Source organism: Canis lupus, chromosome 6, assembly GCF_011100685.1.
Source record: "Canis lupus familiaris isolate Mischka breed German Shepherd chromosome 6, alternate assembly UU_Cfam_GSD_1.0, whole genome shotgun sequence".
Lineage (NCBI taxonomy): Eukaryota > Metazoa > Chordata > Mammalia > Carnivora > Canidae > Canis > Canis lupus.
Window position 1 is genome coordinate 54,526,522 of NC_049227.1, and position 72,089 is coordinate 54,598,610.

The following is a 72,089-nucleotide window of genomic DNA, read 5'->3' on the forward strand; positions in this document are numbered from 1 at the left end:
CATGTACCTTGAATCTGATCAAACTAGAATGATCCTACTAGGATGACTCTTATAAAAGTGAAGAAGAAACATTGGGACAGTGGGAAATTCTGTAATGAAATTATGTCTAATTCATGATCTATAGAACATCTTACCTGGAGCCTACATCAAAAATGCACCACTCCAGAAGGAAGTAAAATGAAGTCCAGGAGAGAGAATGGGGAAAATGTTAAAAACTATTTACTCCTTCTTCCTGAGCCTTGCTTTCTCTAACCACCACTCACTCCCACTGGAGAAACAACAAATAAGAACTTGACTAATCTTTAAAATCACCTCCACAGTAGAAGACTTGCACTTTGAAACTCCATTTATCATTATGGGAACTAACTGAATTACATGTAGGGAGTACTCTGGAATAACAATGGACCACCACTGAGATGCTTACCTTATATCTTTTGACTCTATTATCAACATAGCAAAAGCTTTTAAGTGTTTTATTTTTCCATCCTATTTCTAGATCCTATCCTCCAACAAGGTCTAATCTTTCTCCACATATTGAGTTCCATCAGTGGTCATTCCAATTAATATTTGTTAAATGCAGGAATGGAAGAAGATCTTGGCCTTGGACATTTGTTTGATCAGGGCAAGAATTAACAGTTACACTAACAAAGATTCACTGAGCACTTCCTATGGTACTAAGTACTTTTCATATATGAACTCATTTAATTTTCTTAACCACCCTGTGAGGAAAGTACTATTATTTTCCCTGTATTATCAGTGAAAAAAGTGATGAATAGAAATATTAAGAACTTGTCAGGATTACCCAGCCTCCAAGTGAGCCCAAGCAGATGACTCTAGAACCTTACAAGCTCTGAACCCAATTATTTTCAGTCATACACTGATTGGATTGGAGTTGCTCTGCTCTTATTCCAGCTGCCTACCATTGTATAAAGTTAACCCTCTCTAGAGAAAAATAGCATCATCCAAAGCCTTTACAATTTTTCATACAAAGTGTCTGGCATTCAATAAAATATTAGCCAACATACCAAGAAATCAGAAAAAAAGAAAAAGCAAGACATTAGAAATAGTGCCATAGATAATTCAGATATTAAAGTTATCAAACATGGATAAATATATTCAAAAAATAGATTACAAGATAGCTTCACTAGAAAAATGGAATCCATTAAAAAATAATCAAGTGGAAATTCTGGAACTGAAAGATACAATAATTAAAGTTAAGAGGTCAGGATGCCTAGGTGGGTGAGCAGTTGAGCGTCTGCCTTTGGCTCAGGGTGTGATCCTGGAGACCCAGGATCGAGTTCCACATTGGGTTCCCTGCATGGAGCCTACTTCTCCCTCTGCCTATGTCTCTGCCCCCCTCTCTCTGTGTCTCTCATGAACAAGTAAATATATTTTTTTTAATTAAGAAGTCAACAGAAGGGTTTAAAAGCAGATTTAACACAGGTAAAAAGAGGATTAGTACTTTAAGATAGCTCAGTAGAAAATATTCAGTCCAATAAAAAAAAAAGAATGGAAATATAGAAAACAGTACAAGAGATATATGGTTGATGGCAAAAGTGTAATGTAAGTGTAACTGGGTATCCAGAAGTGCATTTGAGAAGGAATAGGGGCCAAAGCAATGTTTGAAGACATAATGTTTGAGAATTTTCTAAAAGAGATGAAAGATATCAAACTCCAAGCAGGATAAATAAGCTACTAGTCATATCATAGTAAAACTGCCAAATGGCAAAGACAAAAAGTAAGCCATAAGAACAGCCAGATGAAAAAATATATTACCTTCAAAGGAGCTACCATGGCAATGGTAATTGTCAATGACAATTGACAACCAAGTTCTGAATAAAAACCTTGGAAGCCAGAAGAAAATGGAATGACATCTTAAGTCCTGAAAGAAATGTTGACAACTTAGTAGTCTATACACAGTGAAAACATCCTTCAAATACAAAGGGATAAAAAAAAAAAAAAGAGGCTTTGTTGTCAGCAGACCCATACTAAAAGAAATACTGAAGGGATTTTTAGACAGGAGGAACATGATCCCAGATGGAAAGACAGAGATTCAGGAAGGAATGAAAAGCAATAGAAAGGTAAATATGAGTATAAATATAAATGACTGTTGAGTACAAAGCAAAAATAATATACTATGAAGTTTAAAATACATACATGATTAAAATGCATAAGAGCAGTAACTCTTATAGCCAAAAGGGATAAATGGAATTAATATTTTATTAAATCCTAGCATTGTCTAATAAGTGGCGATTTGTATTAGACTCTATTAACTAAAGATACATGCTGTTATATCCAGTATATATAATCCCAAATACATCCTTACACTTACTTACATTAAATGTAAATGGACTAAATACTTGAACTGAAAGAAAAAGTTTGTTCAACTAAATGAAAAAATAAAAATTCAACTGTACATTGCTAAATAAGCACATCTGTAAACACTATCATTAAACATAAAAAAGGATATTTCATAGTGATATTTAAAAGTTAATCTGGGGATCCCTGGGTGGCGCAGCGGTTTAGCGCCTGCCTTTGGCTCAGGGCACGATCCTGGAGACTGGGGATCGAATCCCACATCGGGCTCCCGGTGCATGGAGCCTGCTTCTCCCTCTGCCTGTGTCTCTGCCTCTCTCTCTCTCTCTGTGACTATCATAAATAAATAAAAATAAAAAAAAATAACTATATGTTTAAAAAAATAAAAATAAAAAAAATAAAAGTTAATCTGCCAAAATGTGGAGATGAAAAATAATAAAACTAAACAATAATTTAGAGATGCTTATAATTATGCTGACTCTTTTTAATAGTAAGAACAACTAACAAAAAATCCAGGATAGGGATGCCTGGGTGGTTCAGTTGAGTGCTGACTCTTGGTTTTGGCTCAGGTCATGATCTCATGGGTTATGAGATGAAGCCCCAAGTCTTGCTTGTAGCTCAGCAGGGAGTCTGCTTGAAGATTCTATCCCTCTGCCCCTCCCCCTACTCATGTGCTTTCTCTTTCTCTCTCTCTCATTCTCATTCTTGCTCTCTCTCTCAAATAAACAAATATATCTTTTTTAAAAATCCAGGATAGTGGTGTGAGAGAGAACTAGGTAAAAAATATAAATGAACAGGGGTATCTTTAAGCTGTGTTGTGGATTCACAGAGTATTCTTCTATTCTTCTTCTACTTCTTCTTCTATTATTCTTTAAAGTATATATGTGTGATACATTATCTCTTTTGATTTATTTGACAATAAAAGAACATTTTAAATAGTAAAAAAAAGTTAATCTACTAGAAAGATATGACAATTTAAATCCACAGTCTCCTAAAAAGTAAAGCAAAAATTAACATTACTAAATACTAAGTATAGAAAGCGATAAGCCCACAATTATAGTATGAGATTTCAACAAACTTTGAAAATTATTCATTGAATAATCAGACTAAATAATATATTAATAAACTTGATTTAATTGGCATATATGAAATTCTCCATGTAATAAGGGAACATGAGATATTTACCAAAACTGGCCACATACTGGGCCATAAAATGAGTTCCCAAGTTCCCTAAAATTTCAAAATTTTGAAACCATTAATGTATTCTTGGAATCAGTGGAATTAAGCAAGAAATCAGTAACCAGATGAAAACTAGAACATCCACCAAATATTTGGAAATTGTCAAAGAAGAAGTCAGAATAGAAGTTAGAAAATATTTGGGGCAGCCCGGGTGGCTCAGCGGTTTAGCGCCGCCTTCAGCCCAGGACCTAATCCTGGAGACCGGGGATTGAGTCCCATGTCAGGTTCCCTGCATGGAGCTTGCTTTTCCCTCTACCTGTGTCTCTGCCTCTCTCTCTCTCTCTGTGTCTCTCATGAATAAATAAATACATACATACATACATAATCTTTTAAAAAAATTTTAAAAAGAAAAAAGAAAATATTTTTAACTAAATGATAATGAAAACATAACATCAAAACTTGTGAACGTGGGTTAAGCTGCACTTAACTCAGTGACAATGGTTATTCAAGGACAGATGATGGCTGAGAAGCTGCATAAACAGGGGCTGGTAATGTTCTATGTCCTGCTGGAGCAGGTGATTACATGAGTATTGTCCCTTTAAGAAAGATTCACAATGCTCTACACTTAAACGATTTGAGCATGTTTCTGTATACTGCAAGGAAAAATTTACTTTAAGAAAATCAGAAATTATTCCTGACTCTTCTTTTTCTCACACCTCACATCCAGATCATCAACATTACCTGTCAGCTTCAATTCAAAATTTATCCAGAATCTGGTCATTTCTCACTACCTCCAGCTGCTAATCTTGTATAAACCAACATCATCTCTTTCTTGATTCATTTCCATTTCATATCTAGTCTTCCTTTTTCTGCCTTGGCTTCCTATAGCGGATTGTCAACACAGTCATTAAGGTAAGCTGTTAAAGCTGAATCACAGTATGTCACCACTCTCCACAAAATTGTCCAATCGACTTCTCATTTCACTTACAATAGAAACCAAATAATGGTCATGACTGTGTCTCTACATTATCTGGATTGCCATCCCAACACCTACTTCATCTCCTGTCCCCCACATGTTGACCATGAGTATCTAGCCTTACTGCCTCCTTGCTCTTTGCACAACATGACAGGCACATTCCTGCCCAGTGACGTTTGTATTCATTCTTCCATCTGCCTGGAACCAGTGGAATTCTTAACCCATGTTAAACTTAACCCATGTTAAGTTTAACTTTGAAAGAAGAGGGTACAGACTATCAGAGTGTCTTCCTGCATTTGTGATTTAGGGGATTCAGGGAGCTCTAAAGTCCCACCTTGAAGAACTCCAGCCTGCCGCAGTATCAAAAGGTGGTACCTTAAAGGCTTCCCTCCAGGACTGCCTTCTGCCCCACCTTGGATCTCCCAGATGTGAAAGTTGAACTGGCCACTGCAAGAAGGCACCAGCTTTGGAATGGGCTGTTGGCGTTTTGAGAACATAACATAAGACCAGCTTCTTCAAAGAAAATGTAAAGTTTTGTCTATAGGTATCTTGCGTAAAGTACTTCACACGTGGGAAAACTAAAGCACAGTAAAAGGTACTCTTTTAAAATAAATCCCAAAAAAAATAAAATAAATCTCACATTTTTCTTTAAAAAAAAAAAGTTAAACTTTTTAACTAAAAAGTTAAAGTTAAACTTCAAAGTTAAAGTTCAAAGTTAAAGTTCAAAGTAAGTTAAAGTTCAAAGTTAAACTTAACCTGGGTTAAGTTTAACATGGGTTAAGAATTCCACTGGTTCCAGGCAGATGGAAGAATGAATACAAACGTCACTGGGCAGGAATGTGCCTGTCATGTTGTGCAAAGAGCAAGGAGGCAGTAAGGCTAGATACTCATGGTTAACATGTGGGGGACAGGAGATGAAGTAGGTGTTGGGATGGCAATCCAGATGATGTAGAGACACAGTCATGACCATTATTTGGTTTCTATTGTAAGTGAAATGAGAGCTTCTTCACCTAGATGCACATGGCTCATTCTCTCACTTCTTCAATCTCTGCGTAAATATCACCTTCATCCCTGACCCTTATCATTGCACTGCCTTCCATTACCGACAGCTTCCAATCCCATTTCAGTTCAATTCACTAGATATTTATCCAGTGCCCATGGGAGCCAGGTTCCTAGGTGTTCAGGACAAATAAGTAAACACAACAAAGCTTCTTGCCTTCATGGGGCCTAGATTCTAGAAGGAAGAGACAAACGGTAAGCATAGATACCCTAATTATACTGTGTGTTGGAGGTAGATAAATCCTTTGGAAATAAAATTGTGGCAGGTCAAGGAGCATTTGTCAGGCTGTTCGGAGGGCATGCAAACGGAATTTAAACTATAAATAGGATGTTCAGAGCAAGCTTTATTGAGAGGAATGACATTCAAACAAAATTTTTTGAAAAAGAAGGGAATTAGTGACTTAGATATAGGGACAAGAATGTTCAAAACATGGAGAGGAAGTGAAAAAGTCAGAGATGGGAGTGTGCCTGGTATGTTGAAGGGACAGTAAAAAGGCACATACGGCTAGAGGTGTGGATAGAGTGAGAAACTGTCCAAGTTTGCCAGGGACACAAGAGTTTCCTAGGATGTGTGACTTTCAGGGCATCCAGGGCAAACTGAGATTGTTGGTGGCTCACCCCAGGGAGAAAGAGTTGCAAGAAGTAAAATCAAAGAGATAATGGGGCCAAATCATGAAGATGCATGAAGATCACTTAAGGACCCTGGCTTTTAAAATGAGGGAAACAGGGAGCCACTGGAATGTTTTGAAGAAAGGAATGACATGATCTGAGTTACATTTAAATAAATCTTTTTCTATTGCTATGTTGAAAATGGGACATACAGAGACAAAGGCAGAAGAAGTGATATTATTGCAAAAATCCAAGTGGAAGTTGATAGTGGTTTAGACCAATGACTTTTTAGGAAAGATGGGAACAAGTGATCAGATTCAGGATGTATTTTGAAGGTAGAACAAATAATATTTCCTAACATATTGGATTAGGAGTGTAACAGAAAGAGGAAGGATGACTTTCCAGGGGTTTGATCTAAACAACTGTAAAAATGGAGTTGCCAACAGCTGAAATGAGAAAGAATGAACATACCTCAAGTTTGAAAAAAAAAAAAAATCAGTCCTATGTTAGACATGTTATTATCCTCTTTGCTGCTTCATTTTCCTCCATAGCTCTTACCAACACTGACATACTATGTATTTTACTTATTTATTTATTATTTATATTCACCTACCAGAATATAATCTCCAAGAAGGCAAAGACTTTTGTTTGTTTTGTTCACTGCTCTATCACCCGCTTCTAGAATAAATTTATCCCATACATAAGGATTTATAGATTGTCTCCAATAGATTGGACCTGTGCTAGGCTCCAGGAATACAGTAAAAAATATGACATGTTCTTGGGACTGCCAGGTAAAACAGGATGGTGGGTTACATCAGAATGGTATATAAATAATGAATAATTCTTAGTATATGTCTGTCCCATATTCAAATATGTATGCCCCATATGCAAATATTCAATTATGGGGCATAATTACACTAAAAATTATTTATTATTTACCTGAAAATCAAATTTAACTAGGCATCTTGTATTTTTATTTGCTAAGTCTGATAACCCTCATGCTTCTACATGTAAGGAGGCTAAATGATAATGTGATATACAGAAAAACAAGCAGTCTATATATAATAATTCTAGGAATACAGGATACCATGGAAGCTTGCACTAGGATATCACACATAGACTGTGGAGAAGCATATGAGGAGCTTCCTGAAAGAAATGATTGTAATATTGTAACTGAGAATAGAGTTACCTAGTGGAAAAGGAGAAGAAAGTTCCAGGATGATGGACCAGCATGGGCCAAATGTGGAGGACATAGAGACCGTGGGACACTCAGAAAATTGCAGAGTTGACCTGATGTCTCAGATGCACCCCAGAGAACATAATTGTGTAAGATGGGAGTTAAAAGAGTTATTACCAACACAAAAAGGACACTTGACCGAACAATTATTCTACCAGAGACCTAGGCAAAGGCCAGTAAATATGGGCATCTACTGCCAGCATCAAGAACAGTGAAGGCGACCATCTTCTCACTCACTAAGCAGTTGTGGCAGCAACAAGAGAGTTCTGAAATTCACTACCCACCAGCCACATTTCACTGGGTTTGACCATTATGAGCAAAGATGAAATGGAGAACAATTCTTTTCCATTCCATCCTTCAAATAATGACTGTGTTCCCAGTTCCTCCCATAGATAGAAACAGGCAGACAGAACAAAACCTACTTTCATACAGAATTGGTAAACACTCCTGCAAAGTTAGGGGAGGGAAGATATCCTATAGGAAAGATTGAAATTTCTGTTAGCAAAATGACTAGAAGTTGGTGCCCTTTACAACATCTTTTGAATCCAAGGTCTGGGGACAACGTTTGAATTCCATACGAGTATGCGTTTTCAGCAGGGAGGATCCAACCCCCCAGAGAGGCGAAATTGGTTCTTGGAGGTGAGAATATCTTAGATAATATAATGGTTTGTAACTCCGCAAAAAGCTACAGGATATAAACAGATCTATAGTGTATCTGTGATTCTAAAATTACACCAGACGTTAGTGGAGGAGAGAATGGGGAAAGGTTTTTTTAATGTCTAAAAAGGCTACTTAGGGATGGCAAGAATGAAAAAAAAAAAAAAAAAAAAACCACAGAACTAGAGAAAGCAAAGCTCTGCTTGAAGAATGGAGACCAGATGGGTGTGAACAATGTGTTCTTCTGGAAGAAGGGTAGGGGGCAGAGATAGGAAGTTGCAGGGAAGGAAGGCATTCTGAGTGGCACAAACAGCATATGTGCAGACTTTCAGAAAAAGTAAAAGGTAAACAACATAAAATGCAAGAGCATGGTCAAGTAAGATAAGGTCTGGGAAGGCTTTATTGGATTTAGCAATTAGGAGGTCACTGATCATTTAACCTCTTTGTGCTTCAGTTTCACTACTTGTTAAATTAAATTGAAAAATAATCTCCAAGGCAACTTACAGCTCTAAAGACCCTCATGTGGCCTGGGTCTCTTTACACACACAGACACACAAAAACACATCCACAATTTATACACACTCCCAACACACATGTTAATCTCTTTCCTTAATCTAATTTTCTTATCTCTTTGCAGCTATATTTGCCTTTGGAGAATTCCAGTTCTCTTTGTTTAGTGATAACAATACCTTTTAAAAATCAGTTGTGAGAGTCTACAGTTCTCTGATAAGCTGAACTGCTGGACAATAAACTGGTTAATATTAGTTCCTATAAACATCCTTAATGCCTTGTAAATACCTTTTATAATGCAATAAACTCTTTAGAGTGTGATCAGATTTTTTTTCACTTTAAAAAATGATTTTAAAACCCGATTCATTCAAATGGGACAATATATGTATTTCCACCTAAACTATAATTCATTAAATATTTTCTAAGTGCCTACTATGTGTCAAAGAGTATAATATCTGGTTGGGAAACTAACAGTGAATAAAATAAACAGTCCAAAGCTTTCAGGAGCCAAGGAGGAGGAAAGTAGGGGAATAAATGAGAAGTCGGGGGCAGTCCCGGTGGCTCAGCAGTTCAGCGCCACCTTCAGCCCAGGGCGGAGACCCAGGATGGAGTCCCACATCAGGCTCCTTGCATGGAGCCTGCTTCTCCCTCTGCCTGTGTCTCTGCTTCTCTCTCTGTCTTTGTGTCTCTCATGAATAAATAAAATCTTTATGAATGAATGAATGAATGAATGAATGAATGAATGAGAAGTTGGTAACATTAGCACCACAAAGTCACTGCTATCATCTGGCCACACGGGTAACACATCTGAACCTTAGACCTGTTCCTGAAAATAGAGCTCTGAGGAAGAGGTAAAGTATCAATTTACCAGAGAAAGATGGCAGCACAGACAAAAGCTGCTCTAGAAAGGGGAATCCTTAACCATTTGGGGACCATAGACCCCTTCTCAGAATCATGTATTTAAATGTCTAAAATAAGAATACAAATGCAACCAATTATATTGAAACATGGTTATCATTTTAAAAATTTGTTATCATTTAAAAAATTTTCATATATATCTGAAATAACCAGATCTAGCATCTGTCCTAATAACAACTATAATTTTGAAGCAGTGATAAGCACAAATGGCATGTTGAGCTACTTGTAACCCCATAATAAGTCATAAAAATATCTGTGATTTTTTATTGATGACAAAGTCACAGATACTATTAATAATTCTGTGGTCTGCTGCTTATTTATAATTCAATAGAATGTGAAATTTCAGTTAAAGCTTAATGAAAGTAAAGAATTTTTTTATTATCTAAATCCACAGGCTCCCCTGAATTCCATCCAGAGAACCCTTGGGCTCTGCAGTCCCCTGTTCTAGGAAATTAAACTCAATCAGGATTTTCTCCTTCAAAACCATAGCTCCATAGTCACTTCTAGAGCTATAGTTCCCCCATTGGGATTTCCCGAAGATGTAGCTTGTCCATTATTTGGGGCATACTGCCATCCCATGGCTCCTCCTGAGGAGTTTAGCGTTAATAACATCCACAACAAAGCAGCCTTTTAGGGCATTAGACCAAACCTGCAAATTAATGCACTGGCTCATCACAATTCATTAATCAAACTCAGACTGGATTTAACAACAGATTATTAAAGACTCAAAATTATACCCACAGAAGAAAAAAAAAACAGGCAGCTCCCAGAGGGTCAAATGTAATGTGAATGGTTTTGCATAAAACCATAAACCTGCTATTAAATTAAAAACAGGAAAAATTATGTCCACTGCTTATCTCTAGTCATTTTTTTAAAAGGAATGTTACGCTAATTTATTTCTTTGCTGTTCCTGGTTACACAGTGAAAGACTAAAAGGTTACATTGCAGTGGTTCTTTTGATGTTTGGTTGAGCAACTTAGACTAACATGTACTGACTGAGGTAAAGAAATTAATGAAATTACTCCCATAATTCATTACTAATGGAACACTGTCAATGCTTTCAACTGACAGTTCACACAAATCCTCTGCAGACAGCGAGACACCTCATGGAGGCTGTAGGGCTCACTCCTGCTCAACAAAGCAGAACTCGGCTGCCTTGTCCTCAGCTTTCACTGATCTCTCACCTCCATGGGTTTGCTCTTGATGAGCAGGTCTGTTCTCTCTGGGAACAAAAGCAGGAAGGGGAAACAATGATTGGAAATTTTCTTTCTCTTCAGGGAATTTAGGTAGACCCGCTGGGGATTCCCAATGATGTCTAAACATTCAGAATGCTGTAATTGGGCAGATCACAGAGCTCCGGCCGATGGTGCAATGAATTCATATTTTTTAAAGGTTCATATTTTAGAGCAGCAATCATAGATAAAGAGCATAATCCTAATAAGAAGTATGGAAAAAAAACTAATTTAAAGAACTGTATGATTTTGTGACATCTTTGCTCTTTCCCCATTAGGACTGAATCATTAGTTCTTTCTGTTTTTGCAGAAACAGAAGCACAAATTACAAGCATACATGCTGATTAAGGTAGGTAAGTGACATTTCTGGAAATACAAAATGTTTTACTCAGTGTAGGTACCTGTTTGATACTAAAGAGTGTTTTGGTCTTAATACTGTCTAGTTTAAACTCCAAATTCCTAAAAGGGAAGGATTTATGTCTTTGTTACATATATGAAAATAATTAATAATTTATCTTCAAAGATAAACTCCTATCTGTATGCTGATCATACCAAGTGAGTATAAAATGATGTTATGAGTAAGGCAAAATATACCAGTGATCATGTAATCTATGCATAATACAAATTATATTTAGATATAATAGAAAAAAGTCCAAAATAGTCAACATATTCAAACATTTTATAAATACAGGGAGATTCTAAGACAACATGACTTGGGTTTGGATTTTACTCATATTGTTTTGTTACATCATATGCAGTAAAATATATGGTCCATTCTGGTCATCCTCCCTCTCAACTGCTGGCACATTTTCCTCCCTGCTTGGGATCACGATCCACCTCAACACAGCATAACAATGAGTTTCCATCAATTGCTCAGTGATTTCTTAAAATGAAATGTATTCAATCTACCCAGGCACAGTATCTGGCACATCTGGATACTCTGTATTTACTGAAATGAAAAAATAAAACTCCCTCTCCTCTTTCTAGATGAAAACATACTATGTTAGGATTGTTCTTCCAAAATCAATCTAACCACTACTAATCCCCACAAAGTGTTATCATAAACATTAACTGCAAATAAGTGTCTCATAAAAATATCTTGGATTTTTGCAGTGAACCTACAATCTCATGCAAATGTTTATTACCGTCATGTGGAAAAATAGATGCACCAGACAGGAAAGTTATATTTATTTAAAAGTACAATTGTAAAACCCATATCATAGAAACCCATATCATAGAAACAAAGGCCACCAAGACTAACAAAAATGAGGCAGACTTTAGGAACAGCAACACTTCGGGCAAATGAGTACAACTGCAATCCCTTATTTCTTTAAGTATAATAAGCGGGTAACTCCTAACAATACTAACAATACTACTGTGGATAATGCCCTTGTCCTGAACCAGCCATCTGTCACATGGGTGACATGGGACAACAATCCCATCGTATAGACATTGGCATCACTACTTTACAGAGCAGGAAATAAAGAGAGCTTCAGTAGCACACCTGAGGTCATCCTGGGGAGTTGTAAAGCAATGTGAAAAGCCATATCTCCTAGGGCACTTGGGTGATGCAGGCTGTTAAGCTAAGCATCAGACTCTTGGTTTCTGCTCAGGTCATGATCTCAGAGTCCTGGGATTGAGCCCCGTGGCAGCTCCTTGCTCAGTACAGAGTCTACTTGAAATTCTCTCTCCCTCTCTCTCTGCCCCTCCCGCTCATACACACACATTCTCTCTCTCTCTCACACACACTTTTAAATAAATATATATATATATATATATTAAGTCGCATCTCCTACCTCCAAAGCCCTGTGACATGACTACTTTCTATTCTGCTGCTCTTCTCTCAGACCCTTTCCCATGTGGGTCCTCTGTTAGAGCTACTTCCAACCTAAAAACAATCACAGAAGGAAAGATACATACATACCTTTGTACCAATTCTCCTTAGAGAGCCCACAAAATATAAGTAGCAAGAATAGCAAAGTGTTTAACAGTTAGGCTATGGTATCAGATTGCCTACATGAGCTTTCCAGTCCTTTGGCTTCCTTGCATGGACAATGTTCCTTTCTTTGTGCTTCACTTTCCTCATAAGTAAAATGGGGGTGGTAACAATACTAATCTCATGAGGTGGTAGTGATAATTAAATAGGTTAGTAAATGTGAATGTTTCGTGCCTGACATAGAAAGTGCTGAATAGTGTTGGATGGTATCTCCAGCTCTTACATCTACAACACAGTGGAGATTTGGTCATCTACAATTCAGTATCTTCACTGACCAGCTTCGAATCACCAGGTTTTGCTGAGCATCTAATACAGTGCAACCTCAATAACAAAACAGCCTGAAAGTAGTTTTCATCTAAGCCCTTAGGTTATAGATTATTTGCCATCACAGACAGTTTGGCAATTCCTTCCTAAATCCCAGTGGTAAACCAAGCACTATGTGTTGTCGGCTAATTGAATTAAAAAACAAACAAACAAACTCAGCACTCCACCCCCATGGCAACACTCAATTCATCCTGAAGACTGAGTGGTCTGGATGAGTTGATCTGCAACCACGATTCATTTTTATTTTTAAATTATTTAGTGTTTTCTCTCAGTCAAATATTTTTTCTTTCTCGGCTTTAGTTTTTCAACTCTTAAATACTGAGGGGGTACAGATGGGCAATTGGATGGACAAGAAGGAATCTTCACCACAAATGTTATCTATGAAACCACTAGACATTTCAAGTTAATATAGTCTTTTAAAGTTGAGGAAAGAGGGATCTGAAACTGAATGGAATTTGTACATTCTAATGTACAAGTGTAGAAATTCAGGCCCAAGGTCACCCAGCCAATAATTACAATTTTGAGATTTGAACTTACAACCTACTATCATCAGGTACCTATAATTTACACTTCAACCTGCCCTTATAATAAAAGGAAGAATTGGAATATCTTCTTTCATTACTATTACTTCTTGTAACACATTACTATTAGACTCTTCTAGCTAATTATATATTGATGATGATGATGATATATTGACAGCATCTAAATTACGAGAACAGTAAAACATCACCTTCCATACTGGCTCCAACATACAATAAAACTAAGAATCTAAATAGTTTATAATTATTGTTAGAACTGATGCAGTACTGAGTTAAAAATCATAAGTCACATAATGTCACACCCATATAACCTGAAATAGTCCTCTGATAGAAGACATTCACTGAATGAATGTTGAATAAACACTTGTGTTCCCTGCCAAGGGGAAACTTAAAAAAAAAAAAAATTACTACAAGCTCAAGCCAATGAACTCAGTAGCTCCTGGTGGCAGAGTCCAGATCCTTTCTTCTGTTTGGAAAAAAAACAAAGGAAGTCAGGTAGTTTATGGGAGAAGATAATGAGAAGGAAGCAATCTAAGATAAACTGAATAAAGTATGAATGCCTTCTCTGAAGAACACATCCCTTCATATCCTAAGATTATCCCCAGGTAAAAATGTCTAAGTGACTCTCATCACAAGTCAAAAATCCATCTGAACCAGGCTGCTGAGCCTTATCCTAAACTGTATTTTATAAAATTCTTCTCTCTGGATCAATAAAATGCAAATGCTAAAATACCTTGTTAACCATCAAAATAAAAGGAAACTTGAGAATAAAGTTGCCATTCTTAATTAAAATGGTCTTTTTAATTCCTTTAACTAAAGTAGATATGAATACTGTAAACACTTAACTGACTAAAGAAAGATTCTACGCATACCCCCAATTACAAAACACTTAATTTATATATGATGTAACTTACAACTATTTAGCAGTGTGGTTGGGGTAAGTCTCTTTGGCCTACTTTTTAAATCATTAAATACTCTCCATCCAAGTAAATAGACATCTTCAGAGCTGCATTTTGCATGATAAAACATCCTTTAAACACATAAGCCTTCACTCAAGATTTAAGAGGGAAAGAAATCTTAGTGACAGTACATTCATTATGTCTTTATTAAGGCTGGACTTTTCCATAGGGTTATGTGCAGCTGAAAATAAGGCTCAGTTTAATAACAAAGCAAGCTTTCCTAGTACTACAAAAATTATAAAATTTTAATGTTTAATGCATTACTTAATTATAGAAAACTCTGCAAAGAATAACATCCTTGAAATTTACTATGCAAATGCTCTTAATTTATGACAAATTGCTCTTTAAAACACAAGTATTAAATCCCTATTAGATTGTTGAGGTAATGTACTAATATGCATCACTAAGATCTTAAATTTCTAAGTGGCAATGCTGTTTGTTAGATGCAAACAAGGATTACCTTAATTAAAATATACTATCCCCAGCCTCTCAGCAGATTTAGCTCAGTCTTTATATAGGACAGGTTCATTATCTATCTCAAGTTAATAAAAGTATGACCTACTGTGGTTATTTCCTTTAAAATTTAATTTTAATTACTATTTTGTTAATGGAAATAAAGCACTAAAGAATTGTGAAGATGATCCAAAAGCAATTTTGAAAACTTAATTAAAATACCTCTTGAAAGCTTCAAAAGGAATTTAACACTTACGTGGTTTGATAACTGATGGCCTTACAAATACAGCATTAGATACCAACTCTATAAAAAAAAAATCACTGAATGAAACATACTTTAAAACTATAGCACTTCCTTAGTTTATATCTTGAACTAATGGTCCAACTAAATAGGTATAAACATAAAACTTTTCATTCAAAATTTTAACATTAGACAAAGGTTCTTAACAAAGAAATGAAATGAGTAACCATTACATAGTGTCTTCACAATACATAAACCTTAAATGCATTCAGAGTTTTTGCATAAAACCATCGAGGCTAAATCCAGATAATTGCAGATGTGTTCAGTTTGTCTTCTGATCCTTCGGGACCTGAATATAAAATTAAAAGGCTGGTAAGATGTTGCATAAAATTCAGTACCAGAGTTTTATTAGGCAGTTCCTCTCCAATCTAAATTTCAAAGGTTTACACATATATTATTGATCTTATCTGTGAAAATATTGGTTCAGTAAATAGCCTTTAAACATAACACAATCCATAGATTTTATTGAGATTCACTACTCATGAAAAAGATAAGAATATGAGAGGCAGGGTATAACAAAGAGCGTGCTCCGGGGAAGAAACACAGTCTTTGTGATATTCAAAATATATTAGCAGTTCTTATATTACAAACCTCACAATGTTATGGATTCATAATGCAATGTGCATTTTGTACCAGATCAGTTGACTACTTCAAGTAAAATCCCTGCGTTCATTAGCAATAATGAATTTTTCTTCTTATAGGTCTATTTAATGAAAAAGGCATTTTCCCAAATACCACCCACTACCATGCACACCCCTTCAAAAATCGGAATGCCATTTCATTTAACATAAAATCAAGGATCTATTCTTTTAAAGATGGGAATTCTGACTTCAGAAATCAAAGAAATTCTACTAAAAATGAAAAATAAACAGATGACTAAAATAATAACATAGCAATTAAGTTGAGGTAAGACCAAATTTCTGTAAATCTAAATTAACCTTGAAATATGATTTAAATTCACACTGACAAGAATGGCCTGATTGAACTAACTAAAGAGATTTTGTAAAAATAGGAATCCATATTTTTTTTTCACCACACAGGAAATTGCCAATTTATGAGTGAGTTATTTTCTAAGAGTTTACTTACATGTCAGTTTTTTAAAACTTAAGATGAATATTACCCTAGAAGCAATAAATAAGAATCAGGTTCATCCTTAAAAAAATCTATAAAAGCCTTAATTTAGCTTTATAGTGTAGCTGAAAGACTTGCAATGAAATATAGCAGAAAGCAAAACTGTTTCAATACTAGTAATTAAAGCAAATGGAAAGTTAAATTGAATAAAAGATAGTTTATTATTCTTAAATGCTCTGGGAATAATAGACTTAATTGGAAGAGAAAGCAAATGTAGATGAGACATTTGTGAGAATTCTGAAGGGGACTTCTGAGCTTTTTCAAGGTCTTTGGAGGTTGTTGTCACCAATTCTGTATCAGGTCTTAATTTCATGTGAAAACATAACATGTATTAATTATGCAGTGGAGGTGAGCTTAAAAAATGAGTGCTTTTTTTCTTTTCTGGTTGCAAGTATTCTCTCATATTCACTTGATTTTCTTCAATGATGATAACAGTAATTTTTAACAGATTTTTGCAAGGGGAAAAGAGGGATAGTGGAGATATTCTTGGAGACAACAAATTCTCACACACATGCACATACACACATGCACTCTCCCTGGAAGAAAGGAGAGGAGGCAGGAAGGAATGATGGAACAGTATTGGAAAGAAGGGATACAAGGTTAATAAAGAAGCCTGTACATGAAAGAAAATGGTAACTTGAGGTCTGTTGGTTGGTTGGTTTGTGGGTTGGTTGGTTGGTTGTGTGAGTGTGTGTGCATAAAACAGAGAAGAAAGAGAGGAGGAGAGACCAGCTAGATTTCCTGACACCCATCCTTCCATTTGTTAGTTTTTTAATCTCCACTGTTTCTTTTGAGAGTAAAACATACCGAAGTTGTGGATGATTCATATAATCTCTTACATTCAAAATACAGTGGCTTATGTTTCTACACTAATATGCATTGAGAAGAGACATAATAAAGAAGCCTTAGAATAACTCAGAGTTTTTGCATAAAACCACAGTGGTTTGACTATATTATTACAAAATATGTTGTTTGTATTTTAGTCCTCCAGGACCTATGCAAATTACCAAGCTGATAATGTAGTACATAAAATTCAGTACTGGAGCTATATTAGGCAAAGACCAAAACAACAACAACAACGTCGATGATGACTTAGAGCCTTTAACATGCTCATGTGCATTTGGGACATATGTAGTGCATCCCACATCAGTCTAAACTTTTCTCAAGGGGTATCTGTCAGTGTTTGTGTTCTATGAAACACACTCTGGGAAAAGGGGCGCCTGGGTGGCTCAATGGTTGAGCACCTGCCTTTGGCTCAGGTTGTGATTTCAGGGTCCTGGATCGAGTCCCACATCAGGCTCCCCTCCGGGAGCTTGCTTCTCCCTCTGCCTATGTCTCTGCCTCTCTCTCTGTGTCTCTCATGAATAAATAAATAAAATATTTTTAAAAAGAAAAGCAGAGTTACAGTCAGTAATAAGACAAAGATTCCTACTGACACCCCTGTTGTCCAAGAGTGTTCTGGAGGATCTAGTCACTATAGTAAAATGAGATAAAGAAATGTGACATATATTAGAAGGGCACAGAGAGCATTGTCATTCTTTGTAAATGATATTAGAAAATCTAAAGGAATCAATGAACATCTATTAAAACTAACAGAGTTTAAAGGAATAACAAAATATAAAAGCAATAATTTTCACTTATACTAACAATCAGTTGGAAAATATAATAGGAAAAAATATTCCACTCATAATAGGAATTTAAAAGAGAGAGATCACCCAAAAGAAAAATGGGCAAAGAATATTAATAAGCAATTAAGAGAAATATGCAAATAGCCAATTAACATATGAACAGATGTTCAAACTCAATAATAATCAAAAAATATAAATTAAAACAAGATACCATTTTCCCTTTTATGAGAATTGAAATGATTAAAAACGTGGGCAATACCCTATGTTGACATGAAATGTGGAAGGAAAAGACACCCTTATCCGAGTAGTATTACTCAGAGTCCAGACAGGAAATTAAGAACACACTCAAATTGGGTAATTTGAAGAGCATTTAATAAAAGGGTTATTCATAAGGGTGTCAAGTAGGGTAGAGGGAACTCACAAGGCAGAGGGCAGTCTCTAAGGCTAGAAGCAGAAAAACAGAGCTGAGCAGAGAGGAATGTAACCTTAGGTCTGGGAAGGCAACTGGCCCTCAGTAAAGTCACAAAGAGAGCCAGGAGAAGTAGTACCTCTTAACATCCTACTTTCTTATCTTCTGCGGGTACCCCCCATCCCAGACAACCCAGCCCAAACATAAGCCCGAAGGCAAGGGACCTATACTCCCAGGTCAGCCTCTCAGAGCACAAAACAGAGTAGAAAAGGGTAGAGGGCACCCCCAGAGGCACAACATAAGATATCTAACTCATAAGTGTTAGGAAAATGTAAATCAGTAAAGTCAAACCGAATGACTGACAATTTGGCAGCATATATCACAAATTTAAATATTTACGTATACCATAGTATTTATTTAGTCATTAAAAAGAAACGATGAGAAAAATATCAAAGCATTAGCAGAGGTTGTCTCCAAGGAGGGTTAAGAAGGAAGCTCCAGATGGTAGGTTTGCATCCTGACTCTAGCTGCTCAATCAGTATTTTTTTTTTTTACTGCAAATAAAGAAAACAGGAAAATCAAACTGACTTGAAGAAGATAGTTTTAATCAAGACTCATACCATCGAACCATGGAGAAGCTGGGGGATAGGTCTGCCTTCAGAAATACCCAGATCCAGGGACTCAAACCTCATCAGGTTTTTCTCTCTCTTCCCTCCATTCACTCTTGCTCTCCTCCCTGAGACTACCAACTCTACTCCCTCTGCTTGGCTTTATTCTCTCAGGCCAGCGGTTCCCATAAATTCAATCAATGGCCAAATGCAATGATAAAACTATATTCTTTGAGCCACAGGCCAGAGAGAAAAGAGTTTCCCTGGTGCTTCAGTTGAAATTCTTCCAGAAAATGCCACTGCTTGGACAAGCCTGGATCACATGGCCAACCATGATGGAATCATATGGTAAGCCAGAGGACCAGGGCATGATGATTGGCCCTTTCTGATACAAATGCTGTACTCTGTGGCCAAATGACATGAGAATTTTGATTAGCCACCACTCCACCACAACCACATGTTTGGAATAGAAGAAAAACAATCTCCCATACAGAGAAATTTTCTTCTGGACGATAAAAAGGCAAATAAATATTATATAAATGATAACCTTGGACAAATTACTTAACACCTCCAAGTCCCAGTTTCCTCGTATATGAAATAAAAGAGGTGATGGTGCCTGTATTAGAGGATTATTGTGGAGTTAATCCTATGTTGATCTTATTCTCTTACTATTGTGTTTATCTCTGTATTTTCCATAGTATTCTTTTTTTTTTTTTTTTTTTTAATAATAGTCTCCATGCCCGGCATGGAGCTTTTACCCAGGGCTTGAATTCACAACCCTGAGATCGAGACCTGAGCTGAGGGGCACCTGGATGGCTGAGTCTGTCAAGCATCCAACTCTTTGTCTCATCCCAGGTTATGATCACATGATCTCAGGGTCGCAGGATCAAGCCCAGGTGGGGCTCTGCACTCAGTGGGGAGCCTGCTGGAGATTCTCTTTGCCCCCCTCCAACCATGTGCATGCTTTCTCATAAATAAATAAATAAATAAATAAATAAATAAATAAATAAATAAATATTAAAAAGGGAAAAAAACCTGAGCTGAGATCAAGAGCTGGATGCTTAACCAACTGAGCCACCCAGGCACTCCATATTACTTTATTTTTTAAAATAACATGTGTTACTTTTAATCATGATAAGAAATCTGTTTCCATTTTGAGAAATAAAAGAGAGGCCAACAACATTAACTCAGGAAGAGCTGTCAGGTTAAGTTAATCACTAATTAGTGATTAATTAAAATTTGTATTACTTTTATATTGACAATTTACAGAACACCTATAACTAAGAATTCCTTCTCTATATAATTTGCAGACATTATCAAATTTAATGCTCACAAAACTGAAACTCAGAGAAGTAATCTAATTTATCCAAGGACACAAAGCCTGTACCTAATAGAGCTGCTATGTAAACTTAGGTCTGTTTAAAGAAGAGGTCTGTATGCTATAACCTGTGAGCCAAATCCCACCTGCCACCTGTTTTTCTATGGCCCACGAGCTGGGAATGATTTTTCCACTTTTTAGCTGTGGACACAAAGGAAAAGAATATTTTATGACACTAAAAATTATGCGAAATTCAAATCTCAGTGTCCATCAATAATGTTTTATTGGAAGAGAGTCTTGCCCATTTACTTACATCTTCTTGGTGACTGCTTTAGCACCGCATTGGCAGAGTAGAGGTGAGAGAGAGATCATGTGGCCCGAGAAGCCTAAATATTTACTATCTGGTTTTTTACAGAAAAAGTTTTGCCAACTGTGGTCTAAATCCCAAATACATTGTCCGTCAAGGACTTTTCACTACCTATCCAGGTAATGCCTAAAGATTATTGGATGCTGCCACTAGGAGGTCTCCAGTGGCCCAAGCAAGAGTATTTCAATGCAAGAAAATAGAAGACCACACACAAGTTCATCTTGGGGGGATGGAGAGCAATGAAGAACCAAAATATGTCTGTGGCCATACCACCTAGACTGACCTGATCTGGGAAGCTAGGCAGGGTTTGGCCTGGTTAGACTTGAGTGGGAGGTAAAGTACAAGTGCACCAAATAATGACACCTGCTCAGGACAGAGTAGGAGAAGGAGATGAGGTTATTGGTTCTCAGTGGCACATGGAGTGGCCATTCACTCACATAAAATGTTAAGATAAATTATTGAAAGCAAGATCACACATCATTCACAACACCTAGGGGGGGTCAGAAAACTTTTTTTATTATAAAAAGTTTAGGAGTAAATCCTACATGACAAGACCTCCTTGTTTGTTTGTTTGTTTGCCTTGCATTCTAAGGCAAAAAAAAAAAGTGGGGGAAGTAAAGAATGATCCATTAAAATTCTTATAACGCAAACTAAAAAACTTTGAATCAGTTCGTAAATATCAGAAGCTAGTCTGCTCTTCACTATACATAATAAATACAGACTGCCAGATTCACAGCAACCCTAGGGAGTATTCTCCTGTGTTCCCTGCTTCATTATACCAGTACTACATTTATATCTTCCTAGGAAAATAGTTATCTACTATTTTCTCAAAAATCTCTTAAGACTGTATAATCATGTGTGTTCAGAAAATAATTTCTCATAACCTTTATACTCAAACGATGTTTCTAATATAATCAAAATATCAACATTAAAAATAATTTCAATCAGAGAGATGGAACAGTAAATCCATGACTTCCTTTTATTTCATCACCAGCTTGGTATGTAGCTTAGATATGTATGAATCTTATTTAGGCTCTAAGTTTTTTATTTATGAATCCGAGCTAATATACAATATTTTAAGAATTGGACTCAGGAATTGTGTGAATTCCCTATGGTCTCTGACAATAGATGTCAGGTAAGTACAGGGGATTCTCTAGATCGTGGTGTCACTAGACTCTATTTCTCAAAGTTAAAAACATGAGTTCCCCTAAGGAGCCACTGGGCCACAGAAGAACGAGTAGTAGACAGATGGAATGTGAGCGCTAACCACCACTTAATCTCTTAGCTTCTGCTTTCTCTACTTCCAAGCAGTCTATTAACTTTATTGAAGCCCTTCATGCACTGCTAAGTGCTGTAAGATAGGAGTTTGTGTTATTGTCCTCAATAATTGTCCTTAGGATCTCAAAGGCAACTGATTTAGAAGCACAATGCACTGTGTAGACAGACCAGATCATCTTTAAGCAAGTTTCTAATGTCTGCTTAGGGTTAAGTAATCATGGCATGGATCTCACAAGCAGCATTACAACTAGGAATTGAATAGGAAAAGGTTGATGGGTTGCAGGAAAGAGAGAACATCTCATTCTAACTAACTCACAGTTTCTTTGTCTCACTGGGTTGATAAAACTACAGGGAAGTCTTGATTGGAGATTGCATATTACCTGGCAGGCAGGTTAACCTTTCTACACTACGGATTTGGGTTCAAAAGCTGATGACAAAACCACCAAGTGTCTAAAAACTGATCTTTTCATTTCTTCTGTGTAAGCAGGTTTAAATGCTGTGCCTGTTAATTAACCCCTGAATCCTGTCAAGATAATTGAAGCATAAACTTAAGGTAAGATTTATATGGCAGACAAAGTAAAGAATTCCAGAGCACACAGCTCTCCACCCTGTGCCCTCTTCCTAGCTCAGTCTGACAAAAATCAGATTCCACAGCCTTTGCCCAGATCCACTGAAAGGAGTAAAGCGTGCAGTTTGAAACCAAATAAAAATGTTATGCCTCATACTGTATTGTCAAACATATATTTTATAGATACCTGGTGTTACAGAATTTTCTTGTTCTCCTTGTTTGTATTTTTTTGTGTGTGTAGAGAAAGGATAAGCAGATTCCATTGTTGTCTTTTCTCGTTTGGTTAAATGTTGTAGTATTAGGCCAATGATAAGATATCAACTACTTTTATTTAGAAATTATTTTAGTTATAGACAATGATCTGTTTGGCTTTGTTCAAAATCAGCTCCAGGATGATCCTTCTTACATTTCCATTAACTATGAAATTAAAGAGAGAAGGCAATTTTTAAAAGAGAAATATTGCTTTTAGCCTGAAACCCTAAGTGTTGAGTTTCTGCCTGCAGTGGGTTTTTTCAATTAAATTATAAACCATGGGTAATAGAGATTTATAATGGGAGCGCTGATACAATCTTAACTATAGGGAAACCATCCGACACGCTCTATGCTGTATATGGATGGATTATTTGCATTAAATTATCTTTAGGGAATGCAAACAAAACAAAGAAAAATGTAAAGCTTGTCGCATTATTAGCATAAAATCAAAGTCCTTGAATGCATAATTGTTCCATACCCAAAGCATTAACGGATTTTATTCTTAGAGTTCAAAGACCTCCTCATTAATATGCAAAATGGCCTCATTTTATAAGCAAGGTTTTTTTTTTTTTACCTTCTCAGCAGAGGCAGTTCATTGCTGGAGGAAAATACTATGAAGTGTAGAAAACACTAATATTGATATAAAAGCCCACGTATCCATATAGCCAAAAACAATGACAATCAGATGCTATTAGAATATTTATTTTCTTCGGTCTATGTGTAAATATAAATTGTATGTTTAACCAAATAATACCTAGCTTTGAAAGATTAAGTGCACAAAATAAAAAAAGAACACAGCCTTCCTCTAGAAAGGATCACCTATTTGTATTTTTATTATTATTAAAAAGAAAGAAAATCCAACAGAAAGAAATTTTGGACCTAGTGATATAAATTTAAATTATGTGACTCCAAATCCAATTTTACAAAGCAGTCCCTTGCCAATTTACATAACCTCAGTCACCAGGATTGTAAAAAAAAAAAAAAAAAAAATTAAGTTAAATTAAATTATACACATTTTTTAAAAGTATACTAACAAATGGATAATTTTCCAGAATTCTGATTTTTCAGAATACTAGCAGAATACTGTAATCCTTGGAAGTGATTTACTGGGTTATTTTCTTAAATAAACTTTTTAGTATGGACAGACAGAACAACTGATTTTTATTCTGAGCATTTATATATTTTTAAGTAATTTATGCTCTTTAGAGTATTTGGTATATGTTGCAAATCAAACTATAACCACCACAACATTGTCATGTTTTAGAAAATGTAGTAATTTCTCTTAACCAAGAAATAATGTCCCCACAAAAGAGATATGAGGTTAAAATGCAGTACAGTCTCTAATGTGTCTTACTCATTTGAGCAATGGCACATCAATCTGTAGGACTCAACCTCCAGCTGTCACACCAGCCTCACTGCCTGATTATGAATAATCCTCCCCTAACAGGCAGTATTCATGAGGCCAATATTGATTAAGAATCTGCTATGTGCCAGGGAGTGTGTTGGGCTCCCCATCATTACCTTTATCCCATTTGGGTTTCATATTTATATTTTGCATTTATATTTATACACATTTATCCTATACATATTTACATTAGCTACAGTTAATTTTGAGATTATTCCATTTAGCAGTGCATTAAACCCTTAGAATGTTAAGATGTAAATTCATGTCCAGATTTTTAGGTAAAAAGTTATTCTTTCTAAAACTCTTCTAAAGTTAGCAAAGAAAGAAGGTTAAATAATTTATTAATGTCTTTTTCAAGTTCTTAACATACAATCAATACTCAATAAGCAAATGAAAATGAATAGTTAGATGACAATATTAAACCATAAACCACTTTACTCAAAATTTTCAAAAGCATGGTTTGGAATGGAAATTTAAAATTTATTTTTTAAAATGGAAGAAATACAGATTACGTATTTAAAACTTTACTTTGTGAAAATGGTTCTACTTATTAAAATGCCTTGTCAATAGGAGATTTTGCTTTTGTTTCATTGAATCAGTATACACAGGTTTAAAATTCCATTTATCAAACACTTTTTTTTTTAATTTTTTATTTATTTATGATAGTCACACAGAGAGAGAGAGAGAGAGAGAGAGGCAGAGACATAGGCAGAGGGAGAAGCAAGCTCCATGCACCGGGAGCCTGATGTGGGACTCGATCCCGGGTCTCCAGGATCGCGCCCTGGGCCAAAGGCAGGCGCCAAACCGCTGCACCACCCAGGGATCCCTATCAAACACTTTTAAAAAATAATCATTTTCCAAAAAAGATTCGATTTAAAACTTGTTCAACCAGTACCACAACATGATAGTTGAGTTTAAAATTGTTTTCACACTTCTACCAAGGAAAAAAATACCAGCTTTTTTGCTAACTCTGTAGATGCAAAGGTTGAAATCAACATTGTTAATGACAGGGGGGGAAAAATCCCTTTGATTATTTTTTGTATTTTTAAATGGAATGTAACAAAGCTATTCATTTATCAAGCACTTTAAAGTTTACTGAGTATTTTCATACAAGCCACCTTCTTTTCAGGGACTTAGGATGCTTCTGTGAGAAATTACTACCCACAGATCACTACCCATGACAGTTCTATTGGATTTCTAGCTAGTTATACCACATCTATAATATAGAATTCAATTCCAGGTGCCACATTTTAAGAGGGACTTTGACCAATTAGGATGTAATGAAAGGCAAATGTCCAGGTGAATAGGAGAAGCTATAATTTTTGATAAATTATTCAAGCAACTTGGGAAGCAAAGAATAAGAAAAGGTATAATATCTGCTTTCAAATATTTGAAGGGCTGTCAGGGAGAGAATTGTATACTAATTCTGTGTTGCTCCAGAGGCCAGAACTAGGATAAAAGGCTGGGAGTTAAGGAAGGCAGATTCTGATTCAATGCAAGAAGAAACTTTTTATCCACTTGTGCTGTCCAGTAACAATAACAGCTGCCTCATAAGGGTGATACCAGTCTCTGGAGGTTTTCAAGCAGACGTTGGGTGTCTGTCAGTTATGTTATTACTTTTTAAAATTCCTGCACTGGATAAGGAGTTGAACTAAAATGCTACGTTTCTGTCTAAGTCTCAGATTCTACTTTTCTAGAGAAGGTGAGATACACAAATGCAATGTAAAAACTTTTTGTCATATACTCATTTCTCTGACAGCAAATGTTTTGAAGTTTTTCTTTTTTAAATAAAGACTCTGTGATACTCAGAGTGCTTACTCCCAACTAAAAAGAGTCATTTAACTATTTAAAACACCCAATGTGTATGAAGCAAGTTTCAGGCGTTGGGTCACATATGTTCTATTCATACATAAATAATTGCAATCATAAGAAAACAGCTTTAATTTGTGAAGAAACCCTATGAACTTACCATATATAAAAGAGTATACATTTAGGGATAATTTTACAAATCAGGAATAAAGGAGAGTTTCTCTCCTCTCTAAAGTGCCTGAAAAGAATGGAGCAGGTATTTCCCTGGAGACTGTAGCTACTGGGCAATAATTGTTAGCTTGGCTCCTGGAGGTATCCTTGCATTATATATAGGACTAAGGAGCTAACATAATTCTCTTCCAAATGAAGATGTATAGGCCTATGTCTTAGTCCTGGTTTTGCTACCAGATGTATGAATGCTCTTGGGTAAGTTACTTCAGTACCCTGCTTTTTTTTTTTTTTTCAGATGTTTTATGCCTGAATTTATTTTTATTACAATTTTATTTTTTATGCCAAATTTATTTTTTAATTCAATTAACACACAATGTGTTACTAGTTTCAGAGGCAGAGGTCAGTGATTCCTCAGTCTTATATAATACCCAGTGCTCATTACATCATGTGCCCTCCTTAATGTCCACACCCAGTTACACCCTTCCTTCACCCCTTCCTCACCAGCAACCCTCAGTTTGTTTCCTATGATTGTCTCTTATGGTTTGTCTCCTTCTCTGATTTCCCTGCCTTCCTCTATGCTCTTCTGTTTCTTAAATTCCACATATGAGTGAGATCATATGATAACTTTCTCTGATTGACTTACTTCACTTAGTATAATATCCTCTAGTTCCGACCATGTTGTTGCAAGTGGCAAGATTTCATTATTTTGGATGGCTAAGTAATATTCCAGTGCTTGTGTGTGTGTGTGTGTAACCACATGTTCTTTATTCATGGACATCTGGGCTCTTTCCATAGTTTGTCTATTGTGGATATTGTTGCTATGTTACTATAAACATCAGTGTGCATGTATCTCTTTGGATCACTACATTTGTATCTTTGGGGTAAATTCCTAGTAGTACCTTGCTTAAAAAAAAAAAAAAAGGAACCAGATTAAACTATCTTTTTAGTACTTCCTAGTTTTAAGGTCTAGGACTTCTACATACATGATACCCTAGTCAAGCAGTCAAACCCTGTCAATCTTCTGGAACAAACTAGGAGCCCAAAAAGAATTTGTAAAGTCTACAGTTGTGAGTATGAATGGGAATAACAAAAAGACAAAAGAGATGAAGTTTAAGAAGACATGTTGTGATTGGCAGTCAGTCTCATTGGATGAGGATGGTTCGAAAAGCTAAGCCCTGCTACCCTAATGTCATAAAATTCAGAAGTGGTAAGAAAGGGAGAAAAGAGACAGCAAAGGAGGGAAAGGCAAAAAAGAAAAAAAAGAGGGGAGGTGGGAGAGGAAAAAAATCAATAAGCAGTCAATCTCTGCAACGGCAGAAATTAAGGTAAGCATCAGAAATGGTAAGTAGGAAAAAGAGGGGAAATGGAGCAGAAATAGCAGAAAGAAAAAGGTGGAACCAACACTTGCTGGAATGTGAAGGCAATAGGGTCCATGCAGTAGAAATAGAAGCTGAGGCTCATTCACCTCACAGACCAGCCTGGACTTTCTCATACAGCAGGAAGGTGGAGTCCTGGCTGTTAGTGACAACCCCCAGGCAATGAGCTTAGATTTTGTTCTATCCATTCTGTTCATCAGATGAGTGCAAAACATCTTTAAAAGGTTTTCATCTCTAAAGTATTTCCGCAAGAGCCTTGTTAATAAATGAACTGACCTTTGGATCATGGGGAGCCTTATTCATCCAAGTTAACTGAGATGTTCCCTGGTGCATGGAGAGTGGGTTTGTGCACAGATATGCATGGATGATAAATAAATAGACATAAAGAACTTCATACTTGAGGGCCTAGAACAAAGCTCTAGCCATAAAGAAATCAAATACATTCTTCCCTTCTCTCTATTCTCTTTCTACTTGGATTTCTCAGGAATTCACATTTGTGTGGGCTAATGATATAAATCCAGTCGTGGGCTTAAAGAAAACGAAGAAGTGAGCAAAAATTAAATTTGCAGATTTCTATCCATTTTTCCCCCTGTGTGCTACTTTCATAGGCATCTGTGTCTTCTGGAAAACTCCAAGCAAAAAGCTTAAGTCATTTAGTTCACCTGGAGATATTAGCACCATGCAAATTTCCAGCAATTATTAGTAATAATTCTGGGAAACAGAAAGATGATAACAAAAAGGAAAACACACCAAATTGATGTATACTTTATTAGAAACATGGAAACATAAACTATGAATGTGCTGAGGTGATATTTCCCTGAAAACAGCCAGAGAATATTTCTCTATAGGATATGATGTGGATGGTATTTCCCACAGACATTTCCCCTTGCATGTTCTTGCATCCTTTCCCTAGCGCAAACAGCTCAGGCTTCCCACCTCCTCTAAGGAAGGAAATGGCTGTTGAAACTGAACACAGGGAAAGAAAAGAATGAAATTCTTAGACCACCTGTTTTGCAATCTTACATCAAATTGGGAAAATCTAGGTTTCTAAGAACTCCAGGCAACAGACTGAAACCATAACTAATGGATTTAGACTAATTCACAGTAACATTTTAGCTTCTATTATTTTACTAGGTCTCAAAATTCAGATCCATCTGGGCTGGATTGGATGGCATATGATAGAAAACTTAAAATGTGGCCGAAAGCCAAAAAGATACATTCTTTCACATTAAAAAAGCATTCTGAAGGTAGCTCCTATTTTCTGCTCCATTTTTACCCTCAAACTCTCCTCGTAATCCAAGATTGCTGCTGGCCTTTCCAACACTGTGTCTATATTCCAGGCAGGAAAGGGAGGAAAGGCCAAGGTGGCGCTCAGAGTGAGTCAGTGCCTTGAAGAGCCTTCCTGGAAGTCACACAGCACTTTCTCTTGCCCCGGATTTAGTCTTATGGCCATAACTAGCTTCAAGGGGAGCTGCAAAATACAGTTTTTATTCTAGGTAGTAATGTATCCAGGTAAAAATTACTAAGAAATCACTTAGAAAATTATTAAGAAAAATTTACTAAGAAAGGAAGTTAGAATGGAAATTAGATAAACACCAAGTGACCTCTACCACCAGTAGCTCTTCTCTCTCCAGGTGACATAATATTCTCCGGGCCAGAGAGGGTAGGACTGAGGCACTGAAAGGGGTTTTAGAGGAGATATTTTGGGAGAAAGCACGAAAGATAAGCAGAACCAACCTCAAAGGACCAAGTGCACAGAAGCAAAGGTGGTGATGAGAAACCTCCCCCTCCCTGAGGAGGCCTAGGGATACCCCAGGGAGCCTCAAGAAACAGCATACGTAGGAACTGAACCTGCGCTCTCCCACAATCCAGGCTCCATACATGTGAGCACTATATCTCAATAGTGAGAAAGACCTGTCTTAGCCCATCCACCAGTTTCTGGAAAGGCGTCCCAATGACTGGCTGTTAGTATACCAGAAGTGTACCCTCCAGGCCCTGAGGCTTCCCATGATCTGGGTGGTCTCCTTCACAAGGGCTCTGGACATTCAGAACTCTCCTGAAACAGAAATTACGACACTAAACATCAAGGTGGGTACTGGGGTCATAGGTTTGTTTTTCTTCTGAGCTTTTAAATGTATATTTGTAGAGACACAAATCAGTCTTTCCAGAACCCAAAGGTGGAGTTGAAATATCTCTAGTGACACTGTTTGTATTCATTTCATATAACTCAATATTTACTGAGCTTCTAATAAGCAAGTTTCTACCCTCTGAAAACTTCTGATCTAATAGTGAGAACAACAAAAGTACATTTAAAACTATATCGTAGGGCAGCCCAGGTGGCTCAGTGGTTTAGTGCCACCTTTAGCCCGGGGCGTGATCCTGGAGACCTGGGATGGAGTCCCACGTCAGGCTCCCTGCATGGAGCCTGCTTCTCCCTCTACCTGTGTCTCTGCCTCTCTCTGTGTCTCTGTGTCTCTCATGAATAAATAAATAGAATGTTAAAAAATAAACAACCCCCCCCCCCTATAACATAAAGTACAGAATATACGAAGAAAAAGCAAGGAGAAAAAGCAGAAGAAAAGGACCTCAACGAGTTCTACTATGGGTCTAACACCATGCTAGGTGCGTTTGTAACATTATTTAATCCACTGACAAGTCTAAGGGGTACAGAAGTAGGATTATTGGGCAGCCCCGGTGGCTCAGCGGTTTGGCACCGCCTGCAGCCTGGGGTGTGATCCTGGAAGACCTGGGATCGAGTCCCACATCGGGCTCCCTGCATGGAGCCTGTTTCTCCCTCTGCCTGTGTCTCTGCCTCTCTCTGTGTGTCTATGAATAAATAAATAAAATCTTTAAAAAAAAAAAGAAGTAGGATTATTCTCATTTCACATATGGAAAAATTGAAGCTGGCTAAAAGAATTTAGACCAAAGAACAATTACTGATCCCAGAATGGGGATCAAACCATTTATAGAAAGAAACATTCTGAAAACAGAAAAACAGATCAATAGATAGTTGGCAGAAGAATGGAAAACAAGAAAGAACATTTCAGGAAGAAGGATGAACCTGAGTATATGCAGAAGGGGAAAAAAAAGAAGTATTTAACCAGTTTAGGTAGGTCAAAAGGATATGTAAAAGATAAAACCAGGCAACAATGCTTTGTGGTCAAACTGAGAAGGCATTTGAAATAGCAGAGTGAAGAGTTTACAACTAACCCAGTGAGAAACAGGAATGATAGTGTTATTTGAGGAAGATTTATCTAGTTCCAGATCTACCAGGCCTTTTCCATAATTCCAAAAGCAAAAGTTCTAAAAATAAAAAGTGTAGGACATTGTTTTGGTTCCTTTTTGATACTTTATTTGGAGGCAAAAGCCAATCTTATTTGAACTCATTTGGTGTTAAAGTTTAACTTGAACAATACAAGATCACTTATATTTTTTATTTACCTACTTAAGGTGAATATCCATATATTTCACTGAAGAAAAACAAGATCTGACTACAGGACATTGCCCCAGTATCCATTAGGGGACTCTGTAATATAAAGTATCTTCTCCACATTACCTACCTTTCTAAAACTCCAACAACTGAAATGAAAAATCTGCAATCTGAAACACATCTGACCCTAAGTTTTATATGAAGGATTATTAATACATAGGATGGGTCAGGGGGAGAACAGAGATGAGAATATTAGGTTGGAGACTTCCAATAGTCCTCACCAGAAAAAATAAGAACCTGGCATACAGTGTGTCCATGAAAATGGAAAAGATATGAGAATATAAGATTCAGTAGGAACTAGACTTGGCAGCTATTTGGATACAAAGAAGTGAGGAAAAAGTCAATGGAAAATCCAAGATTAATCCTGGGAGTCAAGTGACAGTTTTGGTAACAATATCAACAAGAACAAAAAGGGATCATTTGTTTTAATCCTAGTGGATTTAAGATGTTGGCAGGACATTTAGGTTGTAATATCAGGCAGTTAGAAACAGGTGTGTAGAGTTCAGGAGCAGAGCCAGGACCTGAGGTGTAAACTTGAACCACGGCTACAGAGAGAAGATACACAAATGGATAAAATTCCCAAGTAATGAAGTGAAAAACTCCATGCATGGAAATCTGGAAATCACTACCACTTTACAGCATAGCTTTCCTGCTTGCATGTACGGTCTATTGCTGAAGATTAGCAGAGGCTAACAGTTCCTCAGTGATGGAAAAACAGGATTGTCAGACACATCAGGAAAAAAAAAAAAACTAGGTTGGAGTTCACATAGAAAGGAGTACCACTCTAGAATTCCCTTCTAATAACACTTTATAGCAATGAACTGAGCAAACACAAGTTTAGAGCTCTAGAAAGCTGTCCCAAAACAGGTGAGTTCACATTTTTAAAAAAATCAATACACATCTTTGAGTCTACATTTTTTATACTCCTAGGCTGGTAGAAATGTAGCTTTTTGTGGAATTTATTACTGGGGTCAGTTCTGACTCAAGAGGAGCTATTCAGGCCAAAGAAAAGTACAGTTTGTCAAGTTGTTAACTTGTTTTGTAAATGGTATCTTTCTTACCAATGTTATTACAGATTCTTTCAGTCTTTAATGTTTTGTAGCTTTGGTATATGGTAAGAAGACACCAGAGTGGGGTAAGCGGCTACGAACTGAAAGCCACATTCCTTGCCTCTGAAAGCAAAGCTACGGATGGCTTCTTGAGAAGTGTGATGGCTAATCCTATGTGTCAACTTGGCTGAGCCATGTTGTTCGCGTATTTGGCCAAACATCATTCTGGATGGTCCTGTGAGGGTGTTTCAGGGTGAGGTTTGCATTTAAATCAGTGGACTTTGGGAAAGCAGATTGCTCCTTATAATGTGGGTGGACCTCATCCAATCAGTTGAAAATGTGAATAGAACAAAAGAAGGACCTCCCCCAAGCAAGAGAGGGCTCGGCCAGCGGCCTGCCTGCGGACTGCAGCTGCATCACTGGCTCTGCGCCACGGCTTCACACTGACAGCCTTCGACGTAAATGACAACATCCGCCCTTACTGAGACTCCAGCCTGCTGTCCCATTCCACAAATTTTGAGTTTGCCAGCCTCCAACTCCTTAAAATAAGGAGTTGGCTCTGTTTCTCTGGAGAACCCTGACTAATCCAAGAGGAACGGAAGGAATAAAGAAACATCACTCCAGGTGATCTGAAGAAATTAAAACTATGATGCAGGTTGTTTGGAAAAAAGCAACCTAGTCCAAAACCAAACGGTGGAAAGCAAACTGACTTAGGCATTAGATTAGCTGAAACGACAAAGTGATCAAAAATGAAGAGTTCACTCCCCAACTTTTCTTGTTCCTGGATCATTTTTGTAAGTCACTGGCAGTTTTGCAATCTTTAGATGTTTTTGTCTGCTTTTCATGATATGAGGGGATTGCACCTAGTTTTAATCTGTTTATTTCAAATTCATTTTTCTGCCCTATGCAGTATAGTAGTGAAACTTGATTAGTAGCAATTTTTTCATTTATCATTTATCAATTTCAGATAGTGGTGCACCAAATGACAGACAAATTAAGCTATCGTACCCCAATTTCAAAATCGTTAATATCTTCAAGTTATGTAGCTCTCTTTGTACAAGTATTTGCATGTTGTATTTTCCCTTTTGTATAAAAATAAGTGGAAAATACCTTATTAAGGGGTCAAAAATAATGCTAACAAGCCTAATAAGTCTCATAAAGTTAGCATAACTGAAGACAGAGATCATTGGGCATGCTAAGACAGGGAGATGTACCGCTTCTGTCTCAGAATCAATCTCCACTCAGTTGAATCCATTTCAAACAGTCTGTGTGCCTTCAGGCCTCAGGGGTTCTTCACTTAGAATTCTTGCTGCCTGGAATTCTCTGCCTACTTTTCCCAGGTTTGGTCGCTTTCATTCAATATTGCTTCAAATGCCATCCCCTTAGAGATTTCCCTAACGACTCTACTTAAAATAGCCTATCCTTCTGTACCTACCTTCCAAATTTTGTATGTGGCTGAGCCAAGCTTTAAGATTGGAGAAATTGCTACTAATTACAAAGATCTAAGAAGTACTTTCAATATTTTTCTTATTTACTAAAAATATTGTAAGAACTCTGGCATTTTTTTAAAAAGTAAGCCTACTTTTACAGAAGAAAAAATATAGAAATATACAATAAAGTAAGTGTAGAGCCTAATGAATTACTATAATGAAATGTCTGAGAAATGAGCACCTGGTCAGGAAGTAAAACACAGCCATCTCCCCCTGCAAAAATAACAACAAAAAAAAAACCTTTAGGTGCAACGCCAACCACAATCCCATGGTTTCCCCCTATAGGTGACTGTCATGCTGACTTCTATTATAACCACTGCTTTGTTTGTCTTTCAGTATGCATCTGTAACTGTCATTAGCCTGCTTTTGAACTTTTAAAGTCATATGGCACATATTCTTTTGTTTACTTCATTTGTGCAACATTGCTTTTTAAAAATGAATCCATGTTGTTCTACATGGTTATACTTCATTCACTTAGTTTGCTCTATTGTGTTCCATTGCATGAGTATACCACAACTTACTTATCCATTCTGTGTTAATGGATGTTTGAATTGCTTCATTTGGGCTATTAAAAATGATATTATTATGGACATTCTTGTATGGGTAACCTCACACATTTATGAGCATGTTTCTGTGAAGTATATATCTATGAGCAGAAATGCTGGGATATGGAATTGTCAGTTTATCTAGATTATATCAAGCTGTTTGTTCAAAGTAGTCAGGTCAATTTATACTCCTGCCAAAGGTGTGTCAGTGTTCACATTGCTTCACTTCTTTGTCCACTCTTGTTATTATCCATCTTTTAAGTTTTAGCTCTTCTAGTAGGTGCCAAGTGGTATCATTATGGTTTTAATTTGCATTTCCCCTGATTACTAATGACATTGAGCACTTTTGCATACTTTTTGATCCATTTGGATAATTTTGGTTATGAAGTACCTATTCAAGATTCTTTTGCCCATTCTATCGGGTTGTATTTCTTATCAATATTATGAAAATGAGACCTGTATCAATTAAATGTTAAAGGCCTTTGCCCATTCTGTGGCTTGCCTTTCTGTTATCTTTAATGATAGCTTTAATGATGAACAGTAGTGTTTTATTTTAATGAGTCCAATTTACCAATCTTTCCCATCAAGATGTTGTTTCTGTGTCCTGTTTAACACCATGATCTGAACATCAAGAAAATATGCTTCCGTGTTTTCTTCTAAAATATTTTCGCTGTTCACATTTTGGTCTCTAATCCATCTGGAATTAATCTTGGTTATGATGTTAAGTAGGAGCAAAATTTAATTTTCTTTTTCTCCATATAGGTACTCAATTGTTCCAGGACCATGTTCTGTCCTTTCCAAGTGCGATTCCTATAACATCCCATTTAACTCACCGATTGGGCTTGGCAGAGGCAGATGGGTCTCAGAGAATGGCTGTAGAATATCAAATTCAGGTAGGTAATTGACTCCAATTATAATTGTTATTCCAGATGTGGTCTTATCCTGCAGCAACTCAACATAGCCCTGGGTACTTGGTATCCAGCTCTGGTTCTGGTAAATGCTTTTTCTCGATATCAGTTTGTAAAGCCTACTAGAAGCAGTTTGGTTTTGCCTATACCAAGTACAGCCTGACACTTTCACTTCATGACTATATTTTACTGATACCATAAGTTGGTATTCAAGGACTTCATTCATTTTAACATCCCTCTGAGCATGCTAATGAGACCTGGTGAAAATAAAGTAGTCAGTGCTCTAAGTACCTTATCAAAAAGAAGGAGATAAAAACCCATAAAAATTCAGAAGCCCAACAGCATGATGAGGTTTTTAGGGCTCCAGTGTTTCCAGGTATATCCCAGGATATCCCAAGTTGCCTCCCCCTGTACTTCTACCATTAAAGTATAATGCTTCTTAGGCATCTTTGGATTCTGGAGGCAATATATTTTGCATTGGAATGTGATTTTCTGCCCCATTGGATGAATAACCCTTGGAATTGCCTGTTTTGAGTGGGTCCCAGAGCAAGAAAAGGTTATAGATCCAAACTACAGTACAAGCTGCTTTACTTACATGGACTTTGCAACCCAGAAGACCCAATGAAGCTCAACATAATTATGGCCTGTGGTGATGCCATATACAGCCCCTCACAAGCACAGTGTAACTTAGGGTTTTAAATCAAAGCCATGCTCTCTTTTATGTATAATTACCTTTCCCTTGAAAAAGAACTCCTACCTTACTCCTGGATCTTAGATGAGACTGAACACTTAACTGTGCTCATTGACTATAGCATGAACTGGGTATTATTTCATCCACGAAATCCTAAATTTAGTATGTACAATGAAGTGACCTGTACAAGATCAAGCTGAAGCAGATCCTGAAGGCACAGGCAAGCTACATGATCCAGTGGCTCAGATGCCTCTAGCAACTACTGCACAGCTTCTTCTTCCTGTCATGGGGAGTACCTATAACTTGTTAACAGAGAAAGAAAGAACTCAGGCCTGGTATATAGTTGGTTCATCACAACATGCTTCAGCAATTACCATTCCAGTCTAGAGTGTCTCTGAAAGGTGAAAGTGAAAAAAAATCTTTTCAGGGGGCAGAACTTTGAGCAGTACTTCTGGTTGTCTGCTTTGTCTAGGTAAGGAAATGTCCATGGTGTAGATCTACAGTGTTTCATGGGCAGTGGCTAATGAATTGGCCAGGGACTCAGTCACTTTGAAAGAATGAGATCAGAAGACTAATGACAAGATCTGAAGCAGAGACATGTGAATGGACCCCTCAGGACAAGCACAAAATATGAGGATATTTGTGTCCCATGTGATGTTTATCAAAGGGCAACCACTGTGGAGAAAGCCTTCATTGATCAAATGGACAGGCTGACTCATCCTATAGACATCAGTTACCCTCTTTCCCTAAGCATCCCAGTGGTTGCTCAGTGGGTTCTTCTACAAAGCAAATATGGCAGCAGGGATAGAAGCTATACATGGGCTCAGCAACACAAAATTTCTCTTACCAATATTGACCTTGCTGTTATCACTGTTGAGTGCCTAACCTGCTACGAACAGAGATCAATGCTGAATCACCAGTAGGGCCTCATTTCCTAGGAGATACTAGCTGCCTAGTGGCTAATCACGTTGGACCTCTTCTCTACTGGAAGGGCCAGCAATTTGTCTTCATAAAAATACTTATCTTGGGGATCCCTGGGTGGCGCAGTGGTTTGGCGCCTGCCTTTGGCCTGGGGCGCGATCCTGGAGACCCAGGATCAAATCCCACATCGGGCTCCTGGTGCATGGAGCCTGCTTATCCCTCTGCCTGTGTCTCTGCCTCTCTCTCTCTCTCTCTCTCTCTGACTATCATAAATAAATAAATAAAATTAAACAAAAAACCACCTCCCTCTAAATAAAATGCTCCATAGAGTTTAAAAAAAAAAATACTTATCTTGGATATGAATCAGAAGTCCCTTCCTGTAATACTACCAATCACAGTATTATAGACATTGTGAGAGCACAATGAGAAATTCATTTCACTACAAAAGAAATGTAGCAATGGGCTTGTGACTATGAAATTCATAGGTCTTTCCATGTACCAAATCACCCAGAAGTGGCTTGCTTGATAGAATAATCATCTACAAAAGACTCAGTTATTTGGCCAGCTGGGAGACAAGATTTTGAAAGGCTGAAGTGCTATCATACAAGATAAAGAAGTACTTTGAATCAGTGATCAATACAAGATGTGTTTCTCCCACTACCAGAATACAAGGGTCTAGAAATCAAGGAAACAAGAGGATGGATTTCTGTCCATATTATATTTAACAATCCACTCACGGATTTTTTTTTATTCTCATTTATGTAAACTTGGGCTATACTGGTTTGGCAGTCTTAGTTCCCCTGAAAAGAATATTTCTACCAGGGCACACAAAATGATTCAAATGAATTAGAAGTTGACTGACACTTGCATATATTAGGCTCCTCATGACACTAAACCAAAAGCAAAGAAAGAGGTTCCCATAATGGCTGTGGTGATTGATCCAGATAATTACAGCAAAATTGGCTTACTGATACACAATGAGGTCAACAAGAACTATGTTAGGAGTCCAGGAATTCTCTGGGTTGCCTCTTAATATTTCTTGACCAATAGTCAAAATTAATAAGCAACTCAACTATTGAGGACTTAGATCTTTCCAGAATGAAGCTTTGGCTACCCTAGTAGGTAGAGAGCCTTAACCAGTGAAAGTACTGACCATGAGCAAAGAAAAATGGAGTAGAAGAAGAAGTTATAAATATCAGCTGCAGCTTTATGGTCAGGCATAGAAATAAGTACCAAAGTACACATGAAAATTTTATTCATTGCATGTTCTGTATATCTTTGTATATATTAACTATTTCTTCTTCCCTCTTCCCTTAAGTCCATCCCTTTCCTTCCCTCAAGTCATATAGGAGATGTTGGTGTTGGCACACTTTTATGGTTTCATTTCAGGTTACAGACTATTCAGGTGGGATTTGTGACTGAACTAGCAGTGTGTATAATAATAACTGATGGGACTTTATTTTTCCCCTTTGGGGGAAAAAGGTGAAAATCTCTTTGCACACAAAAAGATAGTTAAATCTGCATAGATGAAAGCATAAAATTATAGTTGTACAGAAAGTTAAATATGAGTAGGGAGTATATGAGAATGTTTAATAGCTAAAAGGGAAAATTGTGCTGGTTACTTGCTACAGGCACTCAAGTGTTTCCCCTCTCACTTCACACACACACACACCCATCCTTCTATATTCTGTGGTTCTTCTGGGTTGGAATATTCAAACTACATTTCCCACACTTCTTTGCCAGCTGAATTCCTGTTGGGTTTGGTCAATAGGAGTAACTGCTGAGAAATCTGAAGACAGCACAGATTCCAGCACTGTGATGTGATAGTTGCTGGTATTTGCTACAGTGGTAGCAAGTGGCAACTTCAACAGCCCAGGGATAGTACCTATAAACAGTTTTAGCTCTGGTCCAGGGAGTATCATTTTAGCAGATCTGGGACCAATTACAACAGTTTTTAAAGTGCAGCAACAGGTACATACTTTTGGCAATTTCTGAACTCTAAGGAAATCACCCATCCCTCTTTTTTTTTGTTTTCCTGTCATACAGTGTCATTCGTTTTCCCTTTTGCTTTTCCAGCCTTCTAACCAATTCCTGCATTAAATTCACTGAAATACCTTTGCTGGTTTCTGATTTCCTAAATGGACTTTAAGTAATTAACCATCCCTTTAATTTTTATATTTTTCAGTTTCAGAATCTCTGTTTTTTGTTTTGTTGTTTTGCAAATATAAGTATACCATGTCACCTCTTACAGTTTCTAATAACAGCTCCAAGTTTGGCTTTTATCTACTGAAACATACTAAGCATAACTGTTTCATGATCTAGGTCTAATAATTTCAGCATGTAGAGTCCTCATGGGTCTGTTTCTATTGTCTATTGTTTCTGTTGTTTCTTACTGATAGTATCTTCTCTTCATGAGTCCAATTATATCTGATTATTCGCTTGATATTGAATTTTAAAATTACTCACAGATAAAATTTGACACCTAGAATAATGTTACCTTCCTCCAAAGATGTGGAGGATATGGGGGCATTAGAATTATGGATTACCTTAATCCAAAATCAAAGTTTAAGACTTCCTGGACCTAACAGAATCATCAACATTTAGCTGTAGTATTAGGACAATTAGTTTATTTACACTTCGGTCTTACTCTTATGATAATCCTTCAGGAGTCCCAGCCTTTGGCCTCACCTCTTCTATCTTCCAGAAGTTCTAGTTATCTTTTCATAAGTTCCTCAAGCTGAAAAGAAACCATGAGAGTTTGAAGCAAAAATATCAATGAAAACAATTCTCTCCCTCTAAAGTTAATAAAATACCAAAGAGACTCTTACAGACTTTTTGATAATTTTAAATTATCTTTTATTCAGAGATGGTCAAATTAAATTTATGTAAGTCTCTGTCAAGTTTAGTTTTGCATTGATATGTATATTTGTGAAAGACTCAGATGTATTCATCCAAGAAAGTAATCATAACAATACTTTTTAAACATAATTTTAGCAAACAGAAATTTAATTAATTTGGAGAAAGTCACTACCAACATTCAATTTTGCCTGATTCAAGTTTTTCTCTAGGGGTACAGGATCAAATCTGAAGATGAAAGTTTGGAGGAGAACCACAAAGTATGCTGTGGAAAACATCTGAGCAGAGAAGATTCAAGATAAAATAAATAAAGGACTAGCAGTTCTGTTGTGATAAAATTCAGATCAGCCTCCTCCTTCTTTTCTACTGTTACAGCCTTGATGGCAATAATTTTTAATCTCCCTGTTTAGTAAATTAAATGAAATGGTAATAATGACCAGCCCCAAATTTTCAAGCCTATTTTCAGTTTAGCATACTAGTAGCCTAGATTCTCCTTGCCATATGCTATTCCCATAGAACAACCCAACTTCATTTATCAGTTCTCCAAGAAAAAAATCATTAACACTCTGGAATGAGGTAAAATGAACCAAAAATCTCCCTCAGTAGAACCCCATAAAATGATCAATAGGTAGATATAATTAAATTATAAGGGTGCCTGAAAGTGAGACAATCAGATTGAGCCACTGTGGCCCCAGAGCAGCACAGTCAAGAAACACTACCAGCATGCTGCAACATTTCCTCACTTATGTCTCCCATCAGTTATGATTTTATAATGACCTCATTGTACTTCATAGATGCAGTGAAAGCGATTTGCATAGCCTTTCCTCCATCACTTGGCCCTTTATTTTGGAAGCACAATTGATTTTATGAACACAAATACCCTTTCTCAAACATAAATGTCTCCTTACATTTTTGTTACAGATTGTAATACAAGCTTTTATTTTATGGCTTCTTTCTTCCTTAGGTTGTAATAAATATATTTTAAGATATCATACTTCAACATATTTCCTAAGAAATAAAAAATAGTATCTAAGGGTCTCTGGGTGGCTCAGTCGGTTATGCATCTGCCTTTGGCTCAGATCATGATCCCAGGGTCCTGGGATGGAGCCCCACATCAGGTTCCCTGCTCAGCGGGGAGAATGCTTCTTCCTCTCCCTCTGCCCCTCCTCCCCATTTGTGCTCACTCTCTCTCTCTCAAATAAAAAAAAGAAAGAAAAAATAGTAATCTCTATATCATTTCCTCCATCCAACAAGTCAAGTTCATTTTATGTAAAACATTTCTTCCCTTGTAAAATCAGAAGATAAGTTTTTCCAAAAATTATTTTAAGGGGAACCTGGTGGCTCAGTTGGTTAAGCATCTGACTCGATTTCGGCTCAGATCATGATATTAGTAGTAACATCAAGCCCCTCTGTAACAAATTCAACTGTGCTTCGTATCATGTACCTCTCTAGTCGAAGTGGTACTATAAACATTCAGTGACAATGAATCAGTGTTAATTATAAATCCTTGATCCTTTGCAATGTGCTTGAAAACACAAACCTTTTGGGTTAAAAGCTTTAACACTTGTTAGGAAGAATTTGTCACGTGGGTTTGGAATCTTTGGTTTTCCCCCTTTATGAATTGTACTGGCTGTTGACCACCAGACACCTGACTGCAAATATCTTTTTTCTTGTATTCCCATATTTCTAGACAATGATTTTTGTAAGACAATAAATTTATTCATTATAAAAAAAAAAAAAACAAACGCTAGGCATGAAGCCTGCTTTAGGATTCTTTCTCTCCCTCTCCCTCTGTGTCCCTCCCACAATAATAATTTAAAAATTATATTTATAATAATAAATATTTATTATTATAAGTATTATTATTTAAATTAGCTCTCTAGTCCTATAGCTGACCCCAAAGAAAGTGACCAAAAATCAAGTTCTATAGAACTTTTTTGGTTTGTATTTAAACTAACAGTTGATGCACTTTCACAAAGAAATCAGTGTTGTATTTTTCTTAACATTCAACTTAAAACATTAGACATAATAAGCTGAATGGAGGAAAATCGTGATCAAAAGCTAAAAATATAAACATGAAAAAAGTAAACATGAAAACAAATCTTTAAAAAAATTCATTTAATTACAAGAAAATTGGCCAGAAAATTGCACAGTTCCAAACAAATCCTCTATATAATCACAAGAGCTCATTTACCATCATCATTTTATATTTATCTTTCAAATAACGCTCCTTCTATTGAACCTAGCCTTTACTGGCAAAAATTAGGATACTTGGGTGTTTTTACTGTTTAATAGTCCATAAACAAAATGGGGCTTTGTTCCCAAAGTTAGAACGGTGTCTATTATTTTGCTTCAGAGAAACTTTAAAATTGTTCCCTTACAAGGATTTCAATTAGCCATTCCCAAAATCCAATGTAAAACACAAAACAAAACAAAATAAAAAACCACTGCTGTCTTACTAAAAGATTCCTGTCTTCCATTTCATTTTACCAGCCCGAGAACAAATTCGGAGAAAAGCTTCTTAAGTCCTGCAGTTTCAAATTCCTTTTGTAACTCATCCAACGATGAATACTCTTTGACTTCAAATGCCAGAAACCTGCATTATACAAGAGAAACTCATGAATATGCCTAGATTTGTCAGAGTATAATTATCGATTCAGTTACTTTTCCATCTGCAATCGTACTAAATTATACCTTTTGTGTTCTGTCTGTACTTTTGTTTCAAACAGTACACTAATCATTTTCTCTTTGCATTTCTTTCCACTTGAGTCCACATCTACTTTGGAGGTTTTCTGAAGAATCAGGTACTCCTAAATGATAAATCAGTACATTAAATACATATCTTACTCTGAATCTCCAAGTCCTAGTTTTAAAGGAGCCATGGGCCTGCAGGGTTATTTTCCTGCCTGGAGTACTCTCTGAATCAAGCAGGAAGAGGGCTACAGTGTCTTTCTATTCTAGGCAGAAGAATGTGCTAGTTGAAGGAGGCCATCAAACTACACAGGTTTAAATCTGGACTGCGTGGCCTCCTGAATCTGATTCCAGGCTGGTTATCTAAGCCCTCTGTGCCTCAGGAACCTAATCCATAAAACAGTACTCAGAACGGCACCCACCTTATGGGAAGCTGTGATGATTAAATGAGTTAATACATGCAAAGCACTCAGAGGACAGGCTGGCACAGAGTGCTATGGCACAATTAATAGTACAGCCAGGGGATCCCTGGGTAGCTCAGTGGTTTGGCTCTTGCCTTCGGCCCAGGGCGTGATCCTGGAGTCCTAGGATCGAGTTCCACATCGGGCTCCTTGCATGTAGCCTGCTTCTCCCTCTGCCTGTGTCTCTGCCTCTCTCTCTGTGTCTCTCATGAATAAATGAATAAAAATCTTAAAAAAAAATAGTACATCTACTGGCAGTATTATTACTATTTCTGTGCCTGAAAAAAGATAATAGGCACACAGCACTTACCATTCAAATTGGATGGTATCTATAATTTGTACCTCCAATTCTCAATCCTGATATACAATCTTTAAAAATCTAACCAAGATATTTACATTAAATAGTATTTTAGGGAAAGCTCATAAAAAAGAAAACACATTAGGGATGCCTGGGTCGCTCAGTGGTTGAGCATCTGCCTTTGGCTCAGGGCATGATCCGGGGGTCCTGGGATAAAGTCCTGCATTGGGTTTTCCACAGGGAGCCTGCTTCTCCCTCTGCCTATGCTTCTGCTTCTCTCTCTGTGTCTCTCATGAATAAATAAATAAAATCTTTTTTTAAAAAACTCTTTAAAAAGTGTAATTTCGGGATGCCTGGGTGGCTCAGCGGTTGAGCATCTGCCTTCAGCCCAGGGCGTGATCCTGGAGTCCCGGGATCGAGACCCACATCGGGCTTCCTGCATGGAGCCTGCTTCTCCCTCTGCCTCTCTCTTTCTCTGTGTCTTTATGAATAAATAAATTTTTAAAAAATAAAATAAATAAAAATAAAAAGTATAATTTCTCTACATTAGCAAAGTTCTAGTCATATGAATAAATACTTGTTAATTAACTGATGGATCCAATCTGAGTAACAACATCTGCAAAACAGCTGCACTTAGCCTACCATTCCTGAGCTGGCCTAAAGAAAAGTCTGAGCCTTTCAGGGAAATATGAACAAGGAAATTAATTTGTATTCATTTTGTTAGCCAGTAGTTTACCCGAAATGTCAAGTTTTATACATACGCTATAAATCACCTTGCATATCTGGTACTTTGGTCAGACCTCAAACTAAGATTTAAACTTCAATTATTTGTGGCATCTAGAGCTATAACCCCAACACTAAGCTGGTTAACCAAATGCCAAATAAGTATTGTGATAAGCGCCCATCCTGAAAAAGCTAGTTATTCTACAAATCTTTCAGATTATAGGTTGTGCAAGCTAAATCTGTTTTGAATAAATTCAATTGTAAGTATTCTTGACCCAACCCATCTGAAAGCATAAAACCTATTAAGTGATTTGTAGTGCTTTCAAGATTTAAAATATAATAAGCAGCTTTCCTCGTCTGGTCCCACAGAAAACAGGTTAGATGAGTGGAGAATGCAAACTTGGAGAATCTGAAGATGATGATTTTGAAAGCAGCTGCTGAGACAAGTCAGGTGGAAAGCAAAAGTTAGGTAGGAGGTGACAAGCTGACAGCCTTAATGATGCTACTTCCACTAACACTAAATCCTGGTTAGGGGGAACCAGCTCCTCTTTCCAGGTATTATGGAAGCCAAATTAAAGCATCAGAATGTGTTTTTAACTGACAAAAAGTTAAAACTTTTACATACTACTCATAAAAAGATATACTTTGCTGTTCTTGAGGAATAAAATCTAAATATGCACGAACTTTTAGTGCACATTTATAAAGTTGAGGCTCAAAGCTAATTACAGAAACAAACATTCATGCACCACAGAGATTTTCTTATGATCTATCACTTTCATCACGTGGAATAATTTTTTAAATATCCACTTATTCTTCAAGCTTTGCAGGTTTGTAGTCATAATTAGAAGTTAGAGACATTCTTTAAAAAATAGAGATCCATTAACATCTTAATGATTAATTTGTCCCATGGTCACAAAACACACTTATAGACACACCATTTTACAGAAAATAGCCAAATTCATATTCAATGTTAAAATTTTTGGCACCTTGATATTGCTTCTGTCTCCTTGCAGTAAAATCAGTATTATTTTACCCATGAACATCAGTCTTCCTGTCAGCTTTAAATCGGAAGCCCACTTCTCAACAGTTTTGACATACTTGGTCTTTGCTCTCATGTGATCTAAATGCAAAAGAGTTATCCACAGTCCATCATCCACGGTCATGCCTGTTGCAAAAGTACACTTTTCACTGCCACTTCCAGTTTCTAGTTGGTTGAGGATGTGCCTGAGATTCTGCTGAATCCAAAGAACCAACTCGTGAATCATAGGTTCCGACAAAAGGTTCTCTGCTTGCTTAAGTAATTTCTCTTTCACAGTCATGGACTGGGCCCGGGTCAAGTGTTTGGAGTGAACTGAGATACCAGGTAGACACGAAGGGTAATTGACCGGCAAATGGAACACCAATTCTAAAGGGACATCCGCACCCGTAAGTCCTTCGGCTTTTGTGAGAATTCTGAATACCGTCCCATCTGTTTCTGGAAAGCATCGAAAAATAATGATTAGCTATACATAATTCAGTTTGAATGGCACACCAAGAAGTTAAGATTTTTGTTTTCAATGAAAATTTAGGATTCATGACAAAACTGGAGATATCTTACAAATAGACACATAATACCAAGAGAGCCGTGATTTACAGATCTCCTTCAATCTTACCCATATTCATGGGCTTCTAAATACCAGCACTCAGGGCTTCTTTAGCATTTGCACTTTTGCCCCATTTCTATTCAGGTTTACCAGAAGGCTTTCTCTCTCTCTCTCTCAAGATTTTATTTATTTACTTGAAAGAGAGAACAAGAGAGAGAGCACAAGCTGGGTGAGGAGCAGAGGGAGAAGCAGACTCCCTATTGAGCAGGAAGCTCAACGAGGGGTTCAATCCCAGGACTCTGGGATCATGACCTGAGTTGAAGGTAGACAACCGACTAACCCACCCAGGGACCCTCGATTTCTCATCACAAAATTTTTTTCTACCCACACTTAGTTCTAATTCTGGAAACTCTTAATGAACTCACAATAATGTTCAGAGTGTTGCAAAAAATACAATCAGTAATTAAAAGTTATACAGTACATCTAAGGAAGGTCATTTTGTGGCAAATCCAAGTCAAAGCAAACACTGGAATGCTGTGTGATTGCAGGGCCAGAGAAACTGATGACTGTGCATGAGACAGTAACTGCCTGGCCCCACTCTTTTCTACTTCAAATATATTAGTATCAGTGTAACATGAAGGTAACAAGATGAACTAAAATGGGGCTGACATCAATTCAGCCCTTTCTGGCTCCATGAGGAGGAGGGGGAAAGCACACACAGGATAGGAGATGAAACACTGCTCTCTTTCAGATTTGCTCGACTTCACCCCTCTGATGTGTTCCACACCACTTCACCCCACTTTTCAAAAAGTTGATAAAACGTCAGGCTGATTCATTCTGCAGGGGGCAGAAGCACACAGATCAGAAGAGCAGAGTAGAACAGAACTGGGTGCAGACGAATCTCTTTGAAGCTAACTTGCCTCTCTCTACCCCTACTTCTTTCTCCACAAGCCCTTGTTCCATTCTCCTTCACAAGAGAGGCAGGCAAACCTTTCTCATTTTCATACCTGGATTGCTGCTCAACAGCCTCAACAACTGGAACCTGAATGTGTCCCCCTTGAAAGAACCAAACAGAACATTAAAATGGCTTTCTAGCCATCTGATTCCATTTATATAAAAGCTGTTCTTACAGACATTGATTCACACAGGACCAAACACATCTGCTATGAAAAGGAGGTTTTTGTTGTTGTGTTTTTAACAGACTCTTCAGTATCAGCTGCAAAGCACTATTTTAAGACACCATCCAGAAACACAGTGACCATCATACTTTAAAGGCCATATTAACATGATACAACTGAAATGTGTTTACAGAAGTAAAATGGGTACTGTATAAAGAAAAATTTTCCAAACCTAACTTACTTAGTGCACTCCTCTACAATCCATCATGTTTCTCAAAACCCTTCTTTCTTCTATCCAGTTCCTTATTTTTTAAAATATTTTATTATTAAACAGGGCCCCTATATGTAAGTTAGATTAGTACATTTCACTGTGAAATGGGCATTAGAAATATACCTACAGACAACGTATGACCATTAGGCTGAATAAACTCTCCAAAAATCCTTTAGGGAGCCCACTTTCTCCAATGTATTGTTATACATTCATCATTCAACAAACATCACCTCTTTAAAATCTGTCTTATGAGATTCCCATGGTACTTTGAACTTATTTTCTGGTACTTTCAGATCAGAAGTATTATGGCTGAAACAAATGAACTATTTTCTTCACCACTGGAATATCTCAATTTTCTTTTTAGATAACAGCCAAGAAACAATTTTACAAGTTATAAGAAACTTCAATTTTATGGCTCTACAGCTCTGAGAGCTAGTTTGTAACTATGGGGCTCACAGGTGCACAAGTCCTTGCTACCTGTGGTAAGCTAAATAAAGGCCCAACGATGTCCTAATCCCCAGAACACAGCAAAAGGGCCTTTTGCAGATGTGATTAGGTTAATGATTCTGAGATGGGCCCTAAATGTAATCACAAGTGTCCTTATAAGAGCAAGGCAGAGGGAGACTGTGCTACAAAAAGTAATGTAATCTCTGAAGTCAGAAGCTATGCTGCAAGCTTTGAAGACAGAGAAGGACCATGAGCAAAAGGGTGCAAGAAATGCAGCTCTAGAAGCTGGAAAAGGCAAAGAAGTAGATTCTCCCCCAGAGCCCCCAGGGGCAACACAGCCTTGCTGACCACTGGCTTTCAGCCCAGTGGAACCAATTTCAGGTTTCTGACCTTCAGGACTACAAGAGAGAAAATACATGTTATTTTAGGCCACCACATTTTTGGAAATTGGATATAGCAGCCACAGGAAACTAATACAGTGGAAACTTTTCCCTTCAAGCAAGACTCCCTTTCTGATCAAAACCCTGAAACCCACAGTGTTTTCCAGTCTCTGCCATTCAAGTATCCACCTGGTCCTCCCCAGTGCAGATAACGAGCTGACAGAAACAGGCAGTCCAGGGAGAAAGTATGAAAAGGCTATTGAGCTGGCTTTCAATTTCTTGCCAATTATCATTTTTCTCTCTTAGTAATTTTCTGGTCCTAGTCTACAAATAGAAAACAAGGGAGAGGGGCACATGGGTGGCTCAGTTGGTTGGGTGTCCAGCTCTGTATTTTGGCTCAAGTCATCATCTCGGGGTGGTGAGATCAAGTTCCCCATTGGGCTTCATGCTGGGTATGGAGCCTGCTTGGGATTCTCATTCTCCCTTTCCCTTCCCTCACACTTGCACTCTCTCTCAAAAAAAAAAAAAAAAAAAAAAAAAAAAAGAGAGAGAGAGAGAGAAAGAAAAATCAATGGGAGATCCTTACTTTTGCCTTAGAAAATTGCAAAATTAGGGATCCCTGGGTGGCGCAGTGGTTTGGCGCCTGCCTTTGGCCCAGGGCGCAATCCTGGAGACCCGGGATCGAGTCCCACATTGGGCTCCCGGTGCATGGAGCCTGCTTCTCCCTCTGCCTATGTCTCTGCCCCTCTCTCTCTCTCTCTCTCTCTGTGCGACTATCATAAATAAATAAAAATTAAAAAAAAATAAAATTGCAAAATTATTAGTTATATGTTTAGAAGAAAAATTGCTTTGATTCTTTCAAGAATTGGGAAGGATTAACATTCTTCCTAATTGGTCTTCGAGACAGTGATTCTCTGCCCCTTCACAACACACACACACACACACAGGCTACAAACTAACGTTACAAAAAATAATGCTATTTCTATAGGAAAATGAAAAGCCTAATAACGTACCCCATTCTGCTGATATTTAATGTGGTAATAAAACTATACATTCTTTTAAAAACTCATTTTCTCCCTAAAACTCTAGAAGTATGTATATTACGCTTCCATTTCATATCTGCCTTAGTTTGTACATGCAACTAAACTGGCTCTTTCTCACATCAGAATTTTTCATGTAACCACATGCACTGTCAATCTGATTTTTTCATTAAAAAAAACACACACACACACAAAAAAAACAAAGTTGCCTCTATCTGCTTTAAGATTATTGGCTTAGAAAGAGTGATTAACAAAAGTAATCATGCTCTAAATCTAATGCTAATCTTTGCCCACCCCCGCCGACCTCAAAAAACTCATTAAGCTTAACAAATTCATCTTTGTCAATAAACATCTAAGCCCCAGAAAACTTGTTTGCCCTAGAAAACTAAAATTTCATAAGTTCCAAGATTATTTTAATCTAAAGATCTTACCAAAAGATCTTGCTTCTGGTTGAAATTCACATATAAATTCCCTAGTTGTTTTTTTTTTTTTTTTTTTAAGTCACTCTGCCTTATAATAAGTGCATTAAACTCATAAATAAAACACTAACTAAAATAGGTTTCAAACCTTATTCTTCCTTGCAAGTATATGAAAGAAATTACACACTTAACCACACTCCACACAACAAAAATTCAAACTAGAAAAACTGAACTGAACCCCCAATTCCACAGCAATGTTATTTTTAAGGATTTCCCCTACTTCATGGTCACACAAGAGGAACTTAATAAATGCTCTCCAATTAACAGAAGATATTGGAAAATGTAAACAATTTAATAGAACATATTCTTCAAGATTCATTTAGCATCCATTAAGAAACCATATACAACGGACTTTCCTTTTACTTGTGTGTTTTTGGGTTTTGTTTGGGTTTTGGGTTTTTTGTTGTTTTTTAGGGCTTTCTGTGTTTTGTTTTTCGCAATGTTTAGATATCATCAGAGTAAGCCTTTGCTCAAAAAATCATGAAGAAGCCCCAATCCCCTCTTGTACTTTTTTGCATAGGGCTTTCTTTCCTCTTGCTCCCGGGCAGCTCACCATTAGTATGCATCCACTCATGCTGGTTTCTATGTTATGGCTGGATTTTTATATGTGTTTAAAATGCGGTTAGAGGAAAAAAAGCAAAAGGAAAACTAAAAATAAGTAAAGCAAAAAGTGACAATTCGATCCGTTAGAAGTCAAGTTCAAGGCTGAATTGGTTTTACACAGGTGAGCACAGTACTGACAATCAGCAGGAAACAGAGCTGAGCAGATTTAGAGGGGTCAGTGGGTGACAGTCATGATTGATTTTGCAAGAGGGCCCAATCCAATCTGAACATGAGTGTTAGCAGAATACAAAAACTCACTCTGAAGCTACTGTGCAAACACACTATATGATATTTAGTCTTATATGCCTTCCATTTTACAACTTTTTGATCTGCAAGATAATTTCCAGAAATACAACTCCACAGATAATGAGCACTGACTACAGCAATATAACCTGTGACACCCCCCCCCCCAACTTCCTCATCAAGGAAGTGAGGATTTATAACAATATCAATTTCATCTGATAGGTGTGCATATGTAAGCATGTCCACACACTCCCCTTCAGAATTACTCTGAATATAAGTTGGGTGATACCCATCTCCTTTCTCTGAGTGATCATTAATGCTCTTTCACAAGTGTTATCCTTGCTAAGAATTCTTTTCCTCACACAACAGCCCCATCTCTATCAAGGAGTATGATACAGTACAAAGGTCCATACATTCTGTTCCTGGTGGTTACTTAACCAGCCTGAGCATCTGTTAACTTCTCTATAAAACAAAGCTAAGAGTACTCCTCATCAAGTAAGATACATATGAAGTATCAGGTACATGGAAGGTGACCTCATTAAACCTGGCACCTGGCCTGACTGCACTGTATGAGGGGGGGTAAAATATTTTGGATTTGGTCTACCCCACAGCCTTTCCTAGTAGATAGCAGTGTGGGGGGTTGCATAATTTGTACCCATAAGAGACAGTTATACTGGATGCCTCTTACTATAAGCTTACTATAACCATTGTAAAGAGGCCATGTGCTTAGTTCCCAGCACAAATTAGCCCAACTCTGATTCTAATTAGTCAGCCTCTTCAATCTTATGGCCTTAATAGCTGACCTTTGGGCAGGCAGCCTAACCCTTCCTGGGCAACCTCAAACCAGAAATACAATCCAACCCACAATATCCCACAATATTCTCCTGATTCCAGGAGGAACAAGGAGATGCATTATTTGTGGGGAGGCCAGAAAGGAACTGATGGTGTTAAGAATGTTCTGGTATCAATTTCCTATCCTCCACCCCAGGCCGACAGTGACCCAGAGAATGGCAGCCAGTAGCCCACTGTATGTTTATTGTGGTCTATTAAAGAAGGCCTTACCTTACCCTTAATTCCCAGTTGTGAACATCAAACAACCCTATTTCAATCACTGAATTGTTCTATTCTCCAATGAACCTTTCAGCAACAAAATGTCCTAAGTTGTTACACTGAATTCTTTTATAATTCAATTACTTATTGATGCCAGAACGCTGAATTAAATTAATTAGGAGGCATGGCTTGAAAGTCACGCTCAATTTAACAGCAGATAAAGGGTCCACAGTGTTCTCCCTATTAAGAAACTGCTCTCTTTCTTTCTAGGGTTACTTGTTTAGGTTTTTCTCTGACCCCTCAGTAGTATCTTAGGCTGAGCGATGTACTCCTGACCCAGCTCACTACCACTCCGTCCTCTTTAAGGTGTAATGGGAAATCACGCAATTTTCCGAGACATTCCAATTGAGCCGTTATGAAAGAATTTAGAAAAACTGATGATCTCCCAAATAGCCTGCCTTCAGGCAGAAGTAATTATCAGTAAAGAAAGACATGGAGACAGTGAATAAGATGATGAAGAATTATGAATGCTATCCAATCAGAAGAGGGGTGACAAGAAAACACTAAAAATAAATTCTTTCCTATGGATTGTCAAGGGCAATTTGACAGGCTAGGCAGTGAAAAAGAAACAGCTCCATTACTGGAACTGGCTGGCAGTGTCTGGAACAAAACAGTGGTCACATGACCACAGGTGATGCAAGAAAGAACCAATGAAAAGGTCCAAATCTGGCTTCCTGTGTGAATAAGCAACCAAATGATACCATGAAACCCACCTAAGTCCTAGACAGTTTTCTCACAACACCCAGAACATTTTTTAGACTATTTTCTTAAAGGTCAACCAACGGATGGTCAAAAGGCAATTTCAATAGTTGCTGAAACATAACGTAAGGGTAGGGCAGCCCCGGGTGGTCCAGTGGTTAGCGCGGCCTTCAGCCCAGGGCGCGATCCTGGAGACCCGAGATCGAGTCCCACGTCGGGCTCCCTGCGTGGAGCCTGCTTCTCCCTCTGCCTGTGTCTCTGTCTCTCATGAATAAATAATAAATAAATAAATAAAATAACAAAAGGCTAAATCCCGTTGCAAAAAGTTTACATAATATATTTAAGAACTAAGTGAAAATGGAAAATTATCTGCATCACCGCACGTTTTTCCATCACCTGCAGTCCTGGTTTTTACTTACTGGAAGTCACAGGCAGGGCCAGAATACCTTTTAACTATCATTGAAAAAAGAGCCAAAAGAAGCCCGCTAGACGGTAAGCCCCTAGAGGGCACGGGCGTTTGCGGGGCATCCGGACCCGGGAGCTCAAGGGCCTTTCGGCGGAGCAGAGGACGCCAGAGGCGCAGCCCCCCGGAAACGTCACGGAGCAGAGGCTCGCCGCGGGCGCCGCGCCGACCGCAGACGCACGGTCCCGGGAGCGGAGCGGAGCGGGGTGCTGGGCCCGTGACTCGCGGGGGCGCCGCCCTCGGAGACCGAGAACCGCGCCCCGGACACACCTACAGAGGGCGCCCGGCCGAGCTACGGAGGGCGAAACGCAACTCGGGGCGGCTGGGTTCCAACCGGGGGGGCGGGCAGGCCGCTGTGCACGGTGCGCCCTGCAGGCATCACGGCCGCGGGGGGGCGGGGCGGGGCTCCGGGAGCAGCAGGCCGCCCCCCCGCCCCGCCCGGTCGCCTCGCTCTCCCGCCGCCTCCCGCGGCCCGGCCCCGCCGCGCGCCCCCCGCGAGCGTGGGAGGAGGGCTCCCGTCGTGGACCTGCAGTCCGCCCAGTCCCGGGCGCCGAGGGGAAGGACGCCCGGGCCCTGCGGCGCGGGGCAGTCACCTGAGCGGCTCAGCACTTCCCACTCGTCCGGCCCGCAGAAAATCGCGGCCAGGGCCGAGAGCTCCTCCCGCGCGGGCTCCGCCATGGCCGCCCCGCCGCCGCCGCCGCCCCGGTGCCCCGCCCCCGGCGCCCCGCCCCCGGCGCCCCGCCCACCGCCTCGATGCCCCGCCCACCGCCTCGATGCCCCGCCCCCGCCCCGCCCCGATGCCCCGCCCCTGCCGCCGCCGCCTTCTCCCCAACCCGCCCGGAGCGGCGCGGCCCGGCGGCCACTAGGGGGTGCCCCGAGTCTCCCCGGCGCGCCGGGCCCAGAGGGGACGGAGGCTCCAGACGTCCTTCCAGGAGCTCCTGCTTGCTGACTCTGGACGCCAGGCTCCATCTCTTTGGGGAGACTTTTCCCGGAGGCCGGAGGCGACCGTGCAGCGCACCCGTTTGCTTTCTGACCGAACAAGGAGGCTCGCTGCAAAGTCTGAAACCTCCTAACCTTAGCGCAGGCTTTGAACGCACCATTCCCGCCGGATCTTGGCCTTGCCCCCCCACCTCCTCCCCCCGCCCCCCCACCTCCTCCCCCCACCTTCTCCCCCTGCCCCCCCACCTCCTCCCCACACACACATCCTCCCCCACATCCCCCCCCCCCCCCCCCGGGGGTGGAGGACAGACTGCGCGAAAGGAACCTGCGGGCTAGGAAGAGGAAACAAGCAGGAGAGTGACCCGTGAGGAAGTGAGCCGAGGCCCAGCTCAGAACTGACCTAGGTGTTGGGGACCTCGCAGTTAACGGGGCAGGAGACGCCCTGTCCTTGGTGAAGCTGGGAGTGACTCTCGCAATGTGGAGCACCCCGAGCTGTTACTGGCGCTGGGACTCGGACCCGAGCCGGATCTCTGGGACTTCTTGCTCCTGACCCAGCAAAAGCAGAGACCTGCAGGTCCTGCCGTTCTAAGGACGTTACTGGGGTCTTGTGGGGAGCTGTGCGCCAGGGTGCTGGGAGCAAAGTCTTGATCTTCCCCGTTTGTCCCCTGCCGACAGCCCAAACTCTTTGGCCTTTGAGGATGCAAGGGTGTAAAGGCAGCAAACTCCAGCTTTTCAATATTACCCATTTTGTGACATTCGATGCATACAAAACAGTGGGACTCTCAAAGCTTAATAATGGAAGGATCGTCCTTGAATCCAGTGCTTCCATCTAAGAATTTGAGCAACATCCATCAATAGGGTAACAGAATTATCCATCCATTCTGTTCCAGCTTTGATTTAGTGAACAAGATTACAATGATCCTCTGTGATAGTCCTATCAGTCAGCATGTTTGGCTTGTCCTTTTGTTTTTCTACGTAACAATTTAAAATTTTGCAGCCCCAAGAAGTACTGGTCTAGCTCCTCGAGGTCCCACAATTTTTCTTTGTATCAGGAAAAAGTTTGTTAGATAAATGAGAAAACTTAGATGGCTACACAGTGACTCCTGTCATTGACCTACAGAAGTCACATCTAAAAGGGCTGATTTTGGGCAGCCTGGGTGGCTCAGCAGTTTAGTGCCGCTTGCAGCCCCGGGTGTGATCCTGGAGACCTGGGATCGAGTCCCATGTCGGGCTCCCAGCATGGAGCCTGCTTCTCCCTCTGCCTCTCTCTCTCTCTGTGTCTCTATGAATAAATAAATTTTTTTTTTCTTTTTGAAAGGCTGATTTTAAGATCCTGAATCCAGGGATTCCTAGGTGGCTCAGTGGTTGAGCGTCTGCCTTACACTCAGGTCGTGATCCCACAGTCCTAGGATCAAGTCCTGCATCAGGCTCCCCAGTGGTGAACCTGCTTCTCCTGCTTCTCCCTCTGCCTGTGTCTCTGCCTCTCTCTATGTCTCTCATGAATAAATAAATAACATCTTTAAAAATAAATAAATAAATGTAAAGATCCTGAATCCATGTTACCATCCTCAACATCATTCCCACTGTCCCTAAAGAGGGATTTTTAAGAAGGAAAACATGCTGGCTTCTGAAAAACCAGATAGGCAATCTAACCAGATAGACTGCAGGAAAAATGCTTTTCTCAGGATGCCATGGGATTTCAGTGACCCCAAGTAATTAAGAGCACTGCTGTGCACAAAATTGGAAAGACAAAAGTTTATTTAAGCCCATAATTATCTCTGATGTGGCCAATTTGTTTAATAATAATTTTTTAAATTTCTTTGACTTATTTCCAAAATAGCAGCAGTTCAATAGGTCCATAATTAGCTACAAAGGAGTACGGTGAACAAAAGAATAAATTTTTAATTGAAAATTACTTGATTTTAGTTTGAAGTCCAAAATCAGTAGGAAAATACAAATATTAGTTATTTGACTTATTAAAGATAGTCTACAAAAAGTCAAATAGTTCATATCTTATTTTTAATTTCCCAAGTTCAACATAAGTGATATGAGCGAAATGAAATGAACAGCAAGGCTCCAGTTGTCAGAAATATTAGTAGGCAATCACAAAGCCTGCTGTCAGCTAGGATTCCATTAAATTGATGTAAGAGTACATCAATCTATTTAAAATTTTCTTGTCAATAGGTTTCTTCTTTGCTCTTCCTTTCTCTGTTGATTTTTCAACCTGCTTTTCATCCTCCATTTAGCATGTTTAAATAAAAAAGAAGTCGATGTGAATGTCTTTTAAATTGACACTATCCTAAGGCCCTGAAATCCCATGAATAAGTTTCTACTCTCTGACATTTGGAAGTAATCATCACAGAAGAAGCATAATGTCAGCTTGATATTTCTCACACTATGAAAATATCAGCTACATGTCAAATATCTAAAGCCTACCTTAATGTAATAAATTTTCTTGTATTCACAGGCTACTAAAAATTCTAAATATTTAAATGTGGAATGAATGTCTAGACGTGTGGATGAATGTCTAGTTAGAGCACAGTCTCTTTCTCTTCCTCTCTCTACTTCTCCTCTCTCAAACAGTGTATGATTTGCTAGAATATTATTTATACATGCAGCTTGCTAAACAGTTGTTTTCCCAAGACCATAAGGAGAAGTTTTAAATATCTCACCTCTAGTTAAACCACCAGCTCAGAAAATAGTTCTTTTAGCTTTTCTGAGAAAACATTTTTACTTACTTTATCATGAGTAGTATGTAGACGTAAATACTTACTCTGTGTCTGAAAATGTAAGTCAAACCCCATTTGGGCATAGATGTGAGAACACACAATTTTAAGAGTATTAGAAGAGGTTGGCTGGATACTAGTATCATATCAAAAAAGCTAAGAATACTGAAGTACTGGGACATAATAAGGAAAATGATCATGTTAAGACTATAAGTTAAAAAAAAAACTACTAAGAGTATTATATACATGAAATTAATATAACACTGTATGTTAACTAACTGGAATTTAAAGAGAGAACCACTAAGAGTAAAGAACAAAAGAGGCATTAAATGCCACCTTGCTAAATCAACCTGAACTTCAATAAGCTGTGCTACTGGTTTTACCCAAAGAGTTTCTCTATTTACTCATTTCATAAAATGTTCTTGGGCACACACTGACTGTTGATTGTTCTAACCCTACAAGCTGAGTGTTTTGAGATACAGAGATGAAAGCAACAAGCCCTTGCTCTCAAAGACTTTAGTTTAGGGTTAGGCAAGTAAACACAATGAGCAACAATTCCAAGTTCTTTGACCACACCTTACTGATGTGAAGGTCAATGTAATAGGTGAAAGCAATGAGTGCTGAAGTAGCACGTACCTCCCACAACTTCCCAGAGGAGAAATATGTTTGCAATGTTCAGGAACATAGTACATTTCCAAAGGTGCATAAAGACAGTTGTGTTGCTCGGTCATTGTTTTCTTTATTCTGTTTCAGTGTGAAAGTCATAAATTGATTTTTCATCAAGATAACAAAATAAAAGCAAATAAAACCTATGAGAATTTGACAGTGAGTGACTCAGTAATCATACCATGTGGTGGCAAGATCTGCTTGAAGTTCAAATAATTTGTACTCACTCCAAAAGATTAGTTACATTCTGCCTATGAGAAACATGCTTGATTCTTATGCATGAGTGATATCAAAACAGTTCCAGCCTGCATTGTGGGAAAACATCCACATGGCCCAGGTCCAATGGCATAAAAGTTCAATCCCTTATCAATATTATAAAAACAAGTCTTTAGTATCAGTAGGGTTTTAGAGTTTATATAATTAAAATAACATCCAACACTTAATTTTTGTTATTACTCTAACTGGCTTCCTTTTATTAATTATATTTTCTCACAATGTACTACTAGTATAGCTAGTTTTTATTATGGGATGGGGGAAGGTACTTTGGGTACTATGTAACTTTAAAACTCCTTTGCTTCAGACTCATGAAGAAACTATAAATGAGGAAACTCTCCCATTTTGGCAAAATAGATTCTCAGTGGTTGAAAATCCAAAGAGGTAGGTACATCAAAGAACCACATCTATGACTGGGAAAATTAGACCTGGATTTCCTTTAAAAAAATTTTGGGGGGGGCACTTTAGGCAAAAATTGTATTAGATACAGAAAGAGGGAGGGAGGAAGGGAATGAGGAAGGAAAAAGGAATGGAGGAGGGGCAAAAAGTGGGGAGATAGGAAGGTGAACAGTTCAGAAGATAATATGAAAAGGATGAGTTTTATGAGGTGAAGAAAAACATGAGTTAAAATTTTGGCTTTACTTCTAGAAGAAAAATATTGCTTCACCTGCTTTTTAAGCAATAGAGAGACCTGGAACTTTATTTGTTAATAATATGAGATCTGAGATTTGCCTCAAAATAATGCAGGGAGAAACAAAACAAGAGGCTGGAGTGTGGATGTGGCTGAGTCGACCATAGATTAATAAGCGGTGAGGCAGAAGGATTTGGTGTTTTATTCTGTCTACTTTGTATATTTTACATTCTTTATAAGTTACTTTTTAAAACATATTCAATAGAGAATACATCAAGATATTTGAGTTTTGCATAGTGTTCAATAAGGAGAAAAGAACAGAAATAAAGGGGAAAATAGGAAGGAAAGGAAAAGAAGAAAAGAAGCAGGACTAAATAGAGACAACAGAGTCAGTGAGAGGTATTAAGAGATAGAAGATAACAGGTTCAAAAGTGGTATGTTCAACAAATGTATGGCTTAGGATTCGTTCAGGTGCAAAAAGCACAAAACCCAACACTGCAGCACTTTTAACAAGATACATGGGGTTTTGTCTTAGAGATTTAAGAGGAAGGAGGCAGGGCAGCCCTGGTGGCTCAGCGGTTTAGCGCCACCTTCAGTCCAGGGTGTGATCCTGGAGACCCAGGATCAAGTCCCATGTCGGGATCCCTGCATGGAGCCTGCTTCTCCCTCTGCCTGTGTCTCTGCCTCTCTCTGTGTGTGTCTCTCATGAATAAATAAGTAAAATCTTAAAAAAAAAAAAAAAAAAAAAGAGGAAGGAGGCAGGCAGAGTTGGGGTGCCCTGAAATGTATGATCCTTCCCCTCTGTGGCTTGCTGTGTACAGTTTAGATCCCCATTGTCCTGCCAGGCTCCGGGGTGGTCACTAGAACTCCAGCCACCAAGTCTATACATCTGGTCAGGAGAATGGGACTCAGGCCAATGCCATTGACTAGAATTTAGTCCCATGCCCACTCCCAGCTAACAGAGGGTTAGAAAACAGTATTTTTATTCTGGGAGGCGGCATACCCAGCTAATATTGGAGGAAGAAATGAAATATTGTTATTATTCCTTTCTCATTATGGAGAAAGAGCAAACATTAGGAGGCATCTGGCAGTCTCCATTACATTGAGTATAGTTTTAGTCAAGAGATTAAGTTGTCACATACATAATTCTGTCGAAGAGCTCACCCTTGCCCCATCCCTTGACTGCCACTACCCGTCACTCTTTGTCTCGCCCTGTTTTATTTTTCCCATAACATTTACCATTACCTGAAATCACTTTGTTTACATGTATCTTGTGGTTGCCCCACAGAAAACAGGATCAGTCCTCCACCAGCACCACCAAAGTGGTTCAGATGTCCAGAGTGATGAGGACACACGTGTATCAGAAAGGTCCAAAAGGGTTTATTGCTCACATGCTGAGGCTTTCTGGAAAGAATAGGGCAATTCAAAATGGCCTGACTGGAGTCTGGGACAAATGGCTCTGGTGTTCATTGTGGTTTGTGAATAGTGCCGGGGTTAGAATTCTCCTGGGCTTCACTGGGATTTCTGTGATCTGAGCAAGGGAGGGAGTGCCCAGACTTTCTTACCCACTTGTCCAGAGGTGGAGCAGAAGGGAAAAGGGAGGGCTGAAGGTTGAAAGTTGTCAGCAGTCAAACATCAAAAACAGAATCAGACTAGTTTATTGTCTGTCTCCACTAGAATTTTAACTTCTGTGAAGTCAGGGGCCTTATCAGTCTTGTTCACCTCCATATCTTCCTCATCTAAGACAGTGTCTAGTGAATTTGGAATTCATTGAATATTTGTTGATACAAATAAACTCACTGCAAAGTTTATAAACTCTTCATACAATGCCATATTCAGCAGAGTTATGGAACACCTACTTTATCCTAGTGACTTTATGAGATCTCAGGCATTCCATGACTGAGTAAGATACAGTCACCATCCCTCAGAAGCTTCAAATCCAGTTTGGGAAAGGCATTAGCCTTTCCTGGGGCCAGGTGGTAAATGTTCTGCCAAATGAACAGAGGGCTGTCAGAGAAGGCCAAGGAATTCTGGTTTGACCATCATGTTTGAGTTTCCTCATCACAGGGTACAAGGAGGAAAGCTGGAGTAAAAGATGGCTGGAAAGATAAATCTCTACTTTCATTCGACAAGCATTTATTGAGCACCTTACTACGTGCCAGCTATTACACCAGACCCTGGGGAAACTGTGGTTTTTGACACAGATGGAAGTTGCAGTGTAGTCGGGGAAACTCAAGTTTATAAACTCTTCATACAATGTCTTGCTGATTTGGTAATCAGCAGCCTGTTGAAATCGTGGAAGTAGATGAAATTGCTTTCCTGTATCCCAAGAATTTCATAACGATGATGATGTGTTTCCCAGCAATTGGAACAGTGAAGCACTGGTTTGCCAGTTTTTCTAACAGAATCCGGATCGAGACAATAGTCCCTTTGTGATAGGCTCTCTGTATTTCCCTGTTGTTTTCATTTTTTGTCTCATTCTGTTTTCAGTGAAGAGAAAAATCAAGCCAAGAAAACAGAAAAAAAAAAATTTCTTTGTGGCACTTTTATCACTTAGAAGGGTCTCTGTCTTTCCCTAGGAATATAAAAACTATTTTAGAATAGAAAGGTTGAGCTGGAATGGAATACTTGGTCTGTTGTCTCAGATAAAATCCTGCTATATTTATGTGATTCTCATGGCCCTTTGAAAGCTTGATTGGCCAGTAATTTCTTCACTGATGGCTTCATTTGTTTTAAAAGGAACATTATATATACTTCAAGAGGCATGGCCGGAGTTGCTACTATTGGGATCATATTACCAAATACTCTCTCCCATCTCCTTCTCCTTTCTTATAAGATACTTTCCCAGCTCTTTACCTGGTGAATTCTTTTTTTATTTTTAAGATTTTATTTATTCACTCATAAGAGGGAGAGAGAGGCAGAGACACAGGCAGAGGGAGAAACAGGCTCCACGCAGGGAGCCCGACGTGGGATTCGATCCCAGGTCTCCAGGATCAGGCCCTGGGCTGAAGGCGGCGCCAAACCGCTGAGCCACCTGGGCTGCCCTACCTGGTGAATTCTTACTCATTCTTTAGCTCTGAATCCCACCCTGCCATCTGAATCTGAGTTGAGGACCCTGCCTATATTTCCCCACCACTTAACATATTTACACAGTTGTCAAGCTGTATTGTAGTTACTTATGTGTCTATAACCCCAGTAGAGTATGACTTTCATGAGATGAGTAATAGACATTGGGTTTGTCCTAGCTTTTTGGACAGTGATTGACTCCTTGCTGGGTGGACAACTTATGAGCCCCCATTCGGTCCAAAACTGTCTTCAGTTCTGGTTTGATTATTCTATCTTTGGTTGTACCTCCAACATTAGCACAGTGAGTGACTGGCATATAAAAGGAACTCAATATTTGTAGAATAAATCAAGAATGAGTGAACCCATAGTTATAGTGTCAAAGTAAATTGACTGTGATTCATTTTTTCTTATTACCTTTACTCTGATTCTGACCAGATTTTATTACCCTTGAACATGTTAATACACATCAACATTAAGCAAGCAGATTATTACCCATATCTTTCCTGGAATCACATTCCGAGTAATGAAGAAAGTACAAATGGGCAAAAAGTAGTGAATTAGTCCTACTAAAGCCCCAGGATTTCATACAGGGGAGTGAAAGGGAGAAGGAAGTTGTCACCTTTACAGTAACTTTTTACATTTCAGTAATAATCTTCCACAGTTGCCTCTTCACTTTATTATATACAAAGAAAAAACAGATTTTAGGTAATTAGTACAGCTAATACACAATATAAAGTTTAAAGACTGTTGGGCTAAGTCTGGAAGTCATGTGGTAGGTAAATCTATATAGTGCTTATGTCCTAACCTGAAATAGGACACCACATGGTACCTGATGCAGCCTGGCTAAAAAATATATCATATTTCCACCTGTGTGAGTGTGTGTGACTAGGGTGTACATTTTATTTACTATTCAGGTTAATATTAATCATTTTAAAAATAACAAAATCACTTGAGGACAAGGTAGTTATATATACTATAACACAGCCACAGTAATTAAAATTGTTATAAAACAGATTTTTCACCTTGTAACTCATAATCACTTAAGAAGTTTCTTTCTTTCTTTCTTTCTTTCTTTCTTTCTTTCTTTCTTTCTTTCTTTCTTTCTCTCTTCTTTTTTTTTTTTTTTGATACTTCAATATGTTGTTGGCCCATGTTTTAAGTTAAAAGACCACATTATATTGAAGGGGGCCCAGGAGATGAGAATTTTTTTGTCATGATGGAAATGTTCTATTTCTTGATTGAGGTGGTAGTTATAGGAGTTTATGACACTTAACTGTACCTTTTTAGACCTATGCATTTTATTTTATATAGAGGATATCTCAATTAAAAAAAAAAGAGTACTGGGGGGAAGAGACAGATTAGTAAGTTCATAATACTTTTATTAGATTCCTTTTTTTTTTTTTCTGATTTTGAGCTGATGCCCTCAACTTGAACACTGAAGGAAGTTGTTCTTTTAAAATTCCTTAAGCCTTGCTGCTGCGTGATTTTTATGTTATAATAACAAATCCTGGCAATAAAAGGCTGCAGGTCTCAAGTATCTTCAAATGGCACCAACTTGTCTGTGTGAGTAGGATTTTAACAGAACTGAAGAAAACCATTCCTTCATTTAGGACCAGTTGTTTTTAGCCTACCATTTCCTGTTGATGTAAAAAAAAAGGGGGGGGGGGGAATATGATTGGTACAAGCATACTTCATTTTCTACAGATTAAAGAGGGGTTATTCAAATACTTTTTAATGTGCTAAATTAAACTATTTCAAATAATTTTATGGTGACTTCTTTTCTAAGTGAGAGATCTGTAATGATGTGGGCTGTCTACCATTTGTACATCAATCCTTAGATGCACGTATTTTCACATTTTAACAACTCTGAAGCTGGGAATTTTTCTACCATGGATGGCACCTTGCATTGGCCATTGACCAGGCAGCAGACATCAACATGGCTTGCACATGCATTAACCTGGATGTTTTCCTTGATCACATGATTCTGGTGAGATCATGAAAGCAGCAGACTCAAAACTTGCAGAATGGCAGAGTGGGCATTAATAATTTGGAGAAAATCTAGAATCCTAGCATTAGTGGAATGACTTATTTAAAAGAAATGCTGTCTCAAGGATGCTCTTGATGGAATAAAGGATGATATATGTGAAAAAAACATAGACACTGACGCTGTGAGTTGATACGTAGATTCACAGCTGTCAGACACAGAATGTGAGGGAGTTTCAGGAATATTTTAACCAATTTTTTGCTTATATCTTCCTTTTTATGTATGCACAACAGTAGTATTTGATAATGAACATCCAAATGGCCTAAAGAAGCTTTTTCAAGAAGCATTAAAAATTCCAAGTGATAAGAGAATGAGCCATAGTATAATTGGCAGCATATTTTTTGGCAGCATATTTTATTTTTAATGGTACATAAAATAATGTCTTATCTTACAACTGATGGCATCTTAGATGCTCTTAAAGCTGATCTTTGCAATTTTTGTGTGTTGGTTTTTCAGTCAGGGGAGATGAAAGAGCAATCAGGAAAGAATCTTAAGTGTATGGTAACAATAATACTATTTATTGAGTAGTTACGATAGGCCAGTGTTATGCTAAGTGCCTTATGTGTACCATTACATGTAATTCTCCCCAAAAAGTCTGAAAGTTACCATTGAACTGACTTTTATCAGTTCAGATCCATTAAATAACATGTCTTATGTTATGTTTGCAAAGCTGAATTTGAACTTAGTTTAGACTGATCCCCAAAGTTCTTGACCTTTGTGTAGTAACTTCTTCCCCTGCCTCTACCCCTGAACACCACTCCAGCTAGTCTTTTTTTTTTAAGGTTTTATTTATTTATTTTTTAAGATTTCACTTACTTACTCATGAGACACACACACACACACACACACAGAGAGAGAGGCAGAGACACAGGCAGAGAGGGAGAAGCAGGCTCCTCACAGGGAGCCGGACGTGGGACTCCATCCCAGGTCTCCGGGATCATGCTCTGGACCAAAGGCGGCACCAAACCACTGGGCCACCCAGGTTGCCCAGGTTTTAATTTTTAAGTAATCTCTACACCTAATGTAGGGCTCAAACCTATAACCCTGAGATCAAGAGTCTCATGCTCTACTGGCTGAGCAAGCCAGGCACCCCAGCACTCAAACTAGCCTTACGGGTTAACTTGCTTCAAGCTTATGTGCTCCTTGCTTGCTGACCTCAATCTCTTGGTCTGTAGCACAACTAACTCATTTTCCTGGAGATTTGCAGACCACTGGCCTTAAGGAGTGAAGGACCAAACTATTCCAGAAGATAAGGCCTGACTACATTCAAAGACAGCTGTCACGGATGCCACCAACTCTGTTCGCGGTCGTGTCAACACACACCTAACCGCCTGAGCGAGCACCTGCTTCTCCTGCAGTAGCTCCCCTCCTTTTCCCATGCCTTCCCCTTTAAACCCCTCTGGCTTCCCCTGGACAGAGAATATGGTCTTTGAGATGTTAGTCCACCACCTTCTCCGGCTGCCAGCTTCCTGAACAGAGCAACCTTTTCTTTCCCACTATCACTTGTCTCTCCAATGCTGATTTTGGAGCTGCAAGCAGCCCAACCTGAGTTTAGAACCAGTTCTCGTCAGCTGACACCCTTACCCCACCATCCTCAGAAGTTCAAAGTGAAAGCTTCGGGGGGTGGGGGCGGGGGCGGCATTGGAGCCCTAGCAGCGTTCAGCTCTGTTCAGATTGTTCTGGAGCTTTACCCTGACTTGGCAGTGCAGCTCCTCCTGCAACTGTGTGGGACGTCCCGGGATCCTACCACCACCGTCTTTGCCTTCGCCAGTTCTTTTGGGACTGCATCCCGTGCAACAAAGAGCACACTACCGTCACTACCGTCACAACTCACAGTTTTAATACATGCGCGCATTTTTTAAAGAGATTTTATTTATTTATTCATGAGAGACACAGAGAGGGAGAGAGGCAGAGGGAGAAGCAGGCTCCATGCAGGAGCCCGATACAGGGCCCGATGCAGGGCTCGATCCCAAGACCCCAGGATCACGCCCCGGGCTGGAGGCGGCGCTAAACCGCTGGGCCACCCGGGGATCCCCTACTTGCACGCATTTTACTGGATAAGACAGCACTTCCCACATCCCTGGAGCAGAGTCTGAGCCGCACCGGGTGGCGCAGCCCGCCCCGCCGCCGGGAGCCACCTGCACCTGCGGCGTGAAACCACAGCAGCCTCCCCTACCTGCGGTTTCCCCTCGGCAGTTTCGCTCTCCCAGGCCAGCCTGGGTCGGGAAGCACGCGGTCCTCCTCCTGACGAATCAGCAGACGGTCCAGAGTCACCTGACGCTGCGTCCGCGCTGACGTCACTCCCCGGCTCCACCCCCCGGCGCGGCGGCCGCGCGTGTCCCGTGGGCGCCGGCGCGGTGAGTCCGGCCCAGGAGGGTCCTGAGGGTGAGTCGCAGGCGCGCCACTTTTCTTGCGGCTCCCGCGTTATAACTGCTCCATCTTATTATTAGTCACCTCTCTTCTTGTGCCTAATTCATAAATTATATTTTTTATCACAGGAATGTCTGTGCTGGGAAAAGCGCGGTGAGTAGGGGCTTCGGGGGTGTCGGAATCCAGGCCCGCCGCCGAGGGGCGCCCGCCCTTTGCCCTCAGCAGCTCGCGGCGGGGAGAGCGAGCTGCGCGCACAGAGCGCAGGGCACAGGGCGCAGGCCCCTCAGGCGTGGGCCCCTCAGCCTGTGACCTCGAGGTCAGGAGCTGGAGCCCCGCCCGCCCGGGGCGCGGTGCTCACGCGGTCCGCTGCTGATTCCCTCCCTCTCTCCCTCGCCGCCCACTCTCCCTCAAATACATAAATAAAATCTTTAAAACAAAAACCGAAAACACAGGACCACAAACCTACTGGGTTTCCCTCGGAACAGCTGTTTCCCTGCAAGCTGCCTGCCTACCTCTGAGAACTCCCGTTTATTTCCCCGACTGTAAAAGATGCAGATTACAAGACCATTTCGAAGAACTTCGCTGGTTTGAAAATTCGTGGCTTCTGCACAAATTAAAGCCATCCACATATTGCGTGAGTCATACGATGCGTAAGGAAATCTGGTCGCTTTCCTGGCCAGTTCCACCCCCAGTTTCTTTGGTAATATGTCATTTATTTAGTAGAATTCAGATTTAGTAGGATTCAAGCGATAAGCTTAAAATTACAACAGTTTTGCTCAGTGGTAAGAATTTTTTTTTAAGATTTTATTTATTCATGAGAGACACAGAGAGAGAGAGAGAGAGAGGCAGAGACACAGGCAGAGGAAGGAGCAGGCTCCTCACAGGGAGCCCGACGTGGGACTCGATCCCAGGACACCAGGATCACGCCCTGGGCCGAAGGCGGCGCTAAACCGCTGAGCCACCCGGGCTGCCCAAGAATTTTTTTTCAACTATAAAATATTCATGGATAAAATAGAAGAAATAAGTTGATGCTAAAAACCTTATCTCCAGAAACCATCTGAAGATACCTTTTTTACCACAAGACTTGTGACTCGGAGGGAGGGAAACCCGCCAAATTCTGCAGAGTTCTCATTCTTACCCCAGAATATATCCTTGAAATGGAAGTCAGCTCTTTAACATTAGGCAATAAGAAGGAGGCTGAAGTGTCCTGTTTTTCCTTATAGACTATTGATTTCAAATTTTAATACCAAAATAGAATATATGATTACTTCCCCCCCCAAAGTGATGACCTTTGAAATATATATTAATAAATGATTTGAAATTATTTAAAAAACTATATATTCCATCTTAGGTAATCAATACAATTCTATAAATTAAAAATACTCTAATGAAAATGCTGACTTGGAAAAACAAAACATGGAATGTGATTGGGAAATTACGATATTATTAAGTATTTCTTCCAAAAGCAGTACGTTATTTTTCCAGCAGAAGTGGAATTGATTCGATAAACTGCCTTCAATTAATAATGTATATGAGGAGAGCCTCCTGAATATTTTTGTTTGTTTGTTTACCGGTGTCGGATAATTACCTGGAGCAGCTATTTCTTACCTCAGTATTAAATATGGGTTGGAATGTTTGATAACTTTCTATGATGTCTAACTTGCTTAGACTCAGGAAGGACATTATTCAGGGAGTAGTTTGCCCCCTGTGTTCATTGCTGTGGATAACATTTTAACAAAAGGAAATCAAGGAAAGGAATGAGACTATCTTTACTGAATATTAATTATTCTACTGCCTGAACTGTTCACATTAACAGACGGAAGCCACAGAACCACAAGCATGAATAAGGGCATATCTGCCTATCTATATGTGCTTACACCAGGAAGGGCTTCCCAGCATGACTTGCTGATTCAGGCATAGCAAGAACATCTTCTGCAAGAACAAGGTGTGCCTTTCAAAATCCATCAGGGTGAACCCCTGGCTCCTCACCTCCATATCTCCAGGCATCGAGGCATCTTAGTTACTCATATGTAGTAAGGCCCAGATGCAGTGCTAGTTCCAATAGTACATAAATTAATTGGCTGTGAGGGCCAGGAGGAAGCTGACTCTCTGTGTGTCTCCCAGGAAGCTAGCAGAAGTGATGTCCCAAGCACTTAACACTGATGCAGCTTGGCCCCCGACCAGTCTCTAATTAACATTAGGCATAAACACACTGGCTACAGCAAAGCACCCTTGTTGAGTGTCACGACCAGAGCCTGTGTACTTTATAGGTTACAGATACATTTTAAAATATATTATCTTCACTTATATGTGGAATTTAAGAAACAAAACAAATGATCAAAGGTGGAGGATGGGAGAAAGTGAGAGGCAAACCACGAAACAGACTCTTGACTGTAGAGAACAAACTGATGATTATCAGAAGGGAGGTTGGTGGGTGGGGGAATCGGTGAAATACGTGATGGAGATTAAGGAGTACACTTGTAATGAGCACCAGGTGTTGTATGGAGGTGTCGAATCAATATATTGTACACTTGAAACTAATATTACAAAACTAATATTACACTGTATGTTAACTGGAATTTAATTAAAATATATGTATCTTTTCCCACTTAATCCTCAAATATTTGTTATGTAGGCATTATTCTTTTTCTAATTTATAGGTGAGGAAATGGAGGTTTGCTTACAGAAGTTAAGTTGCAGTAGGTCACACAACCTAACTAGTAAGTGGTAGAGCCTAGATAAATTATGGCTGCTTAACACAACAAGTTTTATTCAGTAATTTCTCTTTCATTATCAGTGCTAATTATCAGGATATGAAACTCAATAACTTTAATTTTTTAAAAGTCTTATGGATTCAGAAACTAGAAAATTAAAACTGACAAAAGTGTTGATTCGGTATTTCAACTTCATGTTATTCAAATCAGTTACAGGTCATTCCCATTAAATGACTTTTTTCTTGGCCTATGGAAATGTTAACGCTAGCAAAAGAAATATGTGAACATTCTCAATATTATTTTTGTGAGGCTCTTCAGTGCTCTCAATTTCTGCTACTGTCAGCATGTTAATTTGTATTGAAAAATATGAATCAAATAGCTGACTTCCTGGATGAAATTTATCCTACGAGTTTAATCTCAGTAAGCAAGGCATGAAGTCATTGAGTCTTTCATAGGGGGACTAAAAATTGACTTATCCAGGAGAGTAGAGACAAAGTTCCTGTTCAGAAAATTCCAAATAATTTATGTAAATACTCGAGGAGATAGAAGCTAGCTCCTGACTTCTTAAGTGTTGGTTTTGCATAGTGCCTTCTATCCAAAGATGACAGTACAGAAGGGGAGGGAGGGAAGTAACTTTACAGTGGAGAAATTTGACAAATACTGCCTTAGCCAGGTGATCAAGCTTAACATCAATTGCGATTAGTCATATGATTAAAATAACTTTCTGAGGTCTTCCTCCCAGAAGCCATAACCTCAGTCTAATCATGAGAAAGAGCACCAGACAAATCCCAGTTGAGGGATATTACACAAAAAATACCTAATACTCCTCAAAATGCCAAGGTCATGGGGAGCCTGGCTGGCTCAGTCAGTAAAGCACGCAACTCTTGATCTCAGGGTTGTGAGTTCAAGCCCCACGGAGGGCATGGAGCCTACTAAAAAAAAAACAACAACAACCAAAACTGTCAAGGTCATCTAAAACTAAGAAAGTCTGAAAAATCCTCACAGTGAAGAGGAGCTGAAGGAAACATGATGACTAAATGTTATGTAGCCTGGATGGGATTCTGCAACAAGAAACAGCAGGGCTCCGTTAACTCAAAATTCCTAAAGAAGCAGATAATACAAATGAGACTGCAATTCCTCGAAGCCACCCTTGTTCTGAGAAAGCTTACCTCCAAGATCACCCCCTACACACACATACACACATATGCAGTTATCCTCTCTCATTTTGCTTTCACAGCCAAGGTTCTTATAAGGAAAGTGCAGACTTAACAGTCTCTACTTCACTTCTCATTCATTCTTCAATCCAATGCAATCATGTGTCTACCAACAATGACTCAGAATCCAAATCCAGTGAGTCCTTTTCAGTCTTCACTTACGTAACCTGATACAGATGAAATTATTGATCACTCATTTCTATAAAATGTCCAGTTTCCTCACCACAGTCTCTCCTGTTCTCCTCTTACCTTTTCTTTTCCTTTGCTAATATTACAGGATATCTACCCTTCACTATTTTTATTTCTGCCTTTTTAAACTTGATAGAACTTGAGCTTCTTGGACTGGAGAAGGGTCACTTGAGTAACCCTCTTAGTTATGCAAATATAGGATGAGTAGACACCCATCACTCTGGAATAAGGGACTTTTTTTTTTTTTTTTTTGTCTTAACAAATTCTGTTTCTTTCATTGGTGTGTAGAGCTGGTCATTAGGGAGGAGATGACACAGTCCCTGTAAGAAACCTAGTGCCTTCTTGCAGAGAAGACATCAGAGCCCCATACTCCAATTTCTATGATTCAAATGTAGGAAACCTGTAAAGGGTCTATCAAGGAGTCCTGACCAAAGTCTGCTAGAAAGAGAATTAACCAAGTATTCCAAGAGCTGAATGGACCAGGGAAATAAGACATGTCAACACAGAGACTCTGCTGCCTTTGCAGGGCCTTGGGGGTAGTAGCCTACCAAGAATGGTCTCTGATTGCCACAGTCCTATGGGACTCGAAATGCAAGCTCCCATGGCTACCAAAGCTAAGCAATCAGGTGGTATTCCCTGGGTAGCAGTCATAAGAACTAGGGCAGTCATAAAAACTAAGGCAACAGGGCAGCCCCGGTGGCACAGCGGTTTAGCGCCGCCTGCAGCCCGAGGTGTGATCCTGGAGACCCGGGATCCCACATCGGGCTCCTTGCATGGGGCCTGCTTCTCCCTCTGCCTGTGTGTCTCTGTGTGTCTTTCATGAATAAATAAATAAAATCTTAAAAAAAAAAAAAAAAAAAAAAAACTAAGGCAACAGATGCATGTAAAGCCTCCCTCCAGGAGACACTGGTACTTTGGAGCACAGCACAGGGAGAGCTTGGAGATAGAATCTGTGGAAACAATTATAATCTATGCCTAGATGGGTGTTTAATTAGAAACCTCCTTCCCCTCAGGCTGCAACTATGATCATTAGCTATTTCATAGTCCTCCTTCACAGAAAGACCAAGCTCTTGGGTCTGTCACCTCTTGCTGTGCCCTGGGGGTAGTACTGTTTAAGAAGCCTTTCTTCCTCAGTTACAGTCCTGTAGGACCCACAAGCATACGCCCGTTGGCTGCCAGAGCCAGGTAAAACAGAAGTGACCCATGGCAGCAGCTGCAAAACTTGAGATACCAGAAAGGGGTATGAGCTCCTTTCTATAATCCAATGGGAGCACAAGCTGCCCTGGCTTCCAAGCCAGGTGGCCAAGACAGCCCCTGGGCTGCAGCCACAGTAAAGCACACTTCCAGGAGATGCTGCTGCTCTGGATCCTGGAAAGGGGGTAGGGCAAACGGGGTACCTACTAAAGTCCATCCCAGAGAATTTTCCAGCAGGCACCTACATGTGTGTGTAAATTAGATGCCTGCCCTTCAGGGGTGCCTGGGTGGTTCAATGATTGAGCTTTTGCCTTTGTCTAGGGTCGTGATCTGAAGGTCTTTGGATCAAGTCCTGCAACGGGCTCCTGGGAGGGAGCCTGCTTCACCTTCTGCCTGTGACTCCGCCTCTTTCTGTGTGTCTCTCATGAATAAATAAATCTTAAAAATAAATAAAATAAATAAAATAAAATAAAATAAAATAAAATAAAATAAAATCTTGCCTTCAGGCAGATGCTTTAATATGAGCTTTATTTAAGCCTGGGTGCAGTTGGCTGCCTCTGACCTAAGTCTGGGGCTGGGTGAGTTTGATGTTTTGGGGGTCCATCTCTCAGGTGTAGGTCTTACAAGTTAAGTTACCGGATTAGAGGGTGCAAACCCTTGGTCTCTGGGGGTGAGGAGGCTTTGAATTTTCCAGGCTTTGAGTTTTCTTCTGGTTGTAAGTCAACATGCTGAGGATGGAGGGATTTATGGTGAGATTCTGTGCCAGGCTTTCCTATCCGCTTCAGTGCGATTTTCTCCTCGTTTGCCCAAAATGTAGTCATCACTCAGCTACACTTTGGGTTTTTTAAAGAGGGATTGTTCCATAGGTGGTATTCTGTGGGAGGAGGTGAGTTCAGGATCTTCCTACATTGCTATCATGAACTGGAACCAGAAGCCAATTCCATAGAAGAGAAGGGAACTTTTTCAGACTTATTTTATGAAGGCAACATTACCCTGACACCAAAACCAGACAAGGACCACAAGAACATGAACATAGATGCAAAACTTCTTAATGATATATTAGCTAACCAAATTCAACAATACATTAAAAGGATCACACACCCTACCCTGATCAGTGTAATTTATTATAGGGCTGTAACAATGGTTTATCATCTATAAATCAGTGGGATACATCACAATAATAAAATGAAAAATAAAAATCAAACGATTATCTCAATGGATGTAGAAAAAATACTTAACAAAATTCAATATCCATTTGTGATAAAAGCTCTCAATAAAGTGGGTACAGAGAGAATGTACCTCGCAGCTAATATCATAGTGGTGGAAAGCTTAAATCTTCTCCTCTAAGATCAAAAATAAGACAAGGATGCTCACCTCCTCATTTTTACTGAACATAGTATGAGAAGTCCTAGTCAGAACAGTTAGACAAGAAAAAGAAATACAGGGCATCCAAATTGGAAAAGCAGAAGTAAAATCATCAACACTTACAGATATGATATTATGTATAGAAAACCCCAAAGATTCCATCAAAACACTGAAAGAACTAATAAACTCTGTGAAGTTGAAGGATACAAAATCATAAAAATCTGTTGCATTTCGTACACAAATAACAAGCTATTAAAAAAAGAAATTAAGAAAACAATCCCATTTGCAATTGTATCAAAAAGAAGAAAATATCGGGATGCCTGGGTGGCTCAGCCGTTTAGTGTCTGCCTTTGGCTCAGGGCGTGATCCCGGGGATCCAGGATGGAGTCCTGCATCAGGCACCCTGTGGGAGGTCTGCTTCTCCCTCTGCCTATGTCTCTGCCTCTCTCTGTGTGTCTCTCATGAATAAATAAAATATTTTTTTTAAGCTATCTTTAAAAAAAAAGAAAAGAAAATACCAGGAATAAATTTAACCAAGGAGGTGAAAGACCTGT

General features: G+C 39.0%; 1 protein-coding gene and 2 long non-coding RNA genes across 7 annotated transcripts in view; 1 reads left to right on the plus strand and 2 right to left on the minus strand.

The window, feature by feature from the left end:
* The window catches only part of LOC106558956, a 24,981-nt gene extending 10,834 nt beyond the window's left edge, over positions 1-14,147 (minus strand). Inside the window, exon 1 of the long non-coding RNA XR_005361184.1 lies at positions 12,490-14,147. This is a non-coding gene — a long non-coding RNA (uncharacterized LOC106558956). The remainder of the gene's footprint in view (positions 1-12,489) is intronic.
* Positions 14,148-32,201: 18,054 nt separating this feature from the next.
* Positions 32,202-40,493, plus strand: LOC111096380. The gene is made up of 3 exons (XR_005361185.1): positions 32,202-32,918; positions 34,922-35,052; positions 39,748-40,493. It is a non-coding gene; the product is annotated as an uncharacterized LOC111096380 (long non-coding RNA).
* RWDD3 (RWD domain containing 3) lies at positions 39,273-52,851 on the minus strand. Of its 5 annotated transcripts, XM_038541253.1 has the most exons (5): positions 52,738-52,851; positions 44,695-45,182; positions 42,230-42,345; positions 41,995-42,131; positions 39,273-39,416 (listed from the first exon to the last, which is right to left on the minus strand). In XM_038541253.1, exons 1-4 carry the CDS (start codon positions 52,820-52,822, stop codon positions 42,017-42,019), a joined length of 804 nt encoding a protein of 267 aa, XP_038397181.1. In that variant the 5' UTR covers positions 52,823-52,851; the 3' UTR covers positions 39,273-39,416; positions 41,995-42,016. The 5 variants fall into 5 exon arrangements, with proteins under 5 accessions (XP_038397181.1, XP_038397179.1, XP_038397182.1 ...); XM_038541251.1 differs by lacking the exon at positions 39,273-39,416 and having other exon boundaries at positions 41,637-42,131; XM_038541254.1 differs by lacking the exon at positions 39,273-39,416 and having other exon boundaries at positions 41,637-42,131; positions 44,695-45,176; positions 52,738-52,849.
* Positions 52,852-72,089: the final 19,238 nt, after the last annotated feature.

Bases quoted from the DNA above. Each gene is read 5' to 3' on its own strand.
- RWDD3 (XM_038541253.1), bottom strand. From the start codon at position 52,822: ATGGCGGAGCCCGCGCGGGAGGAGCTCTCGGCCCTGGCCGCGATTTTC. The intron at 45,183-52,737 runs GTGACTGCCCCG...GATGCTTTCCAG, and splicing joins GGAAGTGCTGAGCCGCTCAG to AAACAGATGGGACGGTATTC. The intron at 42,346-44,694 runs GTGCCAAAAATT...TTTATCATTTAG, and splicing joins GAGACAGAAGCAATATCAAG to GAGTACCTGATTCTTCAGAA.